The sequence below is a fragment of the Somniosus microcephalus genome, chromosome 24, assembly GCF_052327205.1.
Source record: "Somniosus microcephalus isolate GS21.2 chromosome 24, FLI_Smic_1.0, whole genome shotgun sequence".
In the NCBI taxonomy this organism is placed as follows: domain Eukaryota; kingdom Metazoa; phylum Chordata; class Chondrichthyes; order Squaliformes; family Somniosidae; genus Somniosus; species Somniosus microcephalus.
Genome location: NC_141010.1, coordinates 5,476,537 through 5,541,060, shown reverse-complemented (window position 1 = coordinate 5,541,060; position 64,524 = coordinate 5,476,537). Strand labels below are relative to the sequence as shown.

General features: G+C 47.1%; 1 protein-coding gene across 4 annotated transcripts; it reads left to right on the top strand.

The window, feature by feature from the left end:
- Positions 1-29,705: 29,705 nt before the first annotated feature.
- On the top strand, positions 29,706-56,484 carry LOC147100987 (coatomer subunit zeta-1-like). Of its 4 annotated transcripts, XR_015073428.1 has the most exons (10): positions 29,707-29,848; positions 37,466-37,534; positions 37,637-37,718; positions 39,904-39,995; positions 42,742-42,797; positions 44,322-44,399; positions 44,992-45,043; positions 45,156-45,264; positions 48,763-48,801; positions 55,981-56,047. XR_015073428.1 is itself a non-coding variant. In XM_085966134.1 (9 exons), exons 1-9 carry the CDS (start codon positions 29,762-29,764, stop codon positions 56,347-56,349), a joined length of 924 nt encoding a protein of 307 aa, XP_085822260.1. In that variant the 5' UTR covers positions 29,706-29,761; the 3' UTR covers positions 56,350-56,484. The 4 variants fall into 4 exon arrangements, 3 of the variants coding, with proteins under 3 accessions (XP_085822260.1, XP_085822262.1, XP_085822261.1); XM_085966134.1 differs by lacking the exon at positions 45,156-45,264 and having other exon boundaries at positions 29,706-29,848; positions 55,981-56,484; XM_085966136.1 differs by lacking the exon at positions 48,763-48,801 and having other exon boundaries at positions 29,706-29,848.
- Positions 56,485-64,524: the final 8,040 nt, after the last annotated feature.

Sequence of the window (64,524 nt, the reverse complement as noted above, 5' to 3'; positions counted from 1 at the left end):
CGGGAGAGGCGAAAAACCAGATAAAAAACCCAATAGCCAATTTGGGAGAAAAAATCTGGGAAATTCCTCTCCGACCCATCTAGGCGATCGAAACTCGTCCAGGAGATCACTCTGTCCCTATATTTTCTACAGTACTTACCTTCTGTAAAGGCGATCTCCACCCCAGCCAGGAACAGGAATAAAACCATCTCCTGAAATCTAACACAGAATTAGAACACAAAAAGTAGGAGCAGAACCAGGCTACACGGCCCCTGGGCCCACTCCACTACCCACAGGGCCATGACCATTCCGAACCTAGACTCATGTCCAATTTCCTGCCCGCTCCCCGTAACCCTTAATTCCCTTTACTTCTAGGAAACTATCTATTTCTGTTTTAAATTTATTTAATGATGTAGCTTCCACAGCTTTCTGGGGCAGCAAATTCCACAAACCTACCACCCTCTGAGTGAAGAAGTTTCTCCTCATCTCAGTTTTGAAAGAGCAGCCCCTTATTCTAAGATTATGCCCCCTAGTTCTAGTTTCACCCATCATTGGGTACATCCTCACCGCATCCACCCGATCAAGCCCCTTCACAATCTTATATGTTTCAATAAGATCGCCTCTCATTCTTCTGAACTCCAATGAGTAGAGTCCCAATCTACTCAACCTCTCCTCATATGACCACCCCCTCATCCCCGGGATTAACCTAGTGAACCTTCTTTGTACTGACTCGAGACCAAGTATGTCTTTTCTTAAGTATGGACACCAAAACTGTATGCAGTATTCCAGGTGCGGTCTCACCAATATCTTGTATAACTGCAGCAATATCTCCCTGTTTTTATATTCTATCCCCCTAGCAATAAAAGCCAACATTCCATTGGCCTTCTTGATCACTTGCTGCACCTGCATACTAACTTTTTGAGTTTCGTGCACCAGGACCCCCAGATCCCTTTGTACTGTAGCACTTTGCAGTTTCTCTCCATTTAGATAATAACTTGCTCTATGATTTTTCCTGCCAAAGTGCATAACCTCACACTTTCCAGTATTGTATTCCATCTGCCAAATCTCTGCCCACTTACTTAGCCTGTCTATGTCACTTTGCAGGTTTTTTATGTCCTCCTCACTCACTACTTTCCCTCCCATCTTTGTATCATCTGCAAACTTTGATATGTTACACTCGGTCCCCTCCTCCAAATCATTAATATAGATTGTAAAGAGTTGGGGACCCAGCACTGACCCCTGCGGAACACCACTAGTTACTGATTGCCAGTCTGAGAATGAACCATTTATCCCAACTCTCTGCTTTCTGTTAGAGAGCCAAGCCTCCACCCACGCCAGAATATTACCCCCAATCCTGTGATTTTTTATCTTGAGCAATAATCTTTTGTGTGGCACCTTGTCAAATGCCTTTTGGAAGTCTAAATACACTACGTCCACTGGTTCTCCTTTATCCACCCTGTATGTTACTTCCTCAAAGAACTCAAGCAAATTTGTCAAACATGACTTCCCCTTCATGAAACCATGCTGAGTTTGTCCTATTAAATTATGTTTATCCAAATGTCCCATTACTGTCTCCTTAATAATGGACTCTAACATTTTACCAACCACAGATGTTAGGCTAACAGGTCTATAGTTTCCAGCCTTCTGCCTACTACCCTTTTTAAATAAGGGTGTTACATTAGCAGTTTTCCAATCTGCCGGGACCTTTGCTGAGTCCAGGGAGTTTTGGAAAATTATTACCAATGCATCCACAATCCCTACCGCCACTTCTCTCAAGACCCTAGGATGTAAGCCATCAGGTCCAGGGGATTTATCCGGCTTGAGTCCCATTATTTTACCAAGTACCACTTCCTTAGTGATTTTAATCGTATTTAGCTCCTCTCCCCCTAGAGCCCCCTGTTTGTCCAGTGTTGGGATATTCTTAGTGTCCTCTACCGTAAAGACTGATACAAAATATTTGTTCAGCGTTTTTGCCATCTCCATGTTTCCCACCATTAATTTCCCGGTCTCATCCTCTAAGGGACCAACATTTACTTTAGCCACCCTTTTTCTTTTTATATAACTATAGAAACTTTTGCTATCTGTTTTTATATTTTTTGCTCATTTACTTTCATAATCTATCTTCCCTTTCTTAATCAATCTTTTAGTTATTTTTTGCTGTCTTTTAAAGACTTCCCAATCTTCTATCCTCCCACTAGATTTGGCTACCTTATATGCCCTTGTTTTTAGTTGGATACTATCCTTAATTACTTTACTTAGCCACGGATGGCTATCTTTTCTTTTACACCCTTTTTTCCTCAGTGGAATATATTTTTTTTGGAAGTTGTAAAATAACTCCTTAAATGTACACGACTGATCATGTACCGTCTTACCCTTTAATCTATTTTCCCAGTCCACTCTAATCAATTCCGCTCTCATACCTTCATAGTCTCCTTTATTCAAGCTCAGTATGCTTGTTTGAGATCCAACCTTCTCACCCTCTACTTGAATATGGAATTCAACCATGTTATGGTCACTCATTCCAAGGGGATCCTTTACTAGGACATTTTTAATTAATCCTGTCTCATTACACAGGACCAAATCTAAGGTTGCTTGCCCCCTGGTCGGTTCAGTTACATACTGCTCAAGAAACCCATCCCTAATACACTCAATGAACTCATCCTCAAGGCTGCTCTGCCCAATTTGATTTGTCCAGTTAATATGATAGTTAAAATCCCCCATAATTATAGCTGTTCCCTTATTACAAGCCTCAACTATTTCCTGATTAATACTCCGTCCAACAGAGTTGCAACTGTTCGGAGGCCTATAGACTACGCCCACTAGTGTTTTTTTCCCCTTATTATTCCTTATCTCCACCCAAACTGTTTCACTATCCTGCTCCTTTGACCCAATGTCATTTCTCTGTATTATAGTGATTCCTTCCTTTATTAACATAGCCACCCCACCTCCCCTCTCTTCCTGCCTGTCCTTCCTGATTGTTAAATAACCTGGTATGTTTAATTCCCAGTCATGGTCACCCTGCAGCCATGTTTCTGTAATGCCCACAAGATCATACCCATATGTAGTTATTTGTGCCGTTAACTCATTCATTTTGTTACGAATGCTACGTGCATTCAGATAAAGAACTTTGAGTAACAGAGAGTAACAAAGGTAATAAGGCATCAGTGACTAAGGTGACATCAGGGAAAAATAGAAAAAAGTCAAAGCTAAAGGCACTATATCTGAATGCGCAAAACACTCGCAACAAAATAGATGAATTAATAGCACAGATAGAAATTAATAGGTTTGATCTAATAGCCATAATGGAGACGTGGTTGCAATGTGGCCATGGTTGGGAACTAAATATTCCAGGATACTTAACTTTTAGAAGGGATAGGCAAAATGGAAAAGGAGGAGGGCTAGCCCTGAAAATAAAGATGGGATAAAGACAGTAGAGAGAAAGGATCTTAGATCCGAAAATCAAGAAGTAGAATCAGCTTGGGTGGAGCTAAGAAACAGCAGGGGGCAGAAAGCATTGGTGGGAGATGTTTATAGGCCCCCAAACAGTAGTTGTAATGTAGGGCAGAGTATAAATCAGGAAATTAGAGGCGCATGTAACAAGGGTAATATAGTGATCATGGGAAACTTTAATCTACATATAGACTGGGCAAACCAAATTTGCAGTAATAGTGTGGAGGACGAATTCATGGAATGTATGCAAGATAGTTTTCTAGATCAGTATGTTGAGGAACCAACAAGGGAACAGGCTATTTTAGATCTAGTATTGTGCAATGAGAAAGGGATAATTAATAACCTTGTAGTAAAGGCCTTTAGGGAAGAGTGACCATAATATGATAGAATTTTAGATTGAGTTTGAAAGTGATTTAGTTAAATCTGAAACTAGGGTCTTAAGTCTAAACAAAGCAAACTACATAGATATAAGGGGCGAGTTGGCTAAGGTAGATTGGGAAACTACATTAAAAGGTATGACGGTAGACAAGCAATGGCTAGCATTTAAAGAATTAATACATAAAGGAATGTATATTCGTTGTAAATTAAGGCACAAAAACCCCACAGGAAAAGTGGTCCAACCGTGGCTAACAAGAGAAGTTAAAGGTAGTATTACATCAAAGGAAGAGGCTTATAATGTTGCCAAAAAGAGCAGTAAGCCTGAGGATTGGGAGGATTTTAGAATTCAGCAAAGGAGGACCAAAAAATTGATAAAGAAAGGGAAAATAGAATATGAGAGTAAACTAGCGAGAGACATAAAAACAGACTGTAAAAGCTTCTATGGGGATATAAAAAGGAAAAGATTAGCGAAAGTAAACATGGGTCCCTTACAGGCTGAGACAAGAGAAATTATAATGGGGAATAAGGAAATGGCACAGAAATTAAACAAATACTTTGTGTCTGTCTTCACGGAAATAGTGGGGAACCAAGGCTCTAGCGAGAATGAGGAACTGAAAGAAATTAGTATTAGTAAAAAAAAATAGTACTGGAGAAATTAATGGGACTGAAAGCCGATAAATCCCCTGGACCTGAAGGCCTACATCCTAGGGTTTTGAAAGAGGTGGCTATAGAGATAGTGGATGCATTGGTTGTCATTTTCCAAAATTCCATAGATTCTAGAATGGTTCCCACGGATCGGAAAGTAGCAAATGTAACTCCACTATTTAGAAAAGGAGGGAGAGAGAAAACGGAACTACAGACCAGTTAGCCTGACATCAGTAGTAGGGAAAATGCTAGAATCTATTATTAAGGACGTGGTAACAGGGCACTTAGAAAATAATAATAGGATTGGGCAGAGTCCACTGGGGAACCAGTGGATGTGGTGTACAGTACTTGGATTTTCAGAAGGCATTCAATAAGGTGCCACACAAGAGGTAATTAAACAAAATTAGGGATTGGGGGTAACATACTAGCATGGATTGAGGATTGGTTAACGGACAAAAAACAGAGAGTAGGAATAAACGGGTCATTTTCGGGTTGGCAGGCTGTAACTAGTGGGGTACCACAAGGATCAGTGCTTGGGCCTCAGCTATTCACAATCTATATTAATGATTTGGATGAGGGGACCAAATGTAATATATCCAAGCTTGCTGATGGTACAAAGCTGGGTGGGAATGTAAGTTGTGAGGAGGATGCAAAGAGATTTCATGGGGATATAGACAGGCTAAGTGAGTGGGCTAGAACATGGCAAATGGAATATAATGTGGAGAAATGTGAAGTTATCCACTTTGGTAGGAAAAATAGAAAAGCAGAGTATTTTTTAAATGGTGAGAGATTGGGAAATTTTGGTGTTAGAGTGACCTGGGTGTCCTTGTACATGAATCACTGAAAGCAGGATGGCAGTTGGAGAGCCTAAGTGCCTTTTGGTTGGGGAGGGGGGAGGGACATTAAGAATATAAGAATGGGAGCTGGACAAGTTCCTGTCTGTGGCCAACATCACTACGTGTAGAAGGTCGGTGGGGTATTGGGGGTCGTGTCTCTCAGTCACTGTGGTCCCCTGGAACTTGGTTGATCACCTTCTTGGCTGGGAGAGAAATCTCCCAGTTTTTTTTTCTTAAATTGATCTAGGACTTTTTCTCTGTTTCTTTGCTTCTCCCAGGACATTGTGTGGCTGGCTAGTGGTGGGCGGAGGGTGGGGGTTGCGGATAGGGGTCACGGTATGCATGAGTTGCACCATGACCCTATGAGAAAGGCTTGATGGACCAGCTGGTCTTTTCCTGTTCTTCATTTTCATACATTTGTATATTCGCAGTGGTCCCTGCTGGAAAGGGTGCAAGTCGGGTGAGGATGAGATTGGGCTTGGCTGTGAAGCCCTACATGGACGAATATCTAGCCACACTTACCAGTAAGACTCAGATATGAAGAATGGCCACTTGTGCGAGGTACTGGAGGGCAGTTGGCACCAGAGGGACCTTGGCCCCAATGTGTGGAGTCAGCACCAGCAGAAAATGAGGGGAGAAAATAGGAAGAACAGTCTTAATCAAAAAAGGATCCTTGTAATTGAGTTATAAGCCTGGGGCCATTGAGTTTTTTAAAATTCGTATATGGGATGTGGGTGTCGCTGGCAACGCCAGCATTTATTGCCCAACCCTAATTGCCCTTGAGAAGGGCCTTCTTGAACCGCTGCAGTCCATGTGGTGAAGGTGCTCCCACAGTGCTATTAGGGAGGGAATTCCAGGATTTTGTCCCAGCGACGATGAAGGATCGGCGATATACTTCTAAGTCAGGATGGTGTGTGACTTGGAGGGGAACTTGGAGGTGGTGGTGTTCCCATGCGCCTGCTTCCCTTGTCCTTCTAGGTGGAAGAGGTCACGGGTTTGGGAGGTGCTGCTGAAGAAGCCTTGGCGAGTTGCTGCAGTGCATCCTGTAGATGGTACACACTGCAGCCACGGTACACCAGTGATGGAGGGAGTGAATGTTTAAGGTGGTGGATGGTGTGCCAATCAAGCAGGCTGCTTTGTCCTGGATGGAGTCGAGCTTCTTGAGTGTTGTTGGAGCTGCACTCATCCAGGCAAGTGGAGAGTATTCCATCACACTCCTGATTTGTGCCTTGTAGATGGTGGAAAGGCTTTGGGGAGTCAGGAGGTGAGACACTCGCCGCAGAATACCTAGCCTCTGACCTGCTCTTGTTGCCACAGTATTTATGTGGCTGGTCCAGTTAAGTTTCTGGTCAATGGTGACCCCCAGGATAGTGATGGTGGGGGATTCGGTGATGGTAATACCGTTGAATGTCAAGGGGAGGTGGTTAGACTCTCACTTGTTGGAGATAGTCATTGCCTGTCACTTCTGTGGCGCGAATGTTACCTGCCACTTATCAGCCCAAGCCTGAACGTCGTCCAGGTCTTGTTGCATGCGGGCATGGACTACTTCATTATCTGAGGAGTTGTGAATGGCGCTGAACACTGTGCAGTCATCAGCGAACATCCCCATTTCTGATCTTATGTTGGAGGGAAGGTCCTTGATGAAGCAGCTGAAGATGGTTGGGCCTAGGACACTGCCCTGAGGAACTCCTGCAGCGATGTCCTGGGGGCTGGACCTTCAACCACCATAACCAGCACGGTGGCATAGTGGTTAGCACTGTTGCCTCACAGCGCCAGGGACCCGGGTTCGAATCCGGCCTCGGGCGACTGTCTGTGTGGAGTTTGCACATTCTCCCCGTGTTTGCGTGGGTTTTCTCCGGGTGCTCCGGTTTCCTCCCACATTCCAAAGATGTGCGGGTTAGGTTGATTGGCTATGATAAATTGACCTTAGTGTTAGGGGGATTAAATACGTGGGGTTACAGGGATAGGGTGGGATATGTGTTGGTGTAGGGGTTACGGGGATTGGGTGGGATATGTGTCGGTGCAGGCTCGATGGGCCGAAATGGCCTCTATCTGCACTGTGGGGTTTCTGTGATTCTGTGAACCATCTTCCTTTGTGCTAGGTATGACTCCAGCCAGTGGAGAGTTTTCCCCCCGATTCCCATTGACTTCAGTTTTACTAGGGGTCCTTGATGCCTCACTCGGTCAAATGCTGCCTTGATGTCAAGGGCAGTCACTCTCATCTCACCTCTGGAATTCAGCTCCTTTGTCCATGTTTGGACCAAGGCTGTAATGAGGTCAGGAGCCAAGTGGTCATGGTGGAACCCAAACTGGGCATCTGTGAGCAGGTTATTGGTGAGTAAGTGCCACTTGATAGCACTGTCGATGACACCTTCCATCACTTTGCTGATGATTGAGTAGACTGATGGGGCGGAAGTTGGCCAGGTTGGATTTGTCCTGCTTTTTGTGGACAGGATATACCTGGGCAGTTTTCCACATTGTCGGATAGATGCCAGTGTTGTAGCTGTACTGGAACAACTTGGCTAGAGGCGCGGCTAGTTCTGGAGCACAAGTCTTCAGCACGATAGCCGGGGCCCATAGCCTTTGTTATATCCAGTGCGCTGAGCCGTTTCTTGATATCACAAGGAGTGAATCGAATTGGCTGAAGACTGGCTTCTGTGATGGTGGGGACCTCAGGAGTTCCAAGAATGAACTTGAGTAAAATTATATTCCCCACCTGCTCTCCCCAGCCCACAAATAAATTGTAATGTTGAAGCTGACTTTCACTTAATTGTAATAGAAAGAACGTACATTTCTATAGCGCCTTTCATAACCTCAGGACGTCCCAAAGCACTTTACCGCCAATGAAATACTTTTTGAAGTGTAGTCACTGTTGTAATGTAGGAAATGCAGCAGCCAAGCTGCGCACAGCAAGCTCCCACAAACAGCAACATGATAATGACCAGACAATCTGTTTTAGTGACATTGATTGAGGGATAAATATTGGCCAGGACACCGGGGATAACTCCCCAGCTGTTCGAATAATGGCTGCGGGATCTTCTACATCCACCTGAGAGGATAGACAGCGCCTCGGTTTAACGTCTCATCCGAAAGACATCAAGGCTTTCTTTCTTTAAAGGAGCCATTACCTAAGGACTGTAAATTTGTCTTTATATATTTCCTAAACATTACAGTCACAGCCCATAACTGCCAACTGGCTGATGGAGAGCTATGAGATTATTTAGTACATCTACAGTAATTCATTAGTATTTATTATAGCACTGCATCAAACTGAAACACAAAAGACATCTTCCTTGCCCAGTTCTGGTATCCTATTACTGATTTACACGTGGCTTGAAGCAGTGAGAAGACAGAAGAACTTTCTTTTACCGTACATAAAATAAGATTTCTTACGTGATATCCATTTGTAAATCACCTTCCTGCCAGGCAACTGCACCCATGTGAAATACAAGGGGAGATCATGGGATCCCAGGAGTGTGCCAGAGAACTGCACCTCTTACCACTAAGGCCAATTCAGAAAACAGGATACCTGAGGAATATTTTATTCTTGGCTCAGGATTTTTTGTTTAAGTATTATTGAAAAACGAATTATGTATAATGGAATGGGAAGGGGTTTAATCCATTGGGATTCTGGACAGTGGGAGTGAATGGGAAGGGGTTTCGTCCATTGGGATTCTATACAGTGGGATTGAATGGGAAGGGGTTTAGTCCATTGAATTCCGTACAGTGGGAGTGAATGGGAAGGGGTTTAGTCCGTTGGGATTCTGTACAGTGGGAGTGAATGGGAAGGGGTTTAGTCCATTGGGATTCTATACAATGGGAGTGAATGGGAAGGGGTTTAGTCCATTGGGATTCTGTACAGTGAGATTGAATGGGAAGGGGTTTGGTCCATTGGGATTCTATACAATGGGAGTGAATGGGAAGGGGTTTAATACATAGGGATTCTGTGCAGAATTGGGCTCAGTAACTCTGTCACACTCTTGGTAACTCCGTCACACTCTCGGTAACTCCCTCTCACTCTCGGTTACTCCCTCACACTCTCGGTAACTCCCTCTCGCTCTCGGTAACTCCGTCACACTCTCGGTAACTCTGTCACACTCTCGGTAACTCTGTCACACTCTCGGTAACTCTGTCACACTCTCGGTAACTCCGTCTCACTCTCGGTAACTCCCTCACACTCTCGGTAACTCCCTCTCACTCTCGGTAACTCCCTCACACTCTCAGTTACTCCCTCACACTCTCGGTAACTCCCTCTCACTCTCGGTAACTCCCTCTCACTCTCGGTAACTCCCTCTCACTCTCGGTAACTCCGTCACACTCTCGGTAACTCCCTCACACTCTCGGTAACTCCGTCACACTCTCGGTTACTCCATCACACTCTCGGTAACTCCGTCACACTCTCGGTAACTCCCTCTCACTCTCGGTAACTCCCTCTCACTCTCGGTAACTCCGTCACACTCTCGGTAACTCCCTCACACTCTCGGTAACTCCGTCACACTCTCGGTAACTCCCTCTCACTCTCGGTAACTCCGTCTCACTCTCGGTAACTCCGTCACACTCTCGGTAACTCCCTCTCACTCTCGGTAACTCCGTCTCACTCTCGGTAACTCCCTCACACTCTCGGTAACTCCATCACACTCTCGGTAACTCCGTCACACTCTCGGTAACTCCGTCACACTCTCGGTAACTCCGTCACACTCTCGGTAACTCCCTCACACTCTCGGTAACTCCCTCACACTCTCGGTAACTCCGTCACACTCTCGCTCTCAGTAACTCCCCCAGATAATATCTAGAGCAACTACTGCTCAAACAAGACATGAATCCAAGAATGAAAGGATCTCAGTCCCTTAATTTTCTGGGCTGATTGGAGGCTGTGTGTGAGCATGGAGAAAAACAAATGCTAATTTTTGGTGCTAAATGTATACCAGATGTTAAATCTGATCCCACCCTGTTCCAGTTATTGCTACGGTCGGATTGATGCTGCGTCCTGGATTGTGAATATTTCACCAGGTAAACACGCTCTACTGCGTGAAATAAAGAGTAGATTGCCTTTCAAAAGCTAGGCTTTATTAACCTTAAAAAACCAGCAAGTACATGTTGAGCACCCAGTCTCAACCAAACTGTAGAAAACTGAATTTAAGCTGGCCACCACAGGTCACATGGAATCAACTAACCAATAAGTTTACAGCATATATCTCAAGGCAGGAAAACAGGCAACCAATTACAATGCTTCTTATAAAACAAGAATAATCACCACATTCACCCCTCCTTTTAAAATATACTTCAACCTAGGTAGCCTTTACAGTTTACAATTAGTTATTTATGACTAGAGCAATACATGTATAATGCCTTCAACAGTTTTAAAATTTTACTATTAAATTATTAATTATTTTAAATGTCCATTTTTAATCGGTCGACCGGATATCTTGTTCGTGTCGACCTTCTTAGCCTTGGTGGAGTTCCTTGCCCTCCCACACCAGGAGACACAGAAATATCTTCTGCAGGGAGGCTATCAATATCCCGATTATCAACGGTTTCCGGATTGGAAGTCCCATTAGAAGGTAGACTGGGAGGGTCATGAACATCCATCAGGGGCAGACTAAGAGAATTGTAAGTGTCTGCAATAGGATTGGAAATGTTCGTAGTATCTGTGACGACATCAACATTATCTGAATTATGGCTATTGTTAATGTCCTCAGGAGAGGGCTGGCCACCACAAGGAGCTAAGTCTTTAACTGAAACCGTACTTTCTTTCCCATCTTGGAATCGAATGTGAGCATATTGGGAATTTGCCTCCAATAGCTCCACCTCCTCCACTAAAGGATCATACTTTGACAGTCTAACATGGCGTCGGAGCAGCACAGGTCCCTGCATAGTAAGCCATGAAGGTACCGAATATCCCGTAGTGGATCTCCGCGGATAGTTGAAGAGCCTTTCATGGGGGGTCACATTAGTAGCCGTTGAAAGCAATGATCTAATGGAATGCAGGGCATCAGGCAGTACCATTTCCCACTGTGTATTCTTAAGGTTCCGGGATGTCAAAGCCAACATAACTGCCTTCCAGATCACCCCATTGTATTGTTCGCACTGTCCATTATCCTGGGGATTATACGGGGTAGTTCTGCTAGTAGAAATTCCCCGACTCTGGAGGTATTCCTTCAACTGGGAAGACATAAAAGAACTTCCCTGATCTGAATGGATATACGCAGGCATCCCAAAGATGACAAAAAGTTGAGTCAGACATTTAATAACTGTAGCAGCTGATACATCTGCACAAGGAAAAGCAAAAGGGAACCTTGAAAACTCATCCACAACAGTAAATATATATCGATTCTGAGTCGTTGAAGGAAGAGGCCCCTTAAAATCAACGCTCAGGCGTTCAAAGGGAGAAGTAGCCTTTATAAGATGAGCTCGTTGAGGCTTAAAGAAATTCGGTTTACACCGGGCGCAGACAGAGCATGACGAAGTCATCCGCTTGATGTCTTCAACTGAAAAGGGCAAATTCTTACTGCGTACGAAGTGTATCATCCTCGTAACACCAGGATGGCACAAAGCATTATGAAGATTAATAAGCATATCTCCGTGAAGCACAGAACAATAAGCCCTCGACAGCGCATCAGTGGCAACATTATCCTTCCCCGGACGATAGACTATATCGAAATGGTAGCATGCCAACTTGATCCTCCACCTCATTATTTTATCATTCTTAATCTTTCCAAAATGTTTGACATCAAACATAAAGGACACAGATTTTTGGTCAGTTACTAACGTAAAATGTCGCCCAGATAAATAATGTCTCCATTTACGCAGTGCTTCTACTATTGCGTACGCCTCTTTCTCTATTGATGAATGTCTCTGTTCACTATTGCTCAGAGTACGTGAGAAAAAGGCCACAGGTCTTTCATTTTGGTTCAGGGTTGCCCCAATTGCAAAATCGGAAGCGTCCGTCTCAATCACAAAGGGAACCTGCTCATCAATAGAATGCACAACTGCTCCAAGGATATCCTTTTTAAGATTATCAAAACACATCCTGGCCTCCCATGATAGAGGATATGTCGTAACCCGAATAAAGGGCCGGATCTTCTGCGAGAAGTTTGCAATCCAATTAGAATAATAAGAAAACAGTCCAACAACTCGTTGCAAGGCCTTAGAATTAGTAGGGCAAGGTAAATCAATCAGTGGTCGCAGCCGTTCTGGATCTGGTTTAATCTTGTTTCCCGAGATAATATACCCCAGTAAATTTACCTCGGTGGTCGAAAAGATACACTTCTCTTTATTGAAAGTTAAGCCAACTTTTTCCGCAACTTGAAGGAATCTTTCTAGATTAAAATCGTGCTCCACCCTTGATTTGCCACACACCGTGATGTCATCTAAATATGAGAAGGTGTCAGAGAGAGAGTTATCACTTATAAAAGCATCCATTGCCCGTTGAAAACAGGCGACACCGTTAGTAACACCGAATGGTACTCGGCAAAACTGGTACAGCTTTCCGCCAGCTTCAAAGGCCGTATATGGTTTGTCCCTCTTAGCGATAGGAATCTGATGATAAGCACTCTTTAGGTCAATAGTGCTAAAAACCTTATATTGAGATACTTTATTGATAAGCTCATCAATCTTAGGCAGGGGGTACGCATCTAATTGAGTATACCTGTTAATAGTTTGAGAGTAGTCTATCACCATTCGCTTCTTATGTCTCTCATTAGTGGTGACAACTACCTGTGCCCGCCAGGGCGAAAAACTAGGTTCAATGATTCCTTCCGATAAAAGACGTTGAACTTCAGAATTAATAAATTCTTTATCCTGACTGCTATACCTTCTTGACTTGGTAGCAATTGGCTTACAGTCCGGCATCAAATTGGAAAAAAGTGATAATGGAGAAATGAATAAAGAAGTTAATCCACAAATAGACAAAGGTGGCTTGGTTCCTCCGAAAGAAAGACTGAGGGACTCATGTAATTGAAGCACATCATGACCAATCAAAATGTCCGCACAGAGATTAGGCAGAACGGATAGGCGTATATCAGTATACGTATTACCTAGGAGAATTAATTTCACAAGGCAACAACCAGCTACTTGTGAGGTGAGAGTCGTCTGAGTCATACACACCTGATAGGAAACAGGCGAAATTTTCAAACGCTTCTCCCTCACAAACTGAAGACTTATAAAGCTCTCAGTACTGCCCGTATCTATAAGGGCCTTCACTTCTAACCCATTAACTTGGGCCATAACTATAGCTTTGTTTAGGCCATGGGAAAAGGCGGCAGAAACTGATGCAATAAACGCCCTATCTAAAGGCTGAATGGTCGCAGAGGAGGCAACCGATTTGCAAACACGTGCGTAATGACCTCCCTTGCCACATTTACTACACACAGCCTCCCGGGCAGGGCACTTCAGACGGGGGTGCCGGGCGTTCCCGCAAAAATAACACTTCTGAATCCTAGAGGCAACAGCTGCCGAAGTAGAAACTGTTTCGGAATCTGGTAAACCACTCCTATTAAATCCACGTAACTCCCTTTCATCCGGAACTGCCGAAACCACGGTCGCAGGCCGATCAAAAAGAGCATGAGAATCCGAACTTCTCTGAGCCAAATCCAATGTAGAGGCTTGCTCAAAAGCACTCTTAAGATCCAAGATCTTATTTTCTAATAACCGCTGACGAATTGATCTAGACAGTAATCCATTAATAAATGCATCCCGTACCGACTCTTCCCTATGTTCTTCTGCAGACACGGCCTTATAATTACAGTTAGCACCAAGGCGCCGGAGTGCTTGTAAATAAGCATCCAAGGATTCTCCCGCCTGCTGCCTACGGGCAGATAAAAGGTGACGTGCAAATAGCTCATTTTTGGGTTTAACAATTTTTTTTTCCAACGTAGCAATAGCCAATTCATAAGTTTCACAGTCCAAAATATACTTATATATACACATCCGGAGCAATGTAGTTGATTAGTATGTCCAACTTATTTAGAGATTGCTGATCCAACACACCCAAAAAGTTTTTAAATGTACGATACCAATGTTTCCATTGATCATCCACTCCTGCAGAATTAGGGTCAGCATTAAATCGTTCCGGTCGAAGATATCGTTCCATTATAGCAAAAGGTTAATAAATTGAAATAAAGAGTAGATTGCCTTTCAAAAGCTAGGCTTTATTAACCTTAAAAAACCAGCAAGTACATGTTGAGCACCCAGTCTCAACCAAACTGTAGAAAACTGAATTTAAGATGGCCACCACAGGTCACATGGAATCAACTAACCAATAAGTTTACAGCATATATCTCAAGGCAGGAAAACAGGCAACCAATTACAATGCTTCTTATAAAACAAGAATAATCACCACACTGCGACAGAACGTTACCGCAGAAGAACTCATGAAGGTCTCGGATCAGTCTGAAGGTTTGCATATGTGCTCCCGGCACCGACTTTAATCGCACGGACTGCATATTGCTGGCCTCATCATTTTCTACCCATGGGAAATGAGTCCACGGTTGTGATGTGATGTGACGTCAGGGGACGAGGAGGGATACACCTTCACAAATTCAGCCTGAATGAGCCAACCCAGGGTGGGGGAACATGAGGACAAGCAAGAGGGGTCTTATTAAGGTATCAGCCGTGGCTCAGTGTGTAGCACTCTCGCCTCTGAGTCACAAGGTTGTGGGGTCATAGTCCCACTCCAGAGACTTGAGCACGTAGTCTAGACCGGCACTTCGGTGCAGTACTGAGAGAGTGCTGCACTGTCGGAGGTGCCGTCTCTCAGATGAGATGTAGTGTAGTACTACAAATAACCCAGAACATTAGTTCAAATCCCACCATGACAGTTGGAGAATTTGAACATAGTTTAGAAAACATCGGTGAAATCAGTAAAAGTGACCATGAAGCTGTTGAATTGTTGTATAAACACAACTGGTTCACCAATGTCTTTTAGGGAAGGAAACCTGCTGTCCTTATCCGGTCTGTGCCGATATGTGACTCCAGTCCCACACCAATGTGATTGACTCTTAACTGCCCCCTGAAATGGCCTAGCGAGACACTCAGATGTAACAGTTGCATTTTCATATCATCACCTCTTCCCTTGGAGGGATCAGGGTGAAGCAGTGGAAGGATTTGCAGGTTGATTAAAGTCTCACTGGCAGAGATTTGAATTTTTTTTTATTCGTTCCTCGGATGTGGGCATAACTGGTAAGGCCAGCATTTATTGCCCATCCCTAATTTCCCTTGAGAAGATGGTGGTGAGCTGCCTTCTTGAACCGCTGCAGTCCGTGTGGTGAAGGTGCTCCCACAGTGCTGTTATGGAGGGAGTCCCAGGATTTTGACCCACGACGCTGAAGGAACGGCCGATATACTTTCAAGTCAGGATGGTGTGTGACTTGGAGGGGGTGCTCCTTCCATGGCTGTAACTGTCTTTATACAAGCCAATAGGAGCATTAGTCCTTTACGGCGTGAGGGTTTTATGGGTTCCAGCGACCTATACGAGGAGTGGGAGGGGGTTGCCCACCGGACGCGAGGATCCCGCTGGATCTCAACCCAGAATTCCGAGCCGGAGCTCCAGTCTCCACTCGCCGGGACTGTCTGGAGTGGGGTTTGAACCCTGAACCTTCTGACTCAGAGGAAGGAATGGCTCCCACTGAGCCAATGGCTCGCTCCAGGGCAACTAGTGATGAGCAATAAATGCCAACCTTGTTGGCCATACCCACATCCCAAAAATGAATTTAAAAAAACTAGGCCCCATGTACCTGTTCAGGTGTATTCAAAAGATCTCATGGCATTAGTCAAAGAAGGACAAAAGAAAGACTTGCATTTATATAGTGCTCAAAGCACTTTGAAGTGTAGGAAATGCAGCAGCCAATTTGCACACAGCAAACTCCCATAAACAGCACCGTGATAATATGTTTTAGTGATGTTGGTTGAGGGATAAATATTGGACAGGACACTGGGGAGAACTCCCCTGCTCTTCTTTGAAATAGTGCCATAGGATCTTTCACATCCACCTGAGAGAGCAGGCAGGGCCTTGGTTTAACATCTCACCTGAGAGGCAGCACCTCCAGCAGTGCAGCACTCCCTCAGTACTGCACTGGAGTGTCAGCTTAGATTATGTGCTCAAGTCTCTGGGGTGGAACTTGAACCCACGACCGTTCTGACCCAGATGCGAGAGTGCTACCCACTGAGCCACAGCTGAGCAGGAGAGCTCCTGTCTAAAAGAAAGACTTGCATTTATATAGTGCCTTTCATGATCACCGGAGGTCCCAAAGCACTTTACAGCCAATGAAGTATTTTTTACATAGAAACATAGAAGATAGGAGCAGGAATAGGCCATTCGGCCCCTCGAGCCTGCTCCGCCATTCAATGCGATCATGGCTGATCATCCAAATTCAGTACCCGGTCCCTGCTTTCTCCCCATACCCCTTGATCCCTTTAGCCTTAAGAAATATATCCAACTCCTTCTTGAATATATTTAATGTATTGGCCTCTACTGCCTTCTGTGGTAGAGAATTCCACAGGTTCACCACTCTCTGGGTGAAGAAATTCCTCCTCATTTCTGTCCTAAATGGCCTACCCCTTATCCTTAGATTGTGACCCCTGGTTCTGGACTCCCCGACCATCGGGAACATCCTTCCTGCATCTAGTCTGTCCAGTCCTGTCAGAATTTTATAAGTTTCAATGAGATCCCCTCTCATTCTTCTAAACTCCAGCGAGTATAAGCCCAATCGACCCAATCTCTCCTCATACGTCATTCCTGCCATCCCAGGTATCAGCCTGGTGAATCTTCGCTGAACTCCTTCCATGGCAAGAACTTCCTTCCTCAGATAAGGCGACCAAAACTGCACACAATACTCAAGATGTGGTCTCACCAAGGCTCTGTACAACTGCAGCAAGACATCCTTGTTCCTGTACTCAAACCCTCTCGCTACGAAGGCCAACATGCCATTTGCCTTCTTAACTGCCTGCTGCACCTGCATGCTTACCTTCAGCGACTGGTGCACAAGAACACCCAGGTCTCGTTGCACTTCCCCTTCTCCCAATCTATTGCCATTCAGATAATAATCTGCCTTCCTGTTTTTGCCACCAAAGTGGCTAACCTCACATTTATCCACGTTATGTTGCATCTGCCATGCTTTTGCCCAATCACCCAACCTGTCCAAATCATCCTGGAGTTTCTCGGCATCCTCCTCACAGCACACATGCCCACCCAGCTTTGTGTCGTCTGCAAATTTGGAGATATTACATCTAGTTCTCTTGTCTAGATCATTAATATATATTGTGAATAGCTGGGGCCCAAGGACCGATCCCTGCGGTACCCCACTAGTCACTGCTTGCCACTCAGAAAAAGACCCGTTTATTCCAACTCTTTGCTTCCGGTCTGCCAACCAGTTCTCTATCCAAGTCAATACCTTGCCCCCAATCCCATGTGCCTTAACTTTACACGCTAATCTCTTATGCGGGACTTTATCAAAAGCCTTCTGAAAGTCCAAATACACCACATCCACTGGTTCTCCCTTATCTATTTTACCAGTTACATCCTCAAAAAATTCCAGTAGATTAGTCAAGCACGATTTACCTTTCGTAAATCCATGTTGACTTTGTCCGATCCTGTCACTGTTTTCCAAGTGCTCTGCTATTACATCTTTTATAATGGACTCTAGCATTTTCCCCACTACCGATATCAGGCTTACCGGTCTGTAATTCCCCGTTTTTTCTCTACCACCTTTTTTGAATAGTGGGGTAACATTTTGAAGTGTAGTCACTGTTGTAATGTAGGAAACGTAACATGTAACCCTCAGTCAAAACACCAGCACAGACATACTGGACAAGATTGAGGCTGTAGTCAAGGCTCCAGCACCGGAAAATGTGTCGCAACTGAGGTTGTTCCTCGGGTTGGTGAACTACTACCATAAGTTCTTGCCGAATTTATCCACAATTCTGCACCCACTGAACGCCCTACTGCAAACTGGAGTAACATGGAAATGGAGTGATGACTGTAAGCGTGCCTTTCAGAAATGTAAATGCCTAATCACTTCAAAAGAAGTATTGGCCCACTACAATCCAACACTACTGATTCAGTTAGCATGTGATGCGTCTCCCTACGGCATCGGAACGGTGCTGTCACACAAATTCCCTGACGGTTCAGAGAGGCCAATAGCCTTTGCGTCGCGCTCGTTAACCTCAGCCGAGCGTAACTACGCCCAGATTGACAGGGAGGCCCTCAGCCTGGTGTGGGGGGTGAAGAAGTTCAATCACTATCTGCACGGGCAGAAATTCACCCTACTGACTGATCATCAGCCCCTGGTCTCCATTTTTAACCCAAAGAAGGGCGTTCCGGTGATGACGGCGCAATGGCTGCAAAGATGGTCACTTTTTCTAGGGGCACATCAGTACGACATAGAGTGCAAGGGTACGAAACAGCATGGAAACGCTGATGGGCTGCCGCGCCTACCGTTGCCTACGGTAGAGGAAGCACCTGCATTGGACCCTGTTGAGATATTCCATGCGACCATAGTCGAATGTCTACCTGTTACAAACTCAAGTATAGAGAAAGAAACCCGAAATGACCCGACACTCTCTCGGGTCTATGATTTGACGGTGAAGGGATGGCCAGCACATGGCGACTCACTGTTGCCAGCATTCTCGCCAAGGAGAGAACAGCTGTCAGTGTGCCGGGGGACCTTGATGTGTGGATCCCGAGTGGTAATTCCACCCAAGTTGAGAGATAGAGTGCTCAATGAGCTTCATGAGGGTCATCTGGGAGGGGTAAAAATGAAGAGCCTAGCCAGGGCGTTTGTGTGGTGGCCGGGAATCGATAAAGAAATCGAGGATATGACCAAGAGATGCACAGGATGCCAGAAGGTCCAAAACGCTCCACCACAGGCCCCGCCACATCCATGGGAGTGGCCCTCATCTCCATGGCAACGGGTACACATTGATTTTGCTGGTCCATTTATGGACTCAATGTTCCTAATCGCTGTGGACGCCCATTCGAAATGGCCAGAGGTCATCAAAATGTCCTCCACCACCACGGAGAAAACTATTGCAGTCCTACGGACCATCTTCGCCAGGAATGGCTTGCCAGAACAGATTTGCTCTGACAATGGGCCACAGTTTGTGTCAGAGGATTTCCAGAGGTTTCTGAGGAATAATGGGGTGAAGCATTACACATCTGCCCCATATCATCCAGCCACAAATGGATTGGCTGAGAGGTTTGTTCAGACCTTTAAAAAGGCCATAAAGGCAATGCATAATGACGACATACCACTACAACACAAGGTGGATAATTTCTTGTTTGCTTACCGGAATGCGACACATGCAGTCACCAACCAAGCTCCAGCCATAATGTTCTTCAACCGAAGGCTAAGATGTCGCCTGGATTTGCTCAAACCAAACATAAGACGAGATGTTGAGGATAAGCAATTCCAGCACATAAATGAGAAGCCAACCAGGAGCTTCAAGATAGGGCAACCAGTCTTGGCCCGCGACTACCAAACAGAAAAATGGCAGCCAGGAACGATATGCACACAGCAGGGACCACTAATGTACACAGTGGACGTTGGAGAGAGCATCGTGAGACGCCATGCTGACCAGATTCTAGAGTCACAGGAACAAGCCAAACCCATACCACAAGCAGGTGCACCTGGTAATCAACCCGAAGTACAGATTGCGTCTACCTCAGAAGCAGTGGTATTGGAAGCTGACGAACCAACCAATGACAATGAGCCAGAATCAACTCAGCCGCAAGAACAGGATACTCGAGAAAGGCGCTATCCAGTCAGGAACAGGAAGCCTCCTCAAAGACTGAACTTATAAATGATTATTTCAGTTGATGTATATAGTACAGAGAAAATTGTAATTGTAATTAGTTATTATTTAGTTGTTAAATGAATGTTATGTACTGTTTATCTAAAAGGGGAGGAATTGTTGTGTATGTGCCTTTAAGAGAAGAACTGATTCTCTACTGCAGTACCGGCAGTGACCACCCCTGTATATAAAGCCATAGCAGGCTTCTGTATTTCAGTCTTAAGTTACCCTCTATTCAAGTAAATACCTGTTTTATTGTTCTCCTGCAGTCCGTGTATTATTTATACTCGGACATTACACCTATCTTATTGCTGTTTGTGGAATCTTGCTGTGTGCAAATTGGCTGCCGCATTTGCCCATATATCAATAGTAATTATACTTCAAAAGTAATTGATTGGCTGTAAAGCGCTTTGGGACGCCCTGAGGACGTGAAAGGCGGTATATAAATGCAAATTCTCATTATTTGTTTTCATGTATCCATGGGCGCTGATATTTAGAGGAGAGGGTGACACAACCGTCTGACTCAGAGGAGTTGGTGGCTCCAGTGAGCCTGGCATTGACTGGTTCCCTCGGTAACTAGAAGGCTCCCAATTATTGGCTGTAAATTATAGTCAAAGCCTGAGCGCATCATAATAACAGAATGGCATTGTCCCCGTCCGAATTGCTGCAATTATTTCAGATGATGTGTCTCCTTTTCACCTGTTTCTTAATCAAGAAATAGTACAGAGATGTCACTGTACCCGGGACAATTTCAGTGAGAGCAACAAGTGGATTGTTGCTTGGCAACCCGATAGCTACAAGGCTAGAGGCTGCACTGCTTGCATCGGAGGGCTTGCTTGGAATCCCAGTGTTTACAGTAAGGTATTACCTCAAGATGAAATTCTTCACTGTTTACGCTCTCCGCATTCCACACTATTCGCAGCATAATTTGAGAGGAAAAAAAGCAAAGAAAGGCTTGCATTTCTATAGCACTTCAAGACGTCCCAAAGCACTTTACAGCCAATGAAGGACTTCTTTTTGAAGTGTAGTCACTGTTAGTAATGTAGAAACGCGGCAGCCAATTTGCACACAGCAAGCTCCCACAATTAGCAATGTGATAATGACCAGATAATCTGTGATGTTGGTTGAGGGATAAATATTGGTCAGGACACCGGGGAGAGCTCCCCTGCTCTTCTTCAAAATAATGCCCGTGGGACATAGAAACATAGAAACATAGAAGATAGGAGCAGGAGTAGGCCATTCGGCCCTTCGAGCCTGCTCCGCCATTCAACGAGATCATGGCTGATCATCCAAACCCTAGCACCCGGTCCCTACACCGACAGTCATCCCACCCAAGCCCTATCCCCGTAACCCCACGTATTTAATCCCCCCTAACACTAAGGGCCAATTTTTATCATAGCCAATCAACCTAACCCGCACATCTTTGGACTGTGGGAGGAAACCGGAGCACCCGGAGGAAACCCACGCAAACACGGGGAGAATGTGCAAACTCCACACAGACAGTCACCCGAGGCCGGATTTGAACCCGGGTCCCTGGCGCTGTGAGGCAACAGTGCTAACCACTATGCCTTTTACGTCCACCTGAGAGGGCAGACAGGAGCCTCAGTTTAACGTTTCATCCGACAGATAGCACCTCCGACAGTGCAGCACTCCCTCATTACTGCACTGGGAGTGTCAGCCTAGTCTTTGTGCTCACGTCTCTGAATCCACAACCGTCTGACTCAGAAGTGAGAGACTCAGGTTGACACCGTGCAAGTCACTCCCATTGTTTCAATTTCCTGCTCCAAGCATAGGATTTTCCCTGATTATCCATTTGCATGTTCAGTGCACTGAATACAGAGAACCCATTGGAAAGTCCCATTCAGAGGCTGCAATGTGTTTGGAAATATGATACTTTATGTGTAAAATCTAGCTTCCTGTTCCGTGTTTTGTTCTAACTGAATCATTGCCTAAATAAGTAAGAGGGCTGCAGTGCAGAGGTTTACCAATGATCTGTTTCTATCTGGACATTATACTGTAGAACCCCGAGCCAAGCCAATACTTGTCAAAGTAATTCTGTGCTCATCATGGTGAAGGGACATCACTGCTGGTGAGTGGAGCTCTTTTTCCAAACTTACTACCTGGCGTTGGCATCAAGCACTCCCATGGCAAGAACAGTACATCCTTTCTTCAATACAAAAAGAAAATACTGCAGATGCTGGAAATCTGAAATAAAAACAGAATGTCCTTTCTTAATGTCTCTCCCTGTTCACACACCATCCCTGTCCAGGAGAGCAGGCAGACACACAATACAGTGTTTACAGTAAGGTTTTCGCTGTTGGTGTACAGTGTCTGTAGTGTTCAAGGAACTTGTATTTATATAGCACCTTTTGGGACCTCAAGACGTCCCAAAGCACTTTACAGCCAATTAAATGCTTTTTGAAGTGTAGACACTGTTGGAAGTAGGAAACATGGCGGCCAATTTACACACAGCAAGGTCCCACAATGTGATAAATGACTAGATAATCTAATTTTAGCAATGCTGGTTGAGGGTACCGGGGGAAACACCCCTGCTCTTCTTCGAAATAGTGCCATGGGATTTTTTACATCTACCTGAGAGGGCAGACGGGGCCTCAATTTATACTGAAAGACGGCACCTCCGACAGTGCAGCACTCCAGTGCAGCGTCAGCCTAGATTATGCGCTTAAGTCCCTGGAGTGTGACTTGAACCCACAACCCTCTGACTCAGAGGCAAGATTGGTACCCACTGAGCCACGGTTGATACCTGTCTTGTTGTTGAGAAGAGACGCACCAGTGGTTAACTCACCCTCTCTGAATATTCCTCCTTTGTTGGAGGGAGAGGAGCATCAGTGGCCTGTACTCTGCGTCTCATCACCTGGCTTCACATTACACCAATGTACCACAGCGGTATAGCAGGGGGCAATCTTCTGAGTTTGGGGCTGAGGTACGTTATTGGGGTAAAATAGAGGGAGGTTTACACTGGTTCTAGCTGTACTGTACGACCTGGGAGTGCTTAATGCTGGCACAGAATGGGCAAAATAGAAAGTGTTCGATTGCACAGCACCAGCATCCTTCATTATAATGAACGAAACATGTGTGGGGGGAAAAAGGAATAACTTTACCATTACCCCAGAAACAAGAGTTGCTATTTGGCTGATTTAGAATGCACTCCTTCAGATGATTTCACTGACACTGACTGATGAGGGAAGTCTTCCGTGTTCCTTCAAATGAGAAGCGTTACTTTTCAAGTTTTGTTCTTTGAGTATTAATCAACCGCAGGTCATCGTTCATTTATAAAGAATTCCAGGTCCTTTCAGGTGAAGATTTTATCAGCTCCACATTGAACTCTGTCCCTCTTCCACCATGTTATGTCTGACATTGGTGATAGGTACTCGATTGCCTTGGCCTAACCACATGGAGTTTGATAGTGCTGTTATCGTTGTATTGTGTCTGACATTGGATATAGGTATTCGATTGCTTTTGCCTGTAAGAGTGTGTTCATTTGTAGCAACAGGGGCAGAGCGGCAGACATTGGCAAAGTGATTTTGTTTTCCACAATTGCGACAGGCTTGGCCGCACGCGGGGCAATTCTGCGCTCTGGTAGCATGTGAACAAGATCCGAAGTTTCCACGCTGTTGCCGCGGTAGCGCGCGTTGCTGCCGTCACGCGAGCATTACCGTGTCAGAGCTGTCGGGGCCGAGGGCGTTGTCACTGGGTGTATGTGCTAGTTTCGCTGCACATTCGGCTGCAGACTCCACTTGAAAGGCAATGTTGACTGCCTGTGACAACGACAGATCGTCGGACTCGAGTAACAGTCTTTCGCTCACTCTCACGTTGTTGGTGTGCTCTATTAGTTGATCACGCACCATCTCGTCTTGTAGTGCACCGAACTTGCACGAGCTAGCTAACCCCCTCAAATTAGCCACGTATTGATGCACCGACTCGCCAGGGAGTTGGTGACGCTGTCTAAAAATGAATCGCCGCAGGAGGGCACTTTGTGGGGCAGAGAAGTGTGTGCTTAACAGAGCCACAGCCACATCATATGTTTGAATTGAGTCTGCTGTGCATAATGTCCCAAGAACACGCTGGCCCTCCGCTCCCAAGCAATGGGATAACAGTGCCTTTTTCCGTGCTGTACTCACATTTTCTAGTCCAAGAGCAATGAGGTAGGTTTCAAAGGACTGTAACCAGCGAACCCATGGGATTGGGGGCTCACTGGGTAGTGCAAGGAAGGGAGGAGGTGGTGGAAGAGATTTCAGCCATCCTCGTCACCAAATGTTGCGTTTGCAAAGATAATCCAGAGGCCGTATGCAGAGCTCAGTTCATGTTGCTTTTAATGGCTGATCCAAACACACTCTTACAGGCAAAAGCAATCGAATACCTATATCCAATGTCAGACACAATACAACGATAACAGCACTATCAAACTCCATGTGCTCAGGCCAAGGCAATCGAGTACCTATCACCAATGTCAGACATAACACACCACTGGCTGTCTGCCTGCTCCTTTGTGATCTTTACATATGTGTCAGAGCTTAAAAACTTCTAACAGCTAATTAATAAGTAATTCTCAGTGGGTCGCAATCTCACCTCTGAGCTAGAAGGTTGTAGGTTCAAGCCCCACTCCAGAGACTTGAGCACAAAAATCTAGGCTGAGACTCCCAGTGCAGCACCGAGGAGGTGCTGTCTTTCCGATGAGACATTGAACCGAGGCCCTGTCTGATCTCTCAGGTGGGCGTAAAAGATCCCATGGCACTATTTCAAAGAAGAGCAGGGGAGTTCTCCCCGGTGTCCTGGCCAATATTTATCCCTCAACCAACATCACTAAAAACAGATTATCTGGTCGTTATCGTATTGCTGTTTGTGTGAACTTGCTGTGCACAAATTAGCTGCCGTGTTTCCTACATTACAACAGTGACTACACTTCAAAAAGGTACTTCATTGGCTGTAAAGCAATTTGGGACGTCCGGTGGTCGTGAAAGGCGCTATATGAATGCAAGTCTTTCTCTCTTTAATAAATACTTATCCTAAGATGGCAGGAGCAAGCAGCGGGAGCGGCACTTGAACCCCCCACTAAACTCCCAGTGCATCAGGCTACACTGCTCCTAATGTACTTTACTGTTTCATTTCCCGGCCCTACCCAATCCCAGTTTCCTTCATCCTTAAGGAAGAACACAGAAACCTGTTTCTGGCTGGGGAGGAGATCACTTTGTACAAGAGGTAGCTACCCTGTAATATAAGTCAGGGTCAATGTGATCTCCTGGACTAGTTTCGATCATCTAGAGGGGTCGGAGAGCAATTTCCCAGATTTCACCCCCCCTCATCCTCTGTGTGAAGAAGTGCTTCCTGACTTCACTCCTGAACGGCTTGGCTCTAATTTTCCCCCACCAGAAGAAATAGTTTCTCTGTACAAATCAAATCCTTTTAACTTTTTAAACACCTTGATCAGATCGCCCTCAATCTTCTAAACTCGAGGGACTACAAGCCCAGTCTGTGTAACCTGTCCTCATAATTTAACCTTTTAGCCCCGGTATCATTCTGGTGAATCTGCGCTGCTCCCCCTCCGAGGCCAATATATCCTTCCTGAGGTGCGGGGCCCGGAACTGAACACCAAATGTGGTCTGACCAAGGCTCTGTACAACATGTGTGATCAGAAAGAAAGAACTTTCATTTCTATAGCGCCTTTCACAACCTCAGGACGTCCCAAAGCGCTTTACAGCCAATGAAGTAATTTTGAAGTGCAGTCACTGTTGTAATGTAGGAAAGAGGTGCTATACAAATGCAAATTTGTTAGGATTATTAAGCCTGAAAATTACACTCTGCAACATTATGTTATATACAGTTAAAGCATTTGCCTCAAACCCCTCTGTCTGCTGTTTTAACAAGAGACGTTAACCCATTCCCATTAAGTGTTGGTAGGATGATGTGGCATAGGGTAAGTCCCAGGCTTTACTGTGAGCACAGAAAGTGGCCAGTTTTTTTTCGAATGGTCACTTGCACACAAGACCCTCCCACTCTCTGACCTTGGAGACAGTCCATCAGGTCCGACCCTGCTGGTGAAGGATGCAGATCTCATCACGTGCGCTGGCAGCAGAAACAACTCCTCCAAACACGCGAGCTGAACGAGAGTCAAACCCTTGCCCTGGGAGATTGCATTCCCCTCAGGTCGGAGTGACCCCATCACGGCTGTGAGCTCAGGCGCTGGAAAGCACGAGCAGGGCAGTCGACTCTGGGAGTATGGGAACAAGTCAGCTAGCATTATTCTAAATTAGGGGCAGAAGTGGAGGGGTTGGGTGCGGGAACATTCTTGTGGCTGGGAGCTTTTAATCAGAAACATCTCTGCAGCATTTGCTCAGCAAGGAGGTCGGGAGATGGCGAGCAGAGGAAAGGAGCTCTCGAGACTGTTGTGGTTCCTCACACAGATTAAAAACTGTGAGGCTCTTCTAGATCCTCTCGTACTTCGGAACAGGACGGAAGGAAGAAGCTTGTCATCCGATAAACAATCCTTATCTTGCCTAATTGCACTAAATATTGTGCTGTGTTTTTTGTAAATATTTGAATCATTTTATATCAAATGCATGTAAAGATAACAAAAATTAACAAGAAAACGCCACTTGGCCCATCAATCCCACTTCTCCCCACCCATGATAGATTCTACCCCACCCATGATAGATTCGACCCCACCCTAAAATAGATTCTACCCCACCCTATCATAGACTCTACCCCACCCTATCATGGACTCTACCCCACCCTATCATGGACTCTACCCCACCCTATCATGGACTCTACCCCACCCTATCATGGACTCTATTGTTCCAATTTAATCTCCTGAGGTGAAATTCCATATAAATAATCCTCAATCCCTATAAATAATTTATCGCTGATCTTTCTCTCCTTTCCAGCCTCCAACCCCCCTCCATCACAACCCTGCTTGCATCTCTCTATTTCATCCCTACCATTACGGTCAGTGCTTCATCGAACTTTCACCTCTTTCTCCTTCTAAACTCCAAATCCCCTGACCTACCTGTTCTTCCTCCTCAACAACAACAACTTGCATTTATATTGTGCCTTTAACATAGCCTCTCCCTATCTCTGTAATCTCCTCCAGCCCTACAACCCTCTGAGATATCTGCCCTCCTCTAATTCTGATCTCTCGAGTGTCCCCACTTTTAAGCGCCCCACCATTGGTGGCCATGCCTTCAGCTGCAGAGGCCCTAAGCTCTGGAATGTCTTCAAGGAGGAGAGAGAGGCGGCGAGGTTTAGGGAGGGAATTCCAGAGCTTAGGGCCCAGGCAGCTGAAGGCACGGCCGCCAATGGTGGAGTGATTAAAATCGGGGCTGCTCAAGAGGCTGGAATTGGAGGAGCGCAGAGACCTCGGAGGGTTGAGGGGCTGGAGGAGGTTACAGAGATAGTAGGTTCTTTCTTTCTTCTTGAGGTAGGTTTGTATCCATCTGCTTTTGGACTGGGTAGTCCGGGGCTTTTTTTGAGTGAGGTGTACAAAACATTCTAAACTATAAACTGCATTCCCAAAGCCAATTTTCTAAAATATAAATCCATTTTTCCTACTTAGTTTTGTGGAATCTGCACCATTCCGCCTGGGCCCCACTTTGGGGTCAGTCCGTCTGGGCCCCACTTTGGGGTCAGTCCGTCTGGACGATGGTGAGGGGACTCCTGTCTCCCGATGACATTTTTAGATTTTGCCTCCCATAGGTTTGAAATTCGCAACCTTTGTTGCGATTCACATCACTCCCCGTAGCCTTTGTAATCAAGCCACAATCCCAATCCCCCTTCGCTCCCTTGCATCGTCCCCTCGACCGCCCCTCAGTAGGGTTACCAACCGAGTCTCCAAGAATTTAAAATTAATCTCCCAGACAATGTTGTGAGCAAACCAGGGAGAAAAATTATAAACAAATTGTGTTTTCTGCATTTTCTTTGAACAATTTCATTTATTAGTTGTAAAAATATTGGAGATGGGGGAAACGGGGCTGTTTCACTAACAGTCATGGTGATCCAATTGGGTAACAAGGAGTCTGTTCCCTTTCCAATTGGCCATGGGAAGACACTTCACCCGGAGGATGGACCAATGGCGGGAGTGTGGGGGAGGAGCAGTTCGAGGCAGGAGGTCATGTGACAAAACCTCCAGGAATACACCCAACCAGAGTTGGCAACTCCTATCAGAGGCTGAACCTTGAGAAATTCCTGATAATCTGGTCCCTGCTCCTGGCGCATTGCCAGTGTTTGACCAGCAGCCCCCACCTAAGGCACGAAGTAAGCACCAGGGACATGCTTCACGCTGCCCGAGTAGGGTAACTGTCGGCGTCCTGGTGGCACAATCAGTGCCCAAAAGACACTGGCACCACAGGGGAGCTCAGTATAATGTGCTAGCACCACTGCCCCAACTGGAATCAGTCCCCAGGGTGGACCTCAGCTCCAGCCAATCAACAAAGCTCGCTCACTTATTTAGCGTGTGCAGACTCGGTGTGTAATTCCAGCCACCTTAGGACTTGTCATCACCAGCACTCGAAGCCCATAGGTCCCCAGTTTAGCTAGTTGGCATGATTCAACGGCACGGGACATGGATTGTATTTGTCCACAAGGACATTTGTCGTAGTTTCGAAGGCCCTATATCATTCACTATCAGTGTGTCATGCATACTGTAACACGTAGCCCACACAATGTATACTATACAATGCATCATACGCCATGCATGCTATACCATGTGTACTACATCTTATATACTATACCAGCTAACATATACAATATGTATTATACCACGCACTCTACCAAGTGTACTATACCACATACCCTATAAAATGTATATTGCGCCATATGTGCAAAATGATAATATTTATACCATGTATTCTAGACCATGCAGGTTGTACTATGTATACTATGCCATGCATCCTATCGAATCATAACAGCACAGAAGGAGGCCATTCGGCCCATCGAGTCCGTGCCGGCTCTCTGCAGAGCAATCGAGTCAGTCCCATTCCCCCACTCTATCTCCGTAGCCCTGCAAGTTTATTTCCCTGAAGTGCCTATCCAGTCTCCCCTTAAAAACATTGAGTGTCTCCGCTTCCACCACTTCCATCGGCAGCGAGTTCCAGGTCCTCACCACTCACTGCTTAAATTTTTTTTTCCCTCACATCCCCCCTGTATCTCTTGCCCAAAACCTTAAATCTGTACCATCCCTATACCATCCATCCTATACTATTTTTGACTATAAAGTGCTTTGGGACGTCCGGTAGTCGTGAAAGGCGCAACATAAATGCAAGTCTTTCTTTTTCTTTCTTTATGTATACTAGACCATGCAGCCTACACAATGCATACTATACCATGCATCATGTTCCTTGTATCCCATACAGTGCATGCTATACCACACATACTTATAGGAAACATGATATAGCATGCATGGTATAACACCACACTGTACTATGAATACTATACCATGCAGCCTACACAATGCCGTGCATCCTATACAATGTATACCGTACAATGTCTCCCACGTGTTCTGAACGCTGTGACTGTGGTGTTTGTCAGTGCTTTCTAACCAAAAAACACAATTGGAATGGAGAAAAAAAAAGAAAGGAATTTGAGTTAAACCACATGAGAGGCAGCAATTCCAGGGAGCTGGGAGTCATCCAGAATCCCGTCATACACCGTTGCAGCCTAAAATAAACCCTCCTATGGCGAGGGAGCCAGTCAGAGAGGCTGGGAGTGGATACAAGATTTGTCCACGTCGGCAGTACCGCAACATGGAGCCCTCAGCGCTGGTACGGTGTGTAGTATTTTAAGCATTTTTTACCCCCTTTAGGTCATGTTACCTTCGGTGGGAGCTGCCTGTCGTGAAGCAGACTGTGAGAGAAGGTGAAACCAGCCTTTCTGCCCCCACACCGCCTTCTCTTTCTCTTGTCGCTGAATTGGCTAAGATTGATTTTTTTTTTCTTAAAATTTTTCACATACCAGGTTGCACAGATATAGACCCCGGGCAGGCTGCAGGACTCTGTGTCACAAAACTTAACCGGGTCTCGGCGACAAGAATCAGTCGCTAACTTTGTAAAATAGTGGGAAATAAAACTAGAAGATAGTTCAGTAAAATGCAAGGGTTGGCTCTTCTCAGTTTGTGTGTTTTGGGGGGGCGGGGAGGCAGGATCATTCAGGAAAGCTTGTAAAGTTGCAACAACAAAAAAAAACTCAGCGTCAGTTGGTGTAAAAGCGGCAGAAATGATTTTAATTTGACTGAAAAAGTCCGGAGGTTTTTTTTTGCAGGTTTCGATCTGGGCTGAAACTGATTAATGTCGATATCGCGCGTTGAAATGCAAAGAAAACGTTTATAGAAAGGTTTTTAGTCCGACCTTAAATCCGATTTTTTTGGAGAAAAAAACCCCCCGTCGGATGAGGTTATTGCCGACTTGCCCCGAGGATCCACCGAGCCCAGGTCTCCCAAGCCGAAGGTTCTGTCACACACTCCGGCTCTGTACCTGAGGAAGTCAGTGCATGACAGAACTTCGATTTGGAAAGACCCCCATCGACAAACTCAAACCAGGCGAACTGGCTAAAGACTACAAACCTCCCCAGCTCTTAAACACAAGGCAAATCTTTAGTTTAAAAAAAAACTTTTATTGATATAGTTTAATTATTTATATGCATCTATCAAAAGGTTAACTTTTGTTACAAAGTTTACATTATGTATCAAAAAGTTAACTTTTGTGACTTCAAAGTTTGTTTCTTCAAGAGCTGCGAAGACATACAGAAGGTATTTTAAAGTGTGTGTAGTTTTTTGAGCGCTCTGTGAATGATTTGAGCTGTGTCCATGTGCAGTTGTGGTGATCCATCTGGGTCAATCTGTGATGTGGCGTCGGCGGGGACACGTGTAACGCTTCCGGGCAGCCTGTGTCGGGAGAAATGTTGGTTGCTGTGAATTGCCAATGGATCAGTCCGCATTCCCAGTGACCAAACGCAGCTTAACTCCTGCCTTTTCACAACTCTGGTGCATCAGGTTGCTTTTCAAGAGAATGTGCAGCGCTCCCTTCAAATCTCATTTCTATTTTTTAAAGTCAAGGGGGGCAGACGGGGGGAGGATTCGGGTTAATTTCTGTGTTTTATTGCTGCTGATTTAAGTTCTCTGCTAAGTTAAACACTAAAAGGACTTGTTTGCATATGTAACCGTCGCTGTATCTCCATTCATTGTCTGTGACGCACTTTAAGAGGTGACTAGGTGCTAATAATAAACGGTGTGTCTATTGACACCACTGCCAGCCAATGAATTGGAGGCGGGGCGGGACCTGGGGCAGAATTTACAGAAAACAATGTCTATTTAAAAAAAAGTCTGCAGTAAACACACCACCTCACCGAAAAACTGCAGCAACTTCTCCCGATAAACGCGGTGATACCTCCAGCAAAATGCTGTGAGTGGAGGATAGTTGTAGACAAACTATGTGCCTAAAATCAATCCCAGTCATTTGCAGCAATGATTGACGGGGCAATTACCCAAGTATCATTCTGGCCCGGAATAGTGGTGTCATTATATGCAATCCTACATAAATACAAGGTCTCCACATCATAAGGCACTTGAAAAAATTAACTTTTATTAAAAATAAAATGAACATAGGATTACATGGGATATACAGCACAGAAACAGGCCATTCGGCCCAACCAGTCCATGCCGGTGTTTATGCTCCACTCGAACTTCCTCCCATCTTTCCTCATCTAAATCTATCAGCATAACCCTCTATTCCCTTCTCCCTCGTGCTTATCTAGCCTCCCCTTAAATGCATCTACACTTTCCCTTCAACCATTCCCTGTGGTAGCGAGTTCCACATTCTCACCACTCACTGGGTAAAGAAGTTTCTTCCGAATTCCCTATTGGGTTTCTTGGTGACTATCTTATATTGATGGCCTCTAGTTTTGCTCTTCCCCACAAGTGGAAACATTCTCTGTATCCACTATCAAAAGCTTTCATAATTTTAAAGACCTCTATTAGGTCACCCCTCAGCCTTCTCTTTTCAAGAGAAAAGAGACCCAGCCTGTTCATCCTTTCCTGGTATGTATACCCTCGCATTTCTGGTATTATCCTTGTAAACCTTCTCTGCATCCTCTCCAGTGCCTCTATATCCTTTTTATAATATGGCGACCAGAACAGTACACAGTGCTCTAAGTGTGGTCTAACCAATGTTCGATACAAGTTTAGCATAACTTCCCTACTTTTCAATTCTATACCTCTAGAAATAAACCCTAGTTCTTGGTTTGCTTTTTTTTATGGCCTTACTAACCTGTGTTGCAACTTTTAGTGATTTGTGTATTTGTACTCCGAGATCCCTTTGTTCCTCTACCCCACCGAGACTCTCACCCTCCAAGTGATAAGTGACCTCCCTATTCTTCCTACCAAAATGTAATACCTCACATTTATCTGTGTTGAACTTCATTTGCCAATCATATGCCCATTCTGCAAGTTTATTAATGTCCTCCTGTAATTTGTTGCAGTCCTCCCCAGTATTGACTATTTCCCCCCCCTAATTTGGTGTCATCTGCAAATTTGGAAATTTTGTTCTTGATTCCAAAGTCTAAATCGTTAATATAAATTGTGAACAACAATGGTCCCAGCACTGATCCTTGTGGAACACTACTACCCACCTTCTGCTACTGTGAATAGCTACCTTTTACCCCTACTCTCTGCTTTCTGTCTTGAAGGCACTAGTCCCATCCCAACCTTCCATTTTTTATTGATGTGCCTGTAACATTTTACAATTTTTCTTTGTTCCTTGATAATTTAATTTCATTGTTACTCTTTGCCTTCCTAATTATTTTTTGACATCTCTCCTAATCTCTTCGTATTCTCCCTTATCATGCACTCCCCTGCTGTCCATGTACTTAATATATGCCTCTTTCCTTGCCCTCAATTGTTCCATTATGGCTTTATTCATCCATGGAGTCTCATTAGTGTTTAGTTTGCTCTTTCCTTTTAGCGGAATATATTTTTCCTGCACTCTGTTGGACACCGTTTTAAATGTTTCCCATTGTTGTTCTACATCGCTGTTTGCCAATATTGTTGCTCATTTTATTTTCCCTATTCTATTCTCAGCCCCTCAAACTCAGCTTTTCTCCAATCTATTACCCTGGTTTATGTCATACTTATGTCCTTCTCAATTATCATCTTATAGTGTACTATATTATTGTCACTATTGCCTATATGTTCCCCTACTTTTACTTCTCATATCTGCTCTGGTTCATTCCCCATTACTAGATCCAATATTGAAACCTCCCTTGTGGGCTTTTTACATAGTGGGTTAGAAAGGAGTCCTGTACACATTGTAGGAACTCCATTCCATTATCCCTTTACCTACCTCTTCTGTCCAATTAATATCAGGGTAGTTAAAATTCCCCATGATTATTATTCTATGTTTTTTGCTCATTTCCCTAATTTGTCTGCATATTTCTTCCTCCACCTCCCTTCCACTATTAGGTGGTCTGTAGACTACACCTATTAGTGTGATTGATCCTTTATTATACATAGATATCCACATGGATTCTATTTTTGTCTTGCTGATAGCTGCGTCGCTTTTTTCTACTGCCAGTATCTTATCCCTAATAAATACAGCTGCTCCACCTCCCCTTTTCCCCTCTCTATCTTTTCTAAATATGTTCTACCCTGCAATGTTTAATTCCCAGTCCTGATTTTTCTGTAGCCATGTCTCGGTAATCCCTACTATGTCTGGTTCCTCGCAATGCATGATTGCCTCCAGCTCCCCTGTTCTATTACAGACACTATGTGCATTGCTGTACAGACAGTTTAACTCCTTTTTAATAGGATTTCCCCTCCTTTTTAACTATCTTTTTAGACTCCTGTTCTATAACTCTATTTATTCCCTTGCCATGAATGGCCTCCCTTACTTTATTCTTTCCTATGCTCTCTTTTCCTATCTTGTTTATAATTAGGCTGGTTACGTTTCTTGTAGATCCCTCCCTCCATCTTACTAGTTTAAAGCCTTTGCCAGTTCCCTATTTATCCTTTCCACTAGGGCACGGGTCCCATCCCGGTTCAGGTGGGGCCCGTCCCATCAGCGCTTTCTGCATTTCAACAACAACTTGTATTTATATAGCGCCTTTAACGTAGTAAAACATCCCAAGATGCTTCACGGGAGTGTTATCAGACAAGAAAACTGGCACTGAAGAATGAGGCATTAGGACAGGTGACCAAAAGCTTGGTCAAAGAGTTGAGGCGGAGAGGCTTAGGGAGGGAATTCCAGAGCTTGGGGGCCCAGGCAGCTGAAGGCACAGCCGACAAAGGTGGGGCGAAGGGAGTGGTGGGGGGGATGCGCAAGAGGCCAGAATTGGATGAGAGATGCGATCTGAGGGTTGTAGGGCTGGAGGAGGTTACCGAGATAGGGAGGGGTGGGGGGGGGGGGGGCGAGGCCATGGAGGGATTTGAACACGAGGATGAGAATTTTTAAAATCGAGGCGATTTCAGGACAATCCACTCTACAGCCAGCTGGATGGCGATGCCGGTTCACTGGCAGTCTGTCAGAAACCATCGGCAGGGTGTTGGCTCCCGGGTGGATCGGGCATCATTCCCACTGCCAGGTTTTACGATTTGCCCCAAGTCACTTTGTTTCTCTTGCTCCGAGAGAGAGTCGATCTACCTCCGAGGGACCCTGACCACTCCACCTTTACTCTGCAGACACTGACTGACCTGTTGTTTTTCCAGTGGTTTCTGGTTTTTGTTTCTGATTTCCAGCACCTGCAATTTTTTTCCCCTTTTTTTATTGATATTTAATTTTCTGTATTCACCACCATCTCCTCCTTGTGACCTTTGAACTGAAGATAGGAATTTATCTCAGAAAATCGTGGGTACAGGCTAGTGTCCTGTCAAGCCTTGAGATGCTGTACACTAACATTCTGTGTCACGAGTGCCATACACTAAGATGCTAAGGTTCTGTGTTACCAGTGCTGTACACTAACACTAATGTCACCTCGGTACACAATTTACATAAAATCCCATCTAGCAGACATGGACACAGTGTCAGCTGTGGCTCAGTTGGAAGCACCGTCGCCTCTGAGTCAGAAGGTTGAAGCACAAAAATCCAGGCTGACGCTCCAGTGGGAGTGCTGCACTGTCAGAGGTGTTGTCTTTCAGATGACATGTTTAAACTGAGGCCCCATCTGCCCCCTCAAGTGGATGTAAAAGATCCTGTGGTGCTAATTGAAGAGCAGGGTAGTTTTCCCCCCCCCCCCCCTGGTGTCCTGACCAATATTTATCCCTCAATCAACATCATTAAAACAGATTATCTGGTCATTATCACATTGCTGTTTGTGGGAGCTTGCTGTGTGCAAATTGGCTGCCATGTTTCCTACATTACAACAGTGACTACACTTCAAAAAGCACCTCATTGGCTGTAAAGCGCTTTGAGATGTCCTGAGGTCGTGAAAGAGCTATAGAAATGCAAGTCTCTTTTTCCTGTCACCTCGGCGCACAATTTACATGAAATTCTGAAAGACGGCACCTCTGACAGTGCAGCGCTCCCTCAGCACTGCACTGGGAGCGTCGGCCTAGATTTTGTGCTCTGATCTCTGGAGTGGGACTTGAACCCCCAACCTTTTGACTCCGAGGCGAGCGTGCTACCAACTGGCTACAAGTCTGATCGCCACAGGCTGAAATATTCCACGTAGGGTCTGATGTTGGCCTGAGCAAAAGTTCAAGAGAGAGGGGCGCGAACTGGCGTATCCTGTCCTTCAGTGGAACTGGGATCAGTCCCAACAGGCAAGGCAAAGCAGGGACAGTAAGAGGTCCCCGTGCTCCTGGCCTCCTCCTCGCCCCTCTCCTCCCCTTGGCTCGAGCCTTTTGTTGGCTTTGCTTTGACCTGATCATTTTGTCAACCAGGCTGTTGAAAGTTGTGTTTGATGCATTTGGCCTTCTCTCTCTTGAATGGGCAGCTCTTCCGGCTTAATGCCAGATGGAGAGGCTCAGTAAATATTGTGTTACAAAACATGTTTGCTTTCCATGGTGTGCTGTTCCTGAAGGACATCGCCATTGGGAGCCTCACTCTCTTACTGTATAATTACAGTAGAGTTTGTGCCAACTAAAGGGGCTCTAGGAGGCCAGTACAAAACTAAGAGCCAAATCTGCACTGTTGTTTTTACACTGATTGGGACTGTAAGGCCCCAATTTTAACTCTGCACCCCCCCCCCCCCCCAACCTGGTGGAAACTGGGCTGGGGGAGCAGTTATAATGAGTGGAATGACTTCTTCACCACCCCCCGCCCCACCTCATCATTCCGCTGCCTTCACGTGGGATCCTGATATTAACCTGCCATTTTGAGCAGGTGAGTGGGATCCGATTGGCAAATTTAGTCGGAGGCTCGAGCAGGGGAGGGGGTGCAGTAACCGGTTCACACCCCACCCCCAGGCCAGAGCCTGCCAGGAGGGGGATTGAGCGCAAGAGGAGGCCCAGGCAGGTACGTTTTTTTTATGTTCAGTTTCCTTGTGGGGCCAGGAGTGTTCCTTCGGACCCCACAAGGATGTCTTGGGCCTCTCTTTGGGCTCCCTCCTCCCCCACCACTTAACTGACTCTGCCGGGGACAGAATCGGCGGGACCCTTTAATAGCGGGGTCTTTGATCGTGAACCCAGTCTGATGGAAGGTCAAGGCACAGGGCAGATCAACACCTCGTCACTGGCTGGTTAGCTAGAGCAAGCTTGCATTCACACAGCAACTTATCGCATCTTTAGGACGCCCCAAAGTGCTTTACAATCTATGAATTATTTTTTGAAGTGTTATTTGGGCAAGTGTGACAGCCAGGCTGTGCACAGTAAGGCCCCACAGTCAGTGAATGAGCAGATGATGTGTTTTCTGTGGTTTTGGCTTGGTTAAGGGGCAGGAGAACTCCCCAGCTCCTCTTCAAGATAGTGTCACGGGATCTTTTACATCCACCTGAGAAGACAGACAGAGCCTGGGTTTAACATCTCATCCGAAAGACGGCACCTCCGACAGTGCAGTGCTCCCTCCGTACTGGCACTGGGAGTGTCAGCCTGGATTATGGGCTCGAGTCTCTGAAGTGGGACTTAAACCCACAACCTTCTGACTCCAACAGTGCCACAGAGAGCCATGGGTGACACTGGTTGAGGAGTGCCGCCTGTTGCTCACGCTCCCCTCAGTCAGTTTCCAGGTTCCCCGCAGGAACCCGAGACGGAGATTGTATGGGGCAGAAATATAGCGGCAGACCGATTCACCCTCTGGCACTAAACCAACTCCCCGTGAGCAACATGATGTGGCATTGACAGCAACTCAAACCGTAACAGGAGGTGGGTGCTCTAACCGATTTAAAAAATGTGCCCTAATCATAGTTCTGGTTGAAATTGTCCATTCTTTTGTGTTTCCCTCGTGTTGTGTTTTTAGGAGCCATCTCTCTACACCATCAAAGCAATCATCATCCTGGACAATGATGGGGAGCGTCTGCATGCCAAGGTAACTCCAAAAGGTTGCAGTTTGAAAATGCTGTTGTTTCCTCAGTAACGTCCATGGGAATGACCCTATCTCTTTTTTTCCTCCCTCTTTCTCTCTCCTCAGTACTATGATGATACATATCCCTCCACCAAGGAACAAAGAAGTTTTGAAAAGAATATTTTCAGCAAGACCCATAAAAATGACAGTAAGTGGACTGCAATCAGGAGTGGGCACCCTGGCTGATTTCCCCCACCCCCTCACTAGACCAAGGGGAAACAAGGCCCATCCTACTGCTGCCCATAATGCTGCTTGCCTGAGATCAGCTGATCGACACTGACCCCAGACAGGGCCCTGGGATTGCGGTTTGTATCGCTCAGTATCTCACTGGGTGCAGAATTGGCCCACTGAGCCATTGCTGTAGATGATCTTTTTAGAAAACTTACTTTAAAAAAAAAAAAAAAATAATAATAATTCTCGGGATGTGGGCATTGTTGGCAAGGCTGGCATGAATATTGCCCATCCCTATTTGTCCTTGAGAAGGTGGTGATGAGGAGCCGCCGCCTTGAACCACTGCAGTCCGTGTGGTGAAGGTGCTCCCACAGTGCTGTTAGGGAGGGAGTTCCAGGATTTTGACCCAGCGACAATGAAAGAAACGGCTGATGTAAGTCGGGAATGTGTGTGTGACTTGGAGGGGAACTTGCAGGTGGTGGTGTTCCCATGCACCTGCTGCCCTTGTCCTTCTAGGTGGAAGAGGTCGCGAGTTTGGGAGGTGCTGCCGAAGAAGCCTTGACAAGTTGCTGCAGTGCATCTTGTAGATGGTCCACACTGCAGCCACGGTACGCTGGGGTGGAGGGTGTGGATGGGGTGCCCATCAACTTGAATTGAAAAACAGTTCAAAGTTACTGAGACCAGGAAAAGGTCACTGAGGGTTTGAGTGCCCAACATATCGAGAGCAGGTGGCTGATGTCTCTGATATCTGGTTTGTTTACGTGCACTAAGAGTTGACAGGTGATTTTTTTTTAATGAGATTATGAAATTCTCCCTTGTGTAACAGTAGACTGTGGCAGATGGAGTTCAATGTGGGGAAGTGTGAGGTCATCCACTTTGAACCTAAGCAAGATCGATCAGAGTGTCTTCTAAATGGCCAGAAGCTGGGAAGTGTGGAGGAGCCGAGAGATTTAGGGGACAGGTACAGAAATCACTAAAAGCTAGTGGACAGGTGCAAAAAATAATTTTAAAAGGCTGATGGAATGTTGGCCTTTATCTCAAGGCGGCTGCAATACAAAGTGGTGGAAGTTATGTTAGTTATAGAAAGCTCTGGTCAGACCCCCTCTGGAGTAACTGGGTTCAGTTCTGGGCCCCGCACCTCAGGAAGGATACATTGGCCTTGGAGGGGGAGCGGCGCAGATTCAACCGGATTGATACAGGGACTAAAAGGGTTAAATTATGAGGACAGGTTGCATAGACTAGGCTTGAATTCCCTTGAGTTTAGAAGATTAAGGGGTGATCTTATTGAGATGTTTAAGATGATCAAAGGAGTTGACTGGGGAGAGAGAAACTATTTCCTCTGGTGGGGGGAGTCCAGAACAAGGGGACAGAATCTTAAAAAAATTAGAGTTAGGCCGTTCAGCAGTGATGTCAGGAAGCACTTCTTCACACAAGGTTGATCCCTGGGATGAGAGGGTTGTCCTATGAGGAGAGATTGTGTAGAATGGGCCGATACTCTCTGGAGTTTAGAAGAATGAGAGGTGACATCTTTGAAACATGCAAGATTCTGAGGGGGGATTGACAGGGTAGATGCTGAGAGGCTGTTTCCCCTGGCTGGAGAGTCTAGAACCAGGGGGCGTAGTCTCAGGATAAGGGGCCGGCCATTTAAGACTGGGATGAGGAGGAATTTCTTCACTCGGAGGGTCGTGAATCTTTGGAATTCTCTGCCCCAGAGGGCTGTGGATGCTGAGTATATCCAAGGTTGAGATTGATAGATTTTTGGACTCTAGAGGAATTATGGGGATCGGGCAGGAAAGTGGAATTGTGGTTGAAGAACAGCCATGATCTTATGAATGGCGGAGCAGGCTTGAGGGGCCGTATGGCCTACTCCTGCTCCTAATACTTAGGTTCTTACAAAGGGTAGTGGAAATCTGGAACTCTTCCCTAAAAAGCTGGGGATGCTGGGGGTCAATTGAACATTTCAAAACTGAGATGGATCGATTTCTGTTGGGCAAGGGTATTCGGGGTTACTTAACCAAGGTGGTAGATGGAGTTAAGATGCAGATCAGCTGAAAAATAAAGAATAGGCACTAGGGTGAAAGAGGAGAGGGGAAACTGGAGGGACAGAAGTATTTGATGATCCCAGCAGAATTCTGACCCTCTCTGTCCTTCAACTGAAACAGGTGAAATTGCATTCCTGGAGGGACTGACCATCATCTATAAAAGTTCTGTCGATCTGTACTTCTACATCATAGGGAGTCCACAGGAAAATGAGGTAAAAAGCAAACCCTTTTGCTCAGTAAGTGAAATACCGCACACGTATTGGGAGGCGCTAAGTGGAGAGCGGGCACCTCCGTGCAGATGGAGGTTATTGTCTATTCGTTCTGACACAGCCTCCTGGTTGAACAGTTCAGAACAACACTGGCAGGGGCCTCGAGGAAATCGGCCACTTCCTGCCACTCTTGGTTACAACTGGAATACCCAAGAATTGGGGAGAAAATAGAGGCATTCATGAGTCAGCAGGTTGTGGGTTCAAGTCCCACTCCAGGGACTTGTCACTCCAGTGCAGTACTGATGGATTTCTGCACCGTCGGAGGTGCCGTCTTTCGGATGAGACGTTAAACCAAGGCCCCGTCTGTGCTCTCAGGTAGACGTAAAAGATACCATGGCACTATTTTGAAGAAGAGCAGGGGAGTTCTCCCCGGTGTCCTGGCCAATATTTATCCCACAATCTACATCACTAAAACAGATTATCTGGCCATTATCACATTGCTGTTTGTGGGAGCTTGCTGTGTTTCCTACATTACAACAGTGACTCCACTTCAAAAAGTACTTCATTGGCTGTAAAGCGCTTTGGGATGTCCTGAGATCGTGAAAGGTGCTGTAGAAATACAAGTCTTTACAGAATTCACATACCTCTATTGTAATGCTCGGTACTATAAAGTAAGATAGTAACCAGGAGTAGTGTAACAAAGTAGAGTTTAAAAAGTAACATAGAGGAGCATCATTTAAAAATGAACATAGAGTAACAGTAATATTGAGTTACATAGTAATGGATTGTAACAGAAATGACTGTGGGGTAGATTTCAACTTTGTGCGATAGTGTAAAACAGGCAATAGTGAGTCGGCAGCCCGTTTTATATCGCTCCCTATTGACTTCAACTGAAATAAAAATGGGGAAAAACGGGCGGCCGATTCACTATCGCTATTTGAAACATATCAGATTCTGAGGGGGATTGACAGGGTAGATGCTGAGAGGTTGTTTCCCCTGGCTGGAGAGTCTAGAACTAGGGGGCATAGTCTCAGGATAAGGGGTCGGCCATTTAAGACTGAGATGAGGAGGAATTTCTTCACTCAGAGGGTGGTGAATCTTTGGAATTCTCTGCCCCAGAGGGCTGTGGAGGCTCAGTCGTTGAGTATATTCAAGGCTGAGATCGACAGATTTTTGGACTCGAGGGGAATCAAGAGATATGCGGATCAGGCGAAAAGTGGAGTTGAGGTCGATGATGAGCCATGATCTTATTGAATGGTGGAGCAGGCTCAAGGGGCCATGTGGCCTCCTCCTGCTCCTAATTATGTTCTTCTCACCCATTTTACACGATCACACAGTCAAAATCTACCCCCGTGTGTGATATTAGTGTATGAATGCTTAGTGCTTTCCAATGTCACTGCTTTGTGCACTATTTTAACCCATTTATTTTAAGCAGTTTTAAAATAACAAAGAAATGTCACGGGGATCTTTACACTCCTAGTACAAACAGCTATTTCTAGGTTAGAGCAACAGAGACATTATCTCTGGCAGGAGATCATTGCTGCAGCTCGCCTGTCCATCCAATTATCCCCTCTCTTTCTTTCCTGTGAGATCTCTCTCGCCCATTTATAAAATGTAACAACCATCGGCTCTTTCAGATACGCCAACTTGTCCATTACTTTCTGGAACTCTTTACATTTCCAGCTCTCCAACCCGCACTGGCAGTTTGCTCCATATGTTGATCACAGTTTTACTAAAGAGAGTGGGGTAGGAATTCCAGAGGCCCATTCTGTCACCAGATCCTAGGGTCAGGTGGGGCTTATGCCCATCCCATTGCCATTGGCCTGACCCCTTCCCAAATCCTGAGGGCGGATAATCATATGAGGGAGCAAGGAATAGAAGGGTACGTTAATGGTACGTAATGAAGTAAATATTGGGAGGAGGCTCGTGTGGAGCATAACCACCGGCTCAGACCAGTTGAGCTTATCCAAATCCCTGCTGCCCAAACCCTAACTCGCACCAAGATTCTAATCCTTGGTTTCAAATCCCTCCATGGCCTCGCCCCTCCCTATCTCTCGAACTTCCTCCAGTCCCACAACCCTCTGAGATCTCTCCTCTCTTATGCTCAGTCGGTGAGGATGATGACATCATTGACTTTAAGAGTTTGCAGCTGCCAAGGGGCACCAACATTTAACTGTAAATTAAACCAAATCTAAAGCAAATTTATTAAATTAAAATTTGATTCCGGGCGTCGATGATGCCCTAGGTACCCATAGGTTGCAGAGGGCCTCTCCGGGGACACCCGGGCAGGAGCATAGCTGTGGAAGAGAGGCAGTCAGTCGGGCCGAACGACCCTCTTGACTGCGTGTTGCCTGGACCAGTTTATGGCCACCGTGGCCAGGGCCTCCAGGATATCTGCGCTCCTCCAGTTCTGGCCTTGTGAGCAACGCCAATTTCCTTTGCCCCAGCATTGGCAGCCGTGCCTTCAGCCGTCTATGACCCGCACTCTGGAATTCCCTTCCTCCTTCTTTAAACCCCAGCTCGTCGACTCTCCTAATATCTCCGTGGGTTCAGCATCCATTCTTTTGTCTGATTACCCCTCGGGGAGGCGTTTTTCTATGTTAAAGGCGCTATATAAATTCAAGATGTTGTTGCATCAGTGTAAGTGTGGTTTTCGCCATGTAATACATTAGTATCACTGCATGAAGTGCCTCCAGTTACAATAGCGTGGGCTCCAATGTGATGTGTAACAGAGTCTGTCTGTTTGCAGCTTATGTTAATGGCCGTTCTCAATTGCCTGTTCGACTCTTTGAGCCAAATGCTACGGTAAGTGTGACTTTAAAACTCCTGTTTTTGTTGAACCTTTAATGTGTGTAATTACAGCCTAGTGACAACATTCTACCCCCCCGCCCATTCCCTCACCACCGATTCTAACCCCCTCCCTGGCCGCTGTCTCAGACTGTTTGCAACCTTGACCTCCTATTTGACCCCGAGATGAGCTTCTGATCCCATAACCCCATCATCACTAAGACTGCCTAATTCCACCTCTGTAACATCACCTGTCTCCGCCCTGCCTCAACCCATCTGCTGCTGAAACCCTCATCCCTGCCGTTATTACCTCCAGACTCGACTATTCCCACTCTCTCCTGGCCGGTCTCCCATCTTCCACTCTACGTAAACTTGAGCTCATCCAAAACTCTGCTGCCCGTGTCCTAACTCGCACCCAGTCCCGTTCGCCCCTCGCCCCCTGTGCTCACTGCCCCGTGTCCTAACTCGCACCAAGTCCCGTTTGCCCCTCGCCCCTGTGCTCACTGCCCCGTGTCCTAATTCGCACCCAGTCCCGTTCACCCATCACCCCCTGTGCTCACTGCCCCGTGTCCTAACTCGCACCCAGTCCCGTTCACCCATCACCCCCTGTGCTCACTGCCCCGTGTCCTAACTCGCACCCAGTCCCGTTCACCCATCACCCCCTGTGCTCACTGCCCCGTGTCCTAACTCACACCCAGTCCCGTTCGCCCCTCACCCCCCTGTGCTCACTGCCCCGTGTCCTAACTCGCACCAAGTCCCGTTCGCCCTTCGCCCCCCTGTGCTCACTGCCCCGTGTCCTAACTCGCACCCAGTCCCGTTCACCCATCACCCCCTGTGCTCACTGCCCTATGTCCTAACTCACACCCAGTCCCGTTCACCCATCACCCCCTGTGCTCACTGCCCCGTGTCCTAACTTGCACCCAGTCCCGTTCGCCCCTCGCCCCCCTGTGCTCACTGCCCCGTGTCCTAACTCGCACCCAGTCCCGTTCGCCCCTCGCCCCCCTGCGCTCGCTGACCTACATTGGCTCCCGGTCCGGCAATGCCTCGATTTTTAAAAATTCTCATCCTTGGTTTTTAAATCCCTCCATGACCTCGCCCCTTCCTATCTCTGTAACCTCCTCCAGCCCCACAACCCCTGAGATATCTGCATTCCTCCAACGCTGGCCTCTTGTGTATCTCCCACTTCCTTCACCCCACCATTGGCAGTCATGCCTTCAACTGTCTAGGCCCTACGCTCTGGAATTCCCTCCTTAAACCACTCTGCTCCTCCACCTCTCCTCTTTAAGCGTTTCCTTAAAACTTAGCTCTCTGACCCAGCTTTTGCTCACCTGCCCCAATATCTCCTGTGGCTCGCTGTCAAATTTGGTCTGATAACACTCCTGTGAAGCATCTTGGGACGTTTTACTACGTTAAAGACGCTATATAAATGCAAGTTGTTGTAATTCTCTGGTACCAATCATGGCCCAGTCAGGGAGACAGCCAGTAAATAAAATAATAAACCATATCTTCATTTTTTTTGGTAATCCGTTTTATATTTTTCAGGAAAAACGTGGAGAAGAAATCTCTGATGGAAAATATGGACGGGGTCCTGCTTATCATGGATGAGATTGTAGATGGAGGGTGAGGCCATTTAAATGTTTTTTGTACTTTTTCAGGCAAATCCAAGCTCTCGGGGGCATTGTAGGTCCAGAGCCTGTGAGTTTCTACCCATTTAAGGGCTAGATTATGAGGACAGGTTGCATAAACATGGCTTGTAGTGCCTAGAAGATTCAGGAAAGATCTAATCGAAGTATTTAAAGGAGTTGATCGGGTCGATAGAGAAGCTATTTCCTCTGGTGGGGGGAGTCCAGAACAAGGGGGCAGAACCTTAAAATTAGAGCCAGGCCGTTCAGGGGTGATGTCAGGAAGCACTTCTTCACACAAAGGGTAGCAGAAATCTGGGTGACAGTGTGAGGGAGCTGGATTAACATCAGTGGAGATACAGTCAGTAACACAGGGCGCTGGGGGAGAGGGGTTACTGAGTGACAGTGAGGGAGCTGGATTAACATCAGTAGAGATACAGTCAGTAACACAGGGCGCTGGGGGGAGAGGGGTTACTGAGTGACAGTGTGAGGGAGCTGGATTAACACCATTCAGTCACATACTGAATCCACTGTTTTACGTACTGTCCCGTGTTTTTACATTGATTCTGTCTTTCTGCCCCCTCTGACAGGGTTATTCTGGAGAGTGATCCCCAGCAGGTAATTCAGAAAGTGAATTTTAGGGTAAGTGTTCCCCCCCCCCCTCCCCCCTTTTTGCTCTCTTCTAGTTGTGGCGACTATATCTTCATTCTTTTCTCTCCCTCTGTCCGTCTCTCTCCCCCTCTCTCCGTGTCAGACGGTGTCTGAATCGGCCTATGGCTTCGTTCTCTTTGACTATCTGACGAACAGCGGGAGCAGCGACGACCCATCCCATCGGCCTCCCAATTAACGGGCGGGCAGCGCAGGTACGGGTGTGGACCGGTGTCTGGGTCGCACCTCACCGCATGCTGGTGCATGGGAGAGCCTGTTGGCACAGTGGGGACTTGCTTCTGATTGACGGGCATTCATCTGGCTGTTTACACAACTTCATTAGCACTGGTGGAATTGATGCTGTTATCTGATCTCAGCTGAGCAGGCATAAGGGAGGGAGAAAGAAAGAAGGATATACAGACAGGGTGAGATGAAGAGGGGTGGGAGGATACTCGTGTGGAGCATAAACACCGGCACGGACCAGTTGGGCCAAACAGCCTGTTTCTGTGCTGTAAAGTTTATGTAATGTAAAGTAACACTTGCATTTCTATAGCGCCTTTCATAAGAATATAAGTAGTAGGAGCAGGAGTCAGCCATACAGCCCCTCGAGCCTGCTCAACTCCACTCCTCCTTCCCGCGCTATCCCCTTATCCCTTAATTCCTCAAAATTTATCGACCTCTATCTTGAATATACTCAACGACTGAGCCTCCACAGCCCTCTAGGGCAGAGAATTCCAAAGATTCACCACCCTCTGAGTGAAGAAATTTCTCCTCATCTCAGTCCTAAATGGCCGACCCCTTATTCTGAGACTGTGACCCCTGGTTCTAGATTCCCCAGCCAGGGGAAACCTTTTCTCAGCAGTAACCCTGTCAAGCCCCTTAAGAATTTTCTATGTTTCAATGAGATCACCTGTCATTCATCTGAACTCCTAAGGAATATAGGTTAATCTCCTCAATCTCTCCTCATGGGGCAATCCCCTTCTGACCTCAGGATGTCCCAAAGCGTGTTGCAGACAATAAAACACTTTTTGAAGTGTAGTCACCAACCTTCCCTATAAGCTGCACGGCCATGCTCTCTGCTGGTCCCGCACGGCCCAGGAACCGCTTTCTCACTGAGTTTCACGTGTGCGAAACTGTGACTGGGTCGCACAGCCCCTTAAAGAGGCCGTGCCCCCCCCCCCCCCCCCAAAAGGGAATGTGGGTAGTCACTGTTGTAATGTAGGAAACACAGCAGCCAATTTGCACACAGCAAGCTCCCACAAACAGCAGTGAGATAAATGACCAGATAATCTGTTTTTAGTGATGTTGGTTGAGGGATAAATATTACCCAGGACACCGGGGAGAACTCTCCCCTGCTCTTCTTTGAAATGGTGCTGCACTGAGGGAGCGTCTGCTGAGATTAAGTGCTGGAGGCTCTGGAGTGGGACCTGAACCTACAACCTCTTGCCCCTCCAAGGCGAGAGTGCCACCCCCTGCGCCATGGCTGGCACTAAGAGGTTTACAGGTGATGTTTGGCGTATCTAGGCTGTGGTGGGGAACATCTCGGCTGGGGTTCCTGCTCCTGATCACCGCCCAGTGACCCCTGCGGGGAGGTGTGTGTGTGTCCACTTGCAGTTGAACAGCCTGTTAGCCACTGCTAGGCTTGCAGCTGCCCGCTTTGGAAATGCAGTTGTCAAACTTTGTCTGCGTACTACAACAACAACTTGTATTTATATAGCGCCTTCAACGTAGCAAAACGTCCCAAGGCGCTTCACAGGAGTGTAATAAGACACAAATTTGACACTTGACCTGCATAAGGAGAAATTAGGACAGGTGACCAAAACTTGATCAAAGAGGTCGGATTTAAGGAGCGTCTTAAAGGAGGAGAGAGAGGCGGAGAGGTTTAGGGAGGGAATTCCAGAGCTTAGGGCCTCAGTAGCTGAAGGCACGGCCGCCAATGGTGGAGCGATGGACATCACGGCTACTCGAGGCCAGAATTGGAGGAGCACAGATATCTTTGGGGTTGTGGGCTGGAGGAGATTGGAGACCGGGAGGGGTGAGGCCACGGAGGGATTTGAAAACAAGAATGAGAATTTTAAAATCGAGGTGTTGCCGGACTGGGAGCCAATGTAGGTCAGCGAGCACTATGTTCAAGACACTATATAAATGCAAGTTGTTGTAGTTGCATCCTGACTCAGCACCTCGAAGGGGAAAAGGGTTAAAATTCCAATGGAGCTTACACCCTGCATATCACACCCAGAGTGCAGTGCGACTCATACATGGGAGGTGAACGGTCAAAGTAAATAAACCAGCCCTGGAAATCTAAAATGAAAACCGCAAATGCTGGGAGTGCACAGCAAGTCGGTCAGTGTAGGTCAAGGGACAAAGACAGGTCACAGTTCAGGCATGACCCTTCCTCCGATCGCGCCGTGTTCTGTAGATAACCAATCATGCTACCGAGTCCTATTTGAATCCTCCGAGATCTCTGCACTCCGTCAATTCTGGCCTCTTGCGCATCCCCGATTTCCATCGCTTCACCATTGGCGGCTGTGCCTTCAGCTGCCTGGGCCCCGAGCTCTGGAATTCCCTCCCTAAACCTCTCCGTCTCTCTCTCCTCCTGTTAAGACGCTCCTTAAAAACTACCTCTGACCAAGCTTTTGGTCACCAGTCCTAATATCTCCTTGTGTGACTCGGTGTCAGATTTTGTCTGATAACACTCCTGTGAAGCACCTTGGGACGTTTTATTACGTTAAAGGCACTATATAAATGCAAGTTGCTGTTAACGGGCTCCGTCTCTTGGGAATTCTGACCATTTTCCCCCTTTCAGTTTCCCATTATCCTCTGATTTTTCTTTTATTTATTTTCCTGTAGTATCTTCTTTCTCTCCGATTTAAATTAAGGCAGCTGGAGGTTCTGTGTAGTAAGATCGTAAGTTTGTTCTTCAGGTTTCCGATTTGGTTCGACACACATCCCGTCCCTTCCCGTGCGAGTCCTAATATCCGGAATTGTGAATCTCCTCTAGCGAGAGCGCAGATTGGAGAATCGCGTGTGGCGGTCGCACAGGAATTTCAGAGCTCTAATATAACTCTTTTCTTTGGCACAGTGTCAGCTGTGGCTCAGTGTGCAGCACTCTCTCCTCCGAGTCAGAAGGTTGTGGGTTCAAGTCCCACTCCAGATACTTAAACACAAAATCTAGGCTGACACACCCGGTGCAGTGCTGAGGGAGTGCTGCACTGTTGAAGGTGCTGTCTTTATTGAGACACTAAACCGAGGCCCCCGTCAGCTCTCGGGTGGACGCAGAAGATCTCACGCACTATTTCGAAGAAGAGCTGGCCAATATTTATCTCAACCAACACCTTTTATATATAAAAAAAAATTACAGATTATCTGGTAACATTGCTGTTTGTGGGAGCTTGCTGTGAGCAAATTGGCTGCCGTGTTCCTACATTACTACAGTGACTACACTTCTAACAGTACTTCACTGGCTGTAAAGCGCTTTAGGATGTCCTGAAGTCATGAAAGGCGCTGTAGAAATGCTTTCTTTTGCATGCTCCACATATGATTATTTTCCTTTCCCTCTGATTTCGGCTGAACTTTGCAGCTTTCGCTTCTCCAATATCTACCCATTTTCGAAAGATGCAAAATTAACGTTCCCTAAGTTCTGCAGTGGGACTGTAGCTTTAATGATTTACCAGGCTTGAGTCTTATCGAGACTCTGTACTCTGTCCCTCCAGGTCGATGATACTCCTTTAACAGAACAGAGTATGGCACAGGTAAGACCCTTTGTGACAACACTCCTTTTTTTCACACACCATTCTTCAGTTTGTATCCACTCTGATTCACACCCCCCAACCCTTCATCACTGACCCTCAAATAATGAGGAAAAACTTTAATTGAAAGGCACTCGAGTGTGTTGCGGGAATTAATTCTGGCCAGAGACCGACCCTCGGGTAGGGAGGCTGGTGTGTGGGGAGACTAAGATATCCCCGAGATAGACGGCCGGGAGGGGAGGTGGAGTTTGAATTTCCGGAGATGGGGGGGTTCTCGGAAAATTAACGCCATTTCTGCTGCTTCTACCCTGGGGAGTTTCCGCAATCATCTGCCAAAGTTACAGAGGACAATCGGGAGAACCCTCCCCTGGAAATTCAACCCATTGGTATTGAGTGTTGGGAGAGAGCAGGGAGGAGATTTGTGAGGTGCTGACAGTCTTTATGAGGGAATCATTGGGCACTGAGGCGGTGCCAGTAAATTGGAATCCGGCTAATGTGGTGCCCAGAATTAAACTGGGGGACAAAACAGACACCGGCAACTACAGACTCGTTCGTCTTCACTCCATTCCATGGAAAATAAAGGAATCGATTATCAGGAGTAAACTGGAGGATTGTCTGTACAACAATAACCCGCTGAACCGCAGTTGGCACAGATTGAGACGGAGACGATCCTGTCTGATCAAACTCCTCGACAACTTTGAGGAAATGACAACCCAAGAGGGAAGCCCAGTGGCTTGAAGGTCCCAGGTTCAATTCATAGGAACAGGAGGAGACCATTCAGCCCCTCGAGCCTGTTCCGTCGTTCAATCAGATCACGGCTGATCTGTATCTTAACCCCATTTACCCGCCTTGGTTCCGTAACCCTTAATACCCTCACCCAACAAAAATCTATTGATCTCAGTTTTGAAATTTTCAACTGACTCCCAGCCTCAACAGCTTTTTGGGGAGAGTTCCAGATTTCCACTACCCTTTGTATGAAGAAGTGCCTCCTGACATCACCCCTGAACGGCCTGGCTCTAATTTTAAGGTTCTGCCCCTTGTTCTGGACTCCCCCCCCCCCCCCCCCCCCCCACCAGAGGAAACAGTTTCTCTCTAACTACCATATCAATCCTTTAATCATCTTTAAACACCTCGATTAGATCAGCCCTTAATCTTCTAAACTCAAGGGAATACAAGCCTAGTCTGTGCAACATATCTTCAGAATTTAATCCTTTCAACCCCGGTAACATTCTGGTGAAGATTTGTGGTCCGTGCTGAGTTTGTATGTCAAGGGGGACAAGGTAGAAATTGGGGAAAGATTGGTTCCGGCCTGGTATCAGGAATCCCGAGTACACAGAGTGACTAATACCTGGAATAGACTCCTGGTAGGGGAGTGGAGCCCGCCAATGCAGCACAATTGGAAAGGCAGTTGGAGACTGTGATGGGGAGAACTGTGAAAATAGGAGATAAACGAAGCAAATCACTTCTTCCTACTGTGCTGATATTTATGGAGATTGAGACCCAGAATGTTCTGTCCCTGTGTCAGTGTGAAGTCTGTTCCATCCCATGGCGCGCAGCGAGTGCGCAATCGCTGTCATGTTTCACTCTGTCTCCCACACTTTCCTGTCAGTCCGTCAGTGTTTAAAAGTTAGACTCTTTCCCTCGGTAACTTCTGCTTTCTTGCCATCGCTTTGCTTCCTATTGAAGGCTCTTGGTGTGTGTGTGGATGTCAGGTGATCAGCAATGTTCCCTTTTAATTTTTTTTGGGTGCGCGTCCCCTTTAAGGGGCTGGGCGGCCCATCCAAAATATCGCACATGCGCGTTTCTTCCTACTTGAGCTGGCTGCGCGGGAGCTGCAGAGCGGCGTGAAGCTTAAAGGGAACATTGGTGACCAGGCTCGAACGCGATTTCCCCCGTCCCGCCGCACAGACAGTTGCCCAGCCGACACTCCGTGTGAGGGATGTTCCCTCGACCACGGAGCAGGAGGACAGTCAGTACCACGGAGACCCGTAACCCCTCCTGTGAGGACATGCTCACGAGCGGAGAGGGGAGAAAATGCCTTGGGAACAGATGTTACTGTATTGATGATGTCAGGGGAGTAAAAGAGTCATAGATTATTCATAGAAACTCCCAGCACAGGAGGCCATTCGGCCGTCGTGCCTGTGCTGGCTCTTTGAACGAGCCGTCGTGCTCAGTCCCACCCCCCGCTCTTTGTCCGTAACCCTGTCAGTTCCTCATCCTCCAGAACCCGCCCACTCCCTTTTCAAATTATTGATGGCATCAGTTTCCACCACCTTTCAGGTGGAGCGTTCCCGATCCCGACAACTCTCAGTGGGAAAAAATTCTCCTCATCTCCCCAATGATTTTAAATCTATGACCTCTAGTTATTGATCCAAGATGACTGGAAATATTGAGCATACGCTGCGATATTTCAGCTGTTTGTTTCTGAGGGAGGGCGATTGTAGGCACAGGAGGCCATTTGGCCCCGAGAGTCTGTTCCGCCATTCAGTCAGATCATGGCTGATCTGCACCTCAACTCCATCGAACTCCGCCTTGAAAGCTCCAATTAACCCCCAGCCTCAACAGCTTTTTTGGGGGAGAGAGTTCCAGATTTCCACCAGCCTTTGTGAAGAAATACTTCCTGACATCACCTCTGAACGGCCTGGCTCTAATTTTAAGGATACGCCCCCTTTGTTCTGGACTCCCCCCATCAGAGGAAATAGTTTCTCTTTATCTACCCTATCAAATCCTTTTATCATTTTAAACACCTCAATCTTCTAAACTCAAGGGATTACAAGCCCAGGTAACCCAGTGTTACTGTGCGGTGCTGGGGGAGTGCATGTGCAGGATGTGTCTGCGTTGCATGTTCTAACCCAGTGTCTCCGTCTTGCTCATGTAGCAAATCTCCAGGAGGCTGGGAGTACCTAACAGTGTGTAAGTCTTTGTTGTGTCTGCATTACATAGAATTACATTGAGTGTACAGCACAGAAACAGGCCATTCAGCCCAACAGGTCCGTGCCAGTGTTTATGCTCCACACGAGCCTCTTCATCTCACCCTATCAGCATATCCTATTCTTTTCTCCCTCATGTACTTATCTAGCTTTCCCCTTAAATGCATCTATACTATTCGCCTCAACCACTCCCTGTGGTGGCGAGTTCCACATTCTCCCCATTCTCTGGGTAAAGAAGTTTCTCCTGAATTCCCTATTGGATTTATTAGTGACTGTCTTGTATTTATGGCCCCCAGTGTTAGACTCCCCCACAAGTGGAGACATCTTCTCTACATCTACCCTATCGAATTCCTTCATAAGGGGATAGGGGTTGAGGGAGTGGCACAGCACACTGGAGCGCCAGAGTGTGGCACTAGGGACCAAATGTGGTAACATAAGAAATAGGAGCAGGAGTAGGCCATTCGGCCCTCGAACCTGCTTCACCATTCAATAAGATCATGGCTGTTCTTCTACCTCATCTCCACTTTCCTGCATTATCCCCATATCCCTGATTCCCTTAATATCCAAAAATCTACCGATCTCTGTCTTGAATATACTCAACGACTGAGCCTTCACAGCCCTCTGGGATAGAGGATTCCAAAGATTCATCACCCTCTGAGTGAAGAAATCTATTAATTTCAATCTGTGCTATTAATTCATCTATTTTGTTGCGAATGCTTTGCGCATTCAGATATAGTACCTTTAGCTTTGACTTTTTTTTCTATTTTTCCCTGATGTCACCTTTGTTACTCTCTCTGTCCCTTCCTGACACATTCTGCTTATTTTTATCACAACTCTGCTCTGGAGCCTTGACATTTCTCTTGCTGCTTTTAAATTTACTCTTTCCTGAATCCTCCCACCCTCCCTTCATTAGTTTAAAGCCCTGTTTACTGCCCGAGTTATTCAGTTCGCCAGGACACTTGTTCCAGCCCGTTTAAGTGAAGCCCGTCCCAACGGAACAGCTCCCTCTTTCCCCAGTACTAGTGCCAGTGTCCCATGAAGCAAAACCCCTGCCTCCCGCACCACTCTGAGCCACGCAATTAACCTTCTAATCTGCTTATCCCTAAACCAATTAGTGCGTGGCTCAGGTAACAATCCAGAGATTGTTACCTTTTGAGGTTCTGCTTTTTCATTTGGACTCCAACTCCTCAACCTCTCAGCCGAACCACATTCCTAGTTCTACCTATGTCGTTGATTCCTAAGTGGACCACGACAACTGGATCCTCCCCCTTCCACCCCAAGTTCTTCTCCAGCAGTGAGGAGATGTCTTTAACCCTGGCACCGGGCAGGCAACACAACCTTCGGAACTCCCACTTGAATGGCCACCTGCACCAGGGTGCCATGGTCAGCTTGCTCATCCATCTTGCAGGCTTTTCCCTCATCCACACAGGCAGCAAGACCTCATACCTTTTGGACAAGGGCAAAGGCTGAGGCTCCTCCAGCACTGCACCTGGGGTCCCCTTACCTGCCTGAGTTGCAGTCACACCCTCCTGTCCCTGACCACTAACCAGACCTGTACCACTACCTAACCTAAGGGGTGTGACTGCTCCTGGATCAAAGTGCCGAGGTAACTCACCCCCTCCCTGATGCTCCGCAATGTCTGCACTTCAGACTCCAGCTCAACAACTCTGAGCTGAAGTTCCTCGAGATGCAGACACTTACTGCAAACGTGGTTGTCCAGGATCACAACGCTCTCCACAAACTCCCACATGCTGCAGTTGTGGCACACCGCCTGCACTGCCATCCCTATATGACCTTGTTCTATTTAATTAAATTTGTATTTAAGTAACTTAGTTTACAGTTTAGTTTCTTGACTGCTTAATTGATCTAGATTAAGTTACGGGTAATGAAATTAAATATCTACCTGGAACACACAGCACTAAAAGTAGTGTAGGCAAAAAGCAGCAACTCCTTCCCCCTCTTCTCCGAATTCCCACTCTTTTTCCAAATTCCCAAATGGAATACTGTTTAAATGCACTGCATTTAATTCCACTCTGTTCTGCAGAACTGTTGACTTTTATACTCTAGGAGCCTCACCCAATTTACAAGTGTTGACTCGGCTTCCCTGCGCCTGGTGATTAGCGCCTATTCAAGACAAACACTTCTAGCTGACTGACAATTAGCTGCCACTGGCAGGCAGTTTCTGTTAACTACAGTTTTTAAAGTTCTGGATTTAAATCAAAATGTTAAACTAATGCACTGCCTCTACCTGAGCGGGTGGGTGATGTAGAGAATAGGCAAGAGCGTTTCACATGGAGTGTTCCCCAGACTGAGTGCCATTGAATGCAAGGAGGGCATCTTTTCCCCCATTCCACACCCTCCCCCATCCAGCATAGAAGGCGGCCATTTGCCCCATCGTGCCTGTGCCGGCTCTTTGAACGAGCTCTCCAATTAGTCCCACTCCCCCGGCTCTTTCCCCATAGCCCTGCAAATTTTTCCTTTTCAAGTATTTATCCGATTCCCTTTTGAAAGTTACTATTGAATCTGCTTACATCACTCTTTCAGGCAGCGCATTCCAGATCACAACAACTCGCTACGTTTATAAAAAATTTTTTTTTTTTTAATTCTCCTTATCTGCTGGGATGGAGAGCAGGAGAGGAGAAGGAGGAGAGCCTTCGGGAGGGGGGAGAAAAAGAGCTGGGAGGGAGCAAGGTGCGGAGTTGGGAGTTTGGAATTCTAGAGCTGCTGCACCACCTGCTGGTACGTGTTGGTATAAGCACTGGACAAACCTGCATCAACACAGTACACGGGACAGGATGAATTGACCCTCTGCCCCAGCTCCACATCTGACCTGGCCCCGTGGAGCTTTATACTGGGACCTGAGCCTGCTTTAGATTCGTAGTGTCAGCTACAGACTGGCTCCCTCCCAAAAGGCATGGGGCGATAACAGCGCTGTGGGACCATTCACTGGAGCACCCCTGGCTGCTGTTCATGCTCTGCCTGGGGGTTTTGTGACTTTGCCAGTTTTGGGCTGGTGGATTTGGGGACATAGAAACATAGAAGACTGGGATCGGCTCAGGAAGTGAGAGCGGCAGCAGCTCCGATCATGAATTGTACAAATACCTCCGTGGTTCAGTGGGTCGCACTCTCGCCTCCGAGTCATAAGGTCATGGGTTCAAGTCCTGCGCCAGAAACTTGAGCACAGAATCCAGGCTGACGCTCCCAATGCAGTACTGAGGGAGTGCTGCACTGTCGGAGGGTCCGTCGTTCGGGTGAGATTTTAAACCGAGGATAGACGTAAAAGATCCCATGGCCACTATTTCAAAGTTCTATTGACCAGAGATTTGGACCAATCAGGCCACATAAAATAGACAGGCATTATTCTTTTAAATAATCTATATAAATATATATACACATCTTCAGGTCTAACACTGGGGTACAGTTCTGGTGGGTACAGGTCTGTCACTGTAACACTGGGGTACAGTTCTGGTGGGTACAGGTCTGTCACTGTATAACACTGGGGTACAGTTCTGGTGGGTCTGTCACTAGGAGTGGGAGATATTCGAGGGAATGGTTTGAGAGCATCACTGTAGGAGCATGTGGCACAATCTGGCATGTGTTGGTATCTCTGTGGGTTTTGCTGTGTTCTTTAGCACTTGCTTTATGGTAAATAAACACGGAGGTGACCCTGTAGTCTCGCATTCCTATCGCCTGCTCACCATATCGAGTGGATAGGAAGGACCTATTTCCCTTAGCAGAGAGGTCAATAACCAGGGGGCACAGATTAAAGTAATTGGTAGAAGGATTAGAGGGGAGTTGAGGAGAACTTTTTTTCACCCAGAGGGTGGTGGGGGTCTGGAACTCACTGCCTGAAAGGGTGGTAGAGGCAGAAACCCTCATCACATTTAAAAAGTACTTGGATATGCACTTGAAGAGCCGTAACCTACAGGGCTACGGACCGAGAGCTGGACAGTGGGATTAGGCTGGAGAGCTCTCTCGGCCGGCACAGACGGATGGGCCGAATGGCCTCCTTCTGTGCTGTAAATTTCTATGATTCATGCCTCAAACCCTTCTATCTCTAAAAACATATTCAATTGCCGATTGAATGCTGATTCAGTAGGCTGTAGAGGGGTGAGAAACAGGAGGTTAAGGGGGTGAGACAGATTTCTTTTGAAGAGAAATATATTTCATTTTTTGAAATGGGGTCCTGATAGCGGCGTGACCCTTTGAGGGTCAGTTGTACTAATAACCGCCCGTCTGGTTTCTTTTCCAGGTTCTCCAGTCAGCAAAGGAACAGATCAAATGGTCGCTGTTAAATAAAGTGGGAATCTTTCCCTTTTCCCTGTCTGCCCTTCCCGTCTGTCAAACGCTGCGAGTCGTTTCACAATCTCAACCGTGGCACCGTCATTCAGCAGATACAGATGAGGAAGGCAGGCAGGACCCGCCGCCCACCCCCCCCCCCCCCCCCGTCACCCAGCTCGCTGGCCCATCGCAACATCCAATGACCCCAGGGTTTCCGTCTCCATTTCCCAACACAGGAGCCCATTCTCATTCTAAAATGGAAAGACTTGCATTTAAACAGCGCCTTTCACGACCTCAGGACATCCCAAAGTGCCTCACTGCCAATGAAGTGCTTTATTGAAGTGTGGTCACTGTTGTAATGTAGGAAACGCGGCAGCTAATTTGCGCACAGCAAGCTCCCACAAACAGCAATGTGATGAATGATCGGATACTCTGTTCGGGCTGATCATTTGTTGTGTGAACTCGGGGGGCGGGGGAGGGGGCGGGCGGGGGGTGGGAGGGGGGGTGGGGGGGGGGGTGGGGGCGGGGGAGGGGGGGGGAGGGGGCGGGTGGGAGGGGGGGGGCGGGGGGTGGGAGGGGAGGGCGGGGGGGAGGGGGGGAGGGGGCGGGGCGAGGGGGGGAGGGGGGGGAGGGGGCGGGGCGAGGGGGGGCGAGGGGGAGGGGGCGGGCGGGGGGTGGGAGGGGGGGGCGAGGGGCGGGGGAGGGGGGGGCGGGGGGATGCGGGAGGGAATTACAGTCCGAACTCTTGGGCCGTTGCCCTACTGTTTGCAGCTTTGGGTTTGTAATCCCCCTCCCCCATCGCCTTTGAGATCTCTCAGTCTCCTAATCTCCAGCTTCTGCCAGGCTGCCTCTAATGCCAGGGCAGGAAGTGGGGGCCACTTTCCCATTCCCCCTCTTTGTGGCCACGGCTCAGTTCCAGAACCTGATGCAGGTCTTCAATATAATGAAGGGGTTCGATAGGGTAGACGTAGAGAAGATGTTTCCACTTGTGGGGGAGACCAGAACTAGGGGGTCATAAATATAAGATAGTCACTAATTAATAAATCCAATAGGGAATTCAGGAGAAACTTCTTTACTCAAGAGAGTGGTGAGAATGTGGAACTCGCTACCACAGGGAGTGGTTGAGGCGAATAGTATAGATACATTTAAGGAGAAGCTGGATAAACATGAGGGAGACGGGAATAGAATGTTGATGGGGTGAGATGAGGGGGCTGGTGTGGAACGTAAACACCGGCACGGACCAGTTGGGCTGAATGGCCTGTTTCTGTGCTGTACATTCTAGGTAATAAGCCGGGGTAGTGCAATTACACGTGTAAACCCGTATCACCCGCCTTCGAGGCTGCGCCTGTCTCTTTAAACAGTGCAGATTTTTTTTTTAGGGCCAGTAACACCCATCACTGACGCCCAAAAGCAGGTAGCAGGCAGTCCTCAAAGTTACCGCGGTCTCGTTTGGCGGGGGGGAGGGGGGAAAGTGTCCGAAAGGCCCGAATTGTGCACGGGTTCCTCCAGGTCCAGTATCATCACCTCCCCTCGCGCTTAACCTCAGCATATGCACAGACCCCAAGAGGCGTTTAAACTGGGACATGATCCGCAGACTAAATGGCATCTCAAAGGGATGAATCGGATATATACTTGTAAAGGAAAAATTTGCAGGGCTATGGGGAAAGAGCAGGGGAGTGGGACTAATCGGAGAGAACATTTCAAAGCGGCATGAGTGGCCTCTTTCTGCGCTGTAAGATTCTAGGATCTAATGCTGTAGATGTTAATGACCAGTTGCGCCTCGTGCAAAAGTGCATGATTGTGCACCCTTTACACTAGGGTTACGAACCCTCCAGGCATTAAAGATTAATCTCCCTGTCACTGCCGCTAGCAAACCCGGGGGAAAATCATAGAGGCGTTAAAAATAATAGCAAAATACTGCGGATGCTGGAAATCTGAAATAACAACAGAAAACGCTGTTAAAAATAATGTTTTCTTTGAGCCACTTTCATTATTAAAATATCAGAGATTGGGGGGGCGGCGGGAGAAGGCTGGCTGTTTGACAGTCAAGAATCATCCAGTTGGATAACTAAGAGTGTTTGCTGTCCAATCAGTGAGGGAAGTCGGAGCAGTGCGAGGATGGCCGGGTGGCTCGGCCGACCAGTGGCGGGGGTGGGGCGGTTGGAGATCATGTGACAAAACCTCCTGGGCTATGTCCCACCAAGAGTGGGAGACCCCGACTGCACACAAGTGTTCACTCGTCATGGGACGTTCACACTTGCGGGGGACACGATGGGGCTCCACTGGTGAGAAGGGGACGTGAGTCAAGGTTTTGTTATTCAAGGGAAATGGACAATCCTGGTTTAAATAAATAAATAAATAAAATCCTGGAATCCTATTTTGATGGAAACACACTTTGACCTAGACCATTCGGCCCATCATGCCTGTGCTGGCTCTTTGAAAGATTCTCTCCAATTAGTCCCATCACCTGCTCTTTCCCCACAGCCCTGCACGTTTTTCCTTTCAAAGTATTTATCCAATTCCCTTTTGAAAGTTACTGTTGAATCTGCTTCCACCGCCCTTTCAGGCAGCGCATTCCAGATCATAACAATGTTCAGGCCTGAATTACTGGGAAAAGTGCAATGGGAAAACGGGAATTTCCAATTCCACCATCCTGAATGGAGTCTCTCGGACACCAAGAGTCCTCTGGCCACGATTTCCCAACCGCGCGTGTCCCAATTTCCGACGTGCTATCCCTGGGGTGGTTCCTCGTTTGGAGAGGGGAGTTGGAATATTACCCCCTCTTACCCCCCTCCCTCCTCGGGTCGTGTTAATTTTTGGTGTCTCCTGTTGGTGTGAAGCGGCTCCCATAGATTGGCCTCGACAGCTGCGGCCATCTTCTGGGGGAGCATTGGACTCCGCGTCGCCTCGACCTCGTGTCACGGAAGCAAGCTGTGCCCACCGCCTTGACGCCCTCGCACGCTCTGCGGGTGTCTGACATCATCCAAGAAGAACGCGGTGTCTTTATATGTCGTTTGCTCTCTGCAGTCGCTTTGTATAATGGTTTAATATGCAGACGTTTCACATAATTAATTGCACGGTGATATCACAAAAACATACCTTTTAATTAAAACAAAGCCCTGTATAAATCCACCTTCTTGTCTTTCTATACATTCCCTCCTTCCTCCGTCCTACCTCACAGGAGCAGGAGGCCATTCAGACACTTCAGGCTCTTCTGCCATTCGGTTCGATCCTGGCTGATCTGCACATCAGCTCCATTTACCCTCCTTGGCTCCATATACCTTATTACTTAACAAAAGTCTGTCGAACTCAGTCTTGAAAGTTTCAATTGACACCCCCAGCCTCAACAGCTTTTTGAGGGCGTTCCAGATTTCTGCTACCCTTTATGTGAAGAAGAAGTGCTTCCTGACATCACCCCTCAATGGCCTGGCTCTAATTTTAAGATTATGCTCCTTTGCTCTGGACTCGCCCACCCACCCCCGGCCAACCAGAGGCAATAGTTTCTCTCGTATCTATTATCTAATCTGTTTAACTCCATGAAGTCTCATGGCTTCAGGTCAAGCATAGGCAAGGAAACCTCCTGCTGATTACCACCTACCGCCCTCCCTCAGCTGATGAATCAGTACTCCTCCATGTTGAACACCACTTGGAAGAAGCATTGAGAATAGCAAGGGCACAGAATGTACTCTGGGTGGGGGACTTCAATGTGCATCACCAAGAGTGGCTCGGTAGGACCACTACTGACCGAGCTAGCTGAATCCTGAAGGCCATAGCTTCCCGTCTGGGCCTGCGACAGGTGGTGAGAGAACCAACACGAGGGAAAACTTTACATGTCCTTGTCCTCACCAATCTACCTGTCGCTGATGTATCTGTCCACGACAGCGTTGGTAGCAGTGACCACCACACAGTCATTGTGGAGACGAAGTCCTGTCTTCACACTGAGGACACCCTCCATCGTGTTGTGTGGCACTACCACTGTGCTAAATGGGATAGATTCAGAACAGATCTAGCAGCTCAAAACTGGGCATCCGTGAGGCGCTGTGGGCCATCAGCAGCAGCAGAATTATATTCCACCACAATCTGTAACCTCATGGCCCGGCATATCCCTCACTCTACCATTACCCTCAAGCCAGGGGACCAACCCTGGCTCAATAAGGAGTGTAGAAGAACATGCCAGGAGCAGCACCAGGTGTACCTAAAAATGAGGTGCCAACCTGGGGAAACTGCAACACAAGACTACATGCATGCTATAGACCGAGCTAAGCGATACCACAATCAACCGATCAGATCAAAGCTCTGCAGTCCTGCCACATCCAGTCTTGAATGGTGGTGGACCATTAAGCAACTAACGAGAGGAGGAGGAGGCTCCATGAATATCCCCATCCTCAATGATGGTGGAGCCCAGCACGTGAGTGCAAAAGACAAGGCTGAAGCGTTTGCAACCATCTTCAGCTAGAAGGACCAAGTGGATGATCCATAACACCGTTCCTTCATCGTCGCTAGGTCAAAATCCTGGCACTCCCTCCCTAACAGCACTGTGGGAGCACCTTCACCACACGGACTGCAGCGGTTCATGGCGGCGGCTCACCACCACCTTCTCAAGGGCAATTAGGGATGGGCAATAAATGCTGGCCTTGCCAGCGATGCCCACATCCCAGGAACGAATAAAAAAACACCTCAATCAGATCACACCCCCTCCCCCTCCCCCTCCCCCCCATCTTTTAAACTCAAGGAAATACAAGCCTAGTCTATGCAACCTTTTAGCCCCGGTATCAAATTAAATCAACTTTTATTGTCATTGTTAGTGCACAAGTGCAGTACAACGAAATGTAGGCTTGCGGCTCCCGAGAGTGTACATTTGGATTAAGACATTTAAACATTCAACATACATTTGGCTTGTAGTATATTAACATAAATATAACCATAATAACGATTCTGGTGAATCGGCAATGCACCCCCTCGAAGGCCAATATATCCTTCCTGGGGTGCAGTGTGCAGAACTGAACGCATCTCTCCAGATGAGGTCGGACGAGCACTCTGTACCTCGATTGCATTCTCAGCTCAAGGCTCCATCAACATCACAATTATCATCACAATTCGCAGAACCCCCCAGAATCAGGAAGGCTGCAGGTGAGGGCCGGGTGAGAGACTGAATGCCATCATTGGACACAGTGTGTCTCTGTGCTAAAGCCAGGTGCCTTGACCAGGTTACCTGCAGTGAAGGTAAGCCAAGTGTGATTAGGGAGCACCGATAATTCCACCTGCTCTCCAGAATGCATTGACTCCTGGGGTACAGTTTCAAGGGCCCCCCATTCCTTTACAGTACCTCACCCCAAGTCCCCATTCATCAGGCACGAGCCTAGAGAGTTGGTGCTGGTAGGCTATTCAGCTGCAAAGGCACCACATTATTGAGACCCACCTTCTGCTCCCACTGTCTCCTCCCCAGCCTTCTCCTGACCAAAGGTTCCTCTCTTGCACAAAGCTCATAAACATTGTAAATGGCTCCTCGGTCTCAGGCACCAAGCCCTTCCCTTCAAAATTGCTATCATCAACCCCGCTTGAAAAGCCAACCTTCAGCCCCTCTATTCTCTCTAACGTCAAACCTCCCTCTCCTCTCCAAGGTTCTTCATCATCACCCAGCTCAGTACTCACCCACCCAAACCAGCCTCCTCCAACCCCTTCAATCTGGTTTCTACTCTGTCCGTAGCATCGAGACCTCATTAGTCAACTTCGGTGACTGCGACCATGGTGTCCTTATCCTTCCTGCTCCTCCTCAAACTCTCTACACGTTCAACACGGTCACTAATTGTACCACCTTCTCCGTGGTTCTTCGCCGAGGAACCGCCCTCACTTGGCTCCACTCAGACTGGTCCAAACGTGGCCGTCAGAGGAAGAAAGACTTGAGTTTCTGTAGCGCCTTTCACCACCTCAGGACATCCCAAAGCACTTTACAGCCAATGAAGTACTTTTGAAGTGTAGCCACTGTTGTAATGTAGGAAATGCGGCAGCCAATTTGTGCACAGCAAGCTCCCACAAACAGCAATGTGATTATGACCAGATCATCTGTTTTAGTGATGTTGATTGAGGGATAAATATTGGCCCCAGGACACCGGGGAGAACCCCCCTGCTCTTCTTTGAAATAACGCAATGGGATCTTTCACGTCCCCCTGAGAGGGCAGACGGGGCCTCGGTTTAACGTCTCACCTGAAAGCCGGCACCTCCGACAGTGCGGCGCTCCCTCAGTACTGCCCCTCCCACAGTGCAGCGCTCCCTCAGTACCGCCCCTCCGACAGTGCGGTGCTCCCTCAGTACCGCCCCTCCCACAGTGCAGCGCTCCCTCAGTACCGCCCCTCCGACAGTGCAGCGCTCCCTCAGCACTGCCCCTCCGACAGTGCGGCGCTCCCTCAGTACTGCCCCTCCCACAGTGCGGCGCTCCCTCAGTACTGCCCCTCCCACAGTGCAGCGCTCCCTCAGTACCGCCCCTCCGACAGTGCAGCGCTCCCTCAGCACTGCACTGGAGTGTCAGCCTCGATTTTCGTGCTTACATCTCTGGAGTGGGGCACACATCCAGCAATTGTTTCTCATCCCACCCCCACACAGCTACCTATGTGGAACTCCAAGATTCAATCTTTGACTCCTATCATTTTTCTCCTTTTCGTCTTGACTGCTCATAATCTGTCGGTGTGGTGTCAGATTCCACATGCCAGCTGTACCTCTCCCTCAATATCACAGTTACTACTTGTTGTCAAGACTGTTCATCTAACAGTGGGTGAGAGTGAACATTAGCGAAACTGAAGCCATCCTATTCCTTTCCAGTCAGAGACATTGCACATTTTCCCTCACAATACCGCTGAGTCAGAAGGTCGTGGGTTCAAGTCCCACTCAAGAGACTTGAGCACATAATCCAGGCTGACACTCCCAGTGCAGTACTGAGGGAGTGCCGCACCGTCGGAGGTGCCGTCTTTCAGATGAGATGTTAAACCGAGCCCCGTCTGCTCTCTCAGGTGGACGTAAAAGATCCCATGGCACTATTTCGAAGAAGAGCAGGAGAGTTACCCCGGTGTCCTGGCCAATATTTATCCCTCAATCAACATCACTAAAAAAGATGATCTGGTCATTGTCAAATTGCTGTTTGTGGGAGCTTGCTGTGTGCAAATTGGCTGCTGTGTTTCCCACATTACAACAGTGACTACACTTCAAAAAGTACTTCATTGGCTGTAAAGCGCTTTGGGACGTTCTGAGGTTATGAAAGGCACTATATAAATGCAAGTCTTTCTTTCAATCCCCTTCCCCACATTCTCCACCAGGCTAAACCAGACAATGCGTAACCTCAGTACTCCGGCTGAGCTTCAAATCCCATGACCTTATCCATCAGCAAGACCGCTGCACCTCAGAACACTGCCCACCTCACTCCACTGCCACTGAAATCCTTACTACACTTCCATTACCACCAATCTCAGCTTCTCCAGTGCTCTCTCACTGGCCTCCCCAACTCCATCCTACACAACTCCACCACTCACATCCCATCCTGTACTCACCCATTCACCCCTGTTCTTATTAATCAGCATCACACAATGCCCCCCAATTCAAACCCCCCTGAACCCCTCGATTAGATTCCAGCCTGTAACTCGCTCCCGGGTATCTGTTATTCTATATATGAACCCCTTGATTAGATTCCAGCCTGTAACTCACTCCCGGGTATCTGTTATTCTATATATAAACCCCCCGAACCCCTCGATTAGATCCCAGCCTGTAACTCACTCCCGGGTATCTGTTATTTTGTATATAAACCCCCTGGTCTTTAATTCTAAATCGGCAGACATTAAATTAGTGCGGTGCCTTTAATTTTGCTCCATGCCCCACGAGGTGATTTGCATCCCGCTGCCCTATTGGCCACTTTGTTATCATGGGCGGGTAATTCCACTCAGCAATCAGCAATAATCAGGGTATTGTGACGTCCGCTGATTAACATATGGTGCACGCCCTCATTATGTAAATACAGAGGGAGCAATCTCCAATCAACGTGGCACAGGGCAGAGTGATTGGACCTGAAATTGCAGTCGGAGGCGTCCCGCGGGCGAATGCCTCCGATCCACGAGAGAAGTACGCACCTGCCCGGCGCCTCCGTATCTTCGGACTCTCACGGTCCCGGGCCTGCAGTCGTACAACTGCGCAAAGGCCAACGTATCCTGGGGCGCACACGCGGTTCGCAAGTGTCCCTGGGATCTCGTGGGCCGGCCCAACCAATCAAAAAGGGGGATTCCCATTATGCTTATGGGGATTCCATTTATGTAGGGAATCTCCAATGGGAACACAGGAACAGGAGGAGGTCATTCAGCCCCTCGAGCCTGTTCCACCATTCAATGAGATCATGGCTGATCTGCGACCTAATTCCATATACCCGCCTTTGGCCCATATCCCTTAATACCTTTGGTTATCAAAAATCTATCAATCTCCGATTTAAAATTAACAATTGATCCAGCGTCAATTGCCGTTTGTGGAAGAGAGTTCCAGA

What these genes read in the sequence shown, in the direction of transcription:
- LOC147100987 (XM_085966134.1), top strand. Translation starts at nt 29,762, where the DNA reads ATGGCGAGGGAGCCAGTCAGAGAGGCTGGGAGTGGATACAAGATTTGT. An exon ending in GGGAGCGTCTGCATGCCAAG is followed by an intron (nt 37,535 to 37,636) that starts GTAACTCCAAAA and finishes CTCTCTCCTCAG; the next exon opens with TACTATGATGATACATATCC. An exon ending in TTCAGAAAGTGAATTTTAGG is followed by an intron (nt 45,044 to 48,762) that starts GTAAGTGTTCCC and finishes CTGTCCCTCCAG; the next exon opens with GTCGATGATACTCCTTTAAC.